We start from the raw sequence: 60,948 nt of genomic DNA, 5'->3' as shown, positions 1-60,948 counted from the left end.
CTAATTTAGTTCCTTTTGTTTGCTTTGTGTATTTAGACCCTGTGTTCTCCCTCAGTCTTCGTCTGTTCTCGTTAATGTTAAGTGTGGTGTTCTCCTGGTTCCTGGGTTTTGTCATTAAAAATGAGTATCCTTCTTCGTGCTATTTCCACTATCATGTTACATAACAACCTCATTCATCCACTGATTAAAGTTGGGTTCAGATTTAAACCATCTGCACTTATGAATGAAAAACTTTCCGAGGTTAAGTAGACTTAAGTGGCATTTTATTTCATTAATTACATTGTTTTAAAAATAATTATTTTTAGATTTGATTGGCAACACAATTTAATCAGCCATTACTATTCTTCTCATCATATTTTAGTAAATGAACATGCTAAACAGACATGCTAACAACTGCAGCAGTTGGGAGTGACACATCATTAAGATAATTTTAACACAACAAAAGAGTTTATTTTACTTTATAACAGATGTTGAAACCAAAGTGCTGTACAAGATATATAAAACAGATTTAAAACGAGTTTTAAAAAAGATTAAAAAAAAAGATTTACACCCTCATTTAAAATATAAAGAATGCAAAGAGAACTTCAAAGAGGATTTAAACATCGAAATGGCGGATGAAGATCTAATGTGGAGGGGAAGACCATTCCAAAGCCTCGGAGCATCCACAGAGAAAGCCTGGCCTTTAGTCTTAAAATGTGAACGAGGAACTGAGAGTAATAACTGTCTGGATGATCGAAGGGATCTAGAAGCAGTGTACGGATGAGATCAAAAATATACTGAGGAGAAAGTCCATGCAAAGCCAAATAAAAAGCACAATTTTAAAATCAACACGGAACTTAACCAGTAACCAGTGAAGGGAACAAAGCACAGGTGTAATGTGTTCACGTTTTTTTAGTGCCAGTCAGTAATCTGGCTGCCGCATTTTGTACCAATTGCAAACGATCTACCAATTGCAAACCCGAATTACAATGATCCAACCTAGATGTTATAAAAATTTGAATAACAGTTTCAAGATCATTCTCAGAGAGCATCATCTTAATTCTAGCAATAGTTCTTAACTGAAAGAAATTGCTTTTCACAACAGCACTAATCTGCTTATCAAAACACAGTGTGGAATCAAAAACGTCACCAAGGTTTTTGACACTGTCACGCACATTAGAAGAGAGGGGACCAAGCTGACTGACAATGTCAGAGGACAGAGTTGATGGGCCAAATACTATTATTTCAGTTGTATCAGTTTAACTGTAAAAAGTTTTTCCATCCAGCATTTTGTCATGCAGACAGTCAAGGAAACTAGACACAGAGCAGCTATTATTTTTCACAGGAAGATGAAGCTGAGTGTCATCGGCATAGAAATTATATGATAAGTTGTGTCTCTTGATGATATGACCTAGAGGAAGCATGTATAAAGAAAAGAGAAGAGGACCCAAAATGGAACCCTGGGGAACACCATAGCAGATTTTAGCACAGGATGAGTTACACTTCCCTGCATTAAAAGAAAAAGTTTTCTCCTTGAGGTAAGAGGCGAACCACTCCAGCACAGGCCCCTGAAATCAGCTACATGGTTGAGTCATTGCAAATGGGGTGTCAAGATCTAAAATACAGCAAGATCCCGAATCAAAAGTGAGTAAGATATCATTTGTAACTAAGAGTTTAATAGTGCAACATAATTACATACAAAACTGCACATAAAATCAGTTATTTTACAATAAAATTAAATGTTCATCATACAGAAACTGTGTTTGAAATGTTAAGGCACTCTGTGATTCAGTACCAAGCATTTTATATAAGTAATGCGTCAATTATAACATTTTCATGATGTTGACTATAATTTACCCTAATCGAAGTGCACTCGTTATGATATAAGATTTCAAATAAAGTATGTTAAGTTTCTGATACACATTACATGATCACTTTGTGGTCACTGGGAATGGTAAAAAAGCCTTGATCTTGTCGAGGAGCAATGAAGGGTCTGCTATGAGTGAGTGCAGACTGGCCCTGCTGTAATACAGAGCAGACAGCAGCGCTGCAACAGACACTGAGAATAAGAGTGAATAAGAGGAGCGCTGTGACTGCGGCTCCGGTGCACAGCGTGTTTTCAGGGGCTCTGTGACTCGATCCCACTGAGACAGGATGGCCTGCCGTGCACCTTCCCATCGGCCCGGTCCATGCAAGCGAAACTGGTACGGGGTGCAGGGCCCAAAGATGATGTTCAGAGCCAGTCTAGGGTCTGTCAGGAGCAGCTTCAGGATAGATGGACGCACACCCACTTGTTTAGCCAACTCATCCATGTAGGGGATGTAGTCCACCTGGATGGTGTGTCTCTGGGCGGCCACATACCTGCATGACATTATGGTTAAGAGTCATGAAGATACACTTAAATTACATTTCTACATAACTGTAGAAATTGTGCAAATGCTGTGTTATATAGTCATGTGAGGTGAAGTGTGAAGAACCTTTTAGTCATTTCGTTCTCTTTTGCTTTAATGTCCTTCATCATTGCACTCATTGAAGGCAGTTTGCACTGTCCTAGTGAGCATATCACAGTTTGTTACATACAAAACACTGTGTACTTAATGTTCTGACTTCTGACATGTTCGTATATATCTTTAAAGTAAAACTGAAAGAATAATCATATCCTGAAAAATATTTTTTAAGTACTATGTCATCATACTGTAACTTTTAGAACTTAAAACCAACCCAAAAGGACGAAGACAAGACCATAAACAAGAAAAAGCCAATGTCTAATTGTCAAAAGTCTTTGATTAAGAGAAAATGCTCATGAAAAACTACATTACAACATTTTTTTGGTGATAGAAATTTTTTATAATAGTATAAGTAGACATTTTTGTTATTCTGAATTGTATGAATATGAACATATATTTTAAGAACAGCTCTTAGTTTTCTGTGTAGAAGATCAGCATCATGTTTCATACCTTTAAAAACACGTGTGGCCCAGCGCGCTTGCATCTCAGAGATGGGCATAATGGCTCCCAGAGGCTGGATCAGACCAATCATGGCTAAAGTTGGGCGCTCTAGTGCTGGGGGATACACATATTTGTACAGGGATACCTTGTTATTTGAGACAGGAATTACATGTGAAGACAGGAAGGGGAATGAGAAAGTGTATCCTGTGGCAAACACCACCAGATCAATGTCATCCTCAACTGTGCCATCCTCAAAAACCACACTTGATCCACGAAACTCTTGCACATTCAGCTTGACCGAGACAGTACCGGAGAGGATCCGGTTTGGTAAATCATCATTGACCATGGGATGTTGGCTGAAAACTCTGGGAAATAAACAAAAGCCAAAAATAGTACACCATGAAAAGGGTTAAAGGGTTAACACTTTCATGGACCAAAGTCAGCAGAGTCTTGTTTCCTTCAGTGTTCACAGTACCTGTGCGCAGGCTGCAGCCCATAGAGCTTGTGGTTGAACCGTTTATTGAGTCGTTTCTCACCCACATTGTTGATAAAACCAACAGGCAACATTTGAATAAGCCAACCACGCATTCTATTATTAAACATCATATCCGATGGAACACCATTGTCTCCAACACGATTTAGTATCCAAGATCCCTTTCGGGTGCTCAGATAAACCTAGAATTAAGGGAAAGTAAGTAAGGGAAACAATGTGGAATGCAGAGGCTGTAATAAGAGTATAATAATTCATATACTATAATTATTTAAACTGTAGTTGTGGCAAATCACCTGTTTGGCCATTCTGCTCAGCTCTACAGCAATATCTCCTCCAGAGTTCCCAATGCCAATCACAACTACCCTCTTCCCTCGCCAATCTTCAGGGTTTTTGTAGTCACGGCTGTGGAAGAATTTCCCCTTAAACGTGTCTATTCCTGTAATGCAATATATAGCTTATCTATATAATCCCTTAAATCTGCCATTGAATATTTTGGTAACGCTTTAGATTACAGCCCGGAAAGTACTGTGTAATTAAGAGGAATTTACAGTGTAACTTTCTGTAATTATAGTGTACCTATAAAGTACTTACATGTAAGTATAAGGGAACAATATGTAAAGTTTGGGGAATAACTTTACATATAAACAAATTTTTATACTAAAAATTTGTTTTTAGTATAAAAAATAAACAAATATTTATACTGTAAGTATTATAGAACTAAGGGGTACTTATTCTACTATAGTCTTTAGTCTTTATTGTCCTATAAGGATATTCTTTTTCACACATGTCATTGTTACATTCCATGCAGGATGTACACAGCCTCATACATGTAACGTATAACATATAACATATAACACCCCCCAATGGGTAGTGTCACGGGAGTTTGTTAAGTGCAGTGATTGCTGAGGGTATAAAACTTTTCTTAAAGTGCGCTTTTTTCTAGTCCAGGGCTCTGTATCTGCGGCCAGATGGGAGTAGGGTGAAGAACCGGTTCAGGGGATGGTCAGGGCTGCTTACTATGGTGCGTGCAAGGCGTGTGATGGCTGTGTCATTTGCATCAGTGAGGCTGGGGGTGGGAAGCTGTATTATCTTGGATGCTAAGTGTGAGATTTTAATGAGTTTGTTCTTGCTGATGACATTTAGTATGGTGAAGAAACAGGGGGAGCAGTAGAGTAGAAGGGGTTGGATGATGCTTTTGTAGAGTAGCAGAAGAAGATGGGGCGCAACATACAGTGATCTTAGTTTGCGTATTGCATACAGTCTCTGTTGTGCACGTTTCTGTGTAATGGTGACATGTTCATTGAAGTTAAGCTTATTGTCAATGGTGAGACCAAGATATTTGAAAGTGCTGACCTGTGCCACTGGTTGGCCATGTAGTGATGTGAGTGAGTCCAGGGGGTGATTTTGATGCATGAATAAGCAGTTCTTTTGTCTTGTCAATGTTGAGTTGGAGGTAGTTATCAGAGCACCACAGTGCAAAATCTGTGATGGACTGGTGGTAGGCTGTGATGGAACTGTTGTCTGTAAGTAGTCCTACTATGGCTGTGTCATCTGCATATTTGTAGTAAGTGGTGTTGGGTAGTGAACTCTGGCAGTCATTTGTGTAAAGTGTGTACAGGAAGGGACTGAGTACGCAACCTTGGGGGGTTCCAGTGTTGGTGATAATGGTTGATGATGTTGTAGTCCCTATTTTCACTGTCTGTGGCCTGTTGCTGAGAAAGTTGTTTATCCAGTGGATGAGGAGAGGGGTGATGAGTTGATGGCGCTGGATTGTATTGAATGCGGAGCTGAAGTCAACAAACAGAACTGAGGCAAAGTTATGGGAAATCTGGAGATGGTGAAGGAGGGAGTGGAGAAGGCATGCCACTGCGTCCTCTGTCCCCCTTTTCAGTCGGTATGCAAATTGGTATGGGTCCAATTGTGTGCTGACAGCAGGTAAGATGAGTTGTAGTATGATTTTCTCCATGCATTTCATGATTATTGGGGTGAGTGCGACCGGACGGAAGTGGTTGGGCTCTGAGGGGCGTGGTTTCGTGGGTACAGGTGTAATAGTTGATGTTTTCCAGAGGGTGGGTATTGTTGCTGTCCTGTAGGATTCCCAGAAGATGGAGTGGAAGATGGGAGAGAGCTCCATTGCGCAGCACTTCAGCACCTTTGCCGGGATGCCGTCTGGCCCAGGTGTCTTACCAACTTTGCACCTGGCCAGCTGCTGCTGCACATCCTCCTCTGTGAAGGGCGGGTGGTGAGGTTCATGGGAGGAAAGGGTTCTGAGAAGTTCCTCACAGGTGGAGGTGTGGTCATGGATGTCAAACCGGTTGAAGAAACTGTTCAGGGTGTTTGCAAGATGAAGAGGGTCCGAGCTTGGTTGGTGATGGTGGTTATGTTCTTGACCTGTAAGTTTCTTGATTCTCTGGAATCCTTGTTTTGTGTTCATGTTGCTAAACTCCTGCTCCAGTTTGTTTTTATATTGCATTTTGGCTCTGATGATGTCATTCTTTATTTGTCTGTTGAGTATTTTGAGAGTGGCCCAGTCTTTATTCCTGAATGCTGTCCGTTTTTCTTTAAGTGCATGTTTTATGTGGGGGGTAATCCAGGGTTTGGAGTTGGGGTATCTTTTGACAGTTCTGGTGGGGATGGTGGTGTGGATACAGAACTTGATGTAGTCAGTGATGGTGGATACCCTCTCGTCCAGTGTGCCCTGAAAAATACCCCAGTCCGTGCAGGCTAGAGAGCCCTGTAATTGCTCAATAGCGTCCTCCGACCAGAGGGTGACGCTGTGGGTTGTTGGTTTGATCCGTTTCAGTTCCGGTTTGTACTGCGGGAGGAGGAAGATGACGTTGTGGTCAGAGAAACCGAGTGGCGGGAAGGCACGTACGGTAAAGGCATCAGCAACATTGCCATAGCACAAGTCCAGAGTGTTCTCCTTCCTCGTTGGAACATCCACGAACTGGTGGAAGGATGGCAGAACATCGTTGAGTCTGCCGTTGTTAAAATCACCCAGGATAAACGCTGGAGCCTCCGGGTAGGCGGCTAGCATGTTGTTAGCGTTGTCGGCTACTAGTTCTGCTGCTACCCTAGCGTTGGCGCTCGGGCAGATGTAAACACAGGTGACAACCACCGTCTGGAATTCTCTCGGGAGGTGGAAGGGACGCAGGCTCAACGTCATCATCTCCACATCTGGTGTGCAGATCTTGTTGTGGATCTTGATGTTATCACACCATCTGTTGTTGACATAGATGCAGATCCCACCACCTCTCACTTTGCCTGACTGATGGGTCCTGTCAGCTCTTAGGATGGTGAAATGATCAAGGCTGACCTCGGACTCCGGGACCTCTTCATCCAGCCAGGTTTCGGTGAGCGCGATGATGCAGGCATCCCTGTAGCCTCTCTCCATGGAGCACTTGGCGTGCAGCAGGTCCATTTTGTTCCTGAGCGAACGAATGTTCGCTAGTATGATGGAAGGGAGGGGGGGCCTGAAGGGACGCTTTCGGAGTCTAGTTCTTACGCCTCCTCGTCTGCCTCTTCGCCTTGGTTTGATCTCCGGTGGGAGTGATGTTATGAGCGCGATCGCGATGAGTGTGTGTAAGTCCCTCATTCTTGACAATCAGTAAAACGATGGGTGGATAAAGACGCAGACACTAGTGAGAACTTCTCAAGACAAACGCTAGACACACTGGTACAAAACAAACCGACAGTAGACAGAGATGTGACGCCGCCATGGAACATTGACTGACTGTGTGTCGTCGCAGCAGAGCAAGCGCCGGAAATGCCGGATACTATTACTATTATGATACAACAATCTTACATTTGGGAGCAATTTAGCGAGAACATACACTGCGTACCTTTTTGTAATAATTGTGTACCAAGGCAATACATACTGTATAGGCTTTTTAAAAATGACAGGGTACATATCTATTTTTTTTTTTTTTGATAGCAAAAGTGCATATGTTTAAGTTTGGGCTAACATGTTTCAATGCAAGAAAAGCTAAGACTATTGCAATTTCTTTTTAATATACTGGGAAATATATCTGGTTTCATGTGGTTACAGGGTAAGTGGTGCTTGTATAATAAATAAAGGTTTCCGAGTCAGTGATATAAGATTGTGTATGTATTTTTACTGTACTTACCCTGTAACTACATGGAACAAGAGGGTAACAAGAACCACTTTAATTTACAGCCCGCAATGTCACACTTACCCTGTAACTACATGGAACAAGAGGGTAACAAGCACCACTTTAATTTACAGCCAATGAAATGCAATGTTTAATTTACCCCTTAGAAACGCAATGTCACACATACCCTGTAACAAGAGGGTAACGAGAACTACTTTAATTTACGGCCCGCAATGTCACACTTACCCTGTAACTACATGGAACAAGAGGGTAACAAGTACCACTACATGAAACAAGAGTATCTTTCCCCAATATTTAAGCAAAAGTTGCAATAGTTTTCGTTTTCAGTGCACTTTTGTTAAAAAGATTACTTTATAAATGCATAGATATGTACCCTGTCATTTTTAAAAAGCCTATACAGTATGCTGGTTCACCATTATTTCTAAAAGGTATGTTCTTGCTAAATTGCTCCCAAATGTAAGATTGTTATATCATAAAAGTAGAATAAGAACCCCTTAGTTCTCTAATACTTACAGTATAAATATTTTTATATGTTACCCCTTTATTCCCCAAACTTAAAATACTGTTCCCTTATACTTATATTGTAAGCACGTTATAGGTACACTATAATTACCGAAGGTAACGCTGTAAAATCGCTTTAATTACTCAGTACTTTCCGGGCTGTAATCTAAAGCGTTACCCATATTTTGTATATTATTGTAAACATCAAAATTAACAAATTAGTAAAATCATTAACTTATTGAATAATTTTAAAAGCTTGTTGAATCATTCTTTGCAAAACCTTGTAAACTTACTAATTATAAACAATATTTCTGCCTGAGATTCTGCTTAATGCTACAAAAGTTGTACAAGAGCTGTATAAGCCCTAATAACTCTTGTACAACTAAAGTTCACTATGAGTGTCCCAGTTTGGCTTTTATTGACTTTATGTTGTTGCACTTTGCACATAGACTGTGTTTGCTTAATCATCACATGTACTACACCTGGAAAGTCCTTTAGAGGGAGGTGAGGGTGACAGTGGTGACCGGTGCAGACCATCACAGCATCAAACACCTGTTTCTCTCTCCGACCATCCTTGGACTCCGTCTCTACATCCCACTGACCAGAGTGAGGGAAGTCTGGCCTTGGGTTAACATGAAGGACTTTTGTCTAAGAAACACAAAACATGAATTTCTGAACCTTTAGAAAAACCCCAAAACCTAAGATACAGTATATATGAGGTACAGTATATTTCTAACTTCACAGTTCACATAAGCTTTCAGGCCAGACCTGGAAACGGATGTGCCGTTTGAGCTGGAAGTGCTCAGCGTACATTCGGAAGTAGTCCATGATGAGGGAGTTGTGCATGTAGTTTGGGAAGTGGGCAGGGATGGGGAAATCACTGTAGCACATCATCTCCTTTGAAGTGTTGATAATCAATGAGTAGTAAATACTAGCACGATCTGGATCTGGATTTTCCTAAGATACAAAGACAAGAAGCAAACTGCATCAGTTTCTCGCAGCATCGTGTTTATTGATGGTCTGCATGCAATGAACTGTGCCTCAGGGTTCAGTGCTTGGACACCTTATTTTATTCATACAGTATGTAAAATTTCAGTGTACCCAATCATATAGACATATCTCACCTTAAACCTCCAAAGACCTCCAATGTCATCACTGGTCTCAAAACACACTGGCTCCAGGCCTTCATCCAGGCAGCATTTGATGCAGGTCAGCCCAGAGGTTCCTCCTCCAATCACAGCAACACGTTTAGCCATGATGATCCACAACTGTTAGACTTTTGGCAGATGCAGAGGATATAAAAAAATCGATTTTTGTAATTATTCCAAAGCATGAAACTATCCATCAGTGTTATTTCCATCAAATCTCAAATTCTGCATAGCACTCTATGGTAGAAATGAGTTCTTAAAAAAAATTGTCATGCGAAATTTTATTTCATAGCCAGCATTTTATGCAGACCTATTCATAATACATTATATATATATATATATATATATATATATATATATATATATATATATATGTTATGATTTGTGAAAGGTTTCACAAATCAGAATAGTGAAGTTAGGAACTCAGGGAAGGGTTAACTGACCAAAACTGCACTGTGACATTTTTCACCAATCTTAATAGTGAAGTTAGGCACCCAGACCAAAAACAGTGTGAAAATTTGTGACCGAATGCACTGGAAAAATTTTCACCAATCATAATAGTGAAGTTAGGCACTCGGGGAAAGGTTGACTGATCAAAACTGTACTGCGAAATATCACAAATCTAGCAGGTCAAGTCGCGAACGCCGATTTCGGACTGGACAAGCGCGTAACTTAGTTGCACGTTAATATTTTTTCCTTTTTTGAAAACGCTCAGAGAAAAAAAAATTAACTGCACGCACACCTGTTAATTTTTCCTTTGATTTGTCTGCTATTTATGCTGTTATGTCTGCTCATATAGTAGCCTACTCCCTGTACAGTCCTGTCATGCGAAGCTCCGGTTTGCTTTGTTCTCTGCCAAGTTTACCTGTGCCTGTTCATTAAACGTTGTTCTGATCTGTCTTTGCTTTTTATGTTTTATTTATTATACTTAAAATAAATTTGTGTATTCGTATATTTAGTTTTTTTTCTTTTTTTCCATAAATGTATGACTTTTGGAAGTGCAATTTGATTATATGCAGTTTTAATAAAGAATTAGCTAACCCTTAATGTCATTTTTACTCTCCAAAGTGTGTTAGGCCCATAACTAATAATACGGATAAACAATATTTAAAATGTATATACTTATCTAACTGACTAATTAAAAATGAACCACAAAACATAACATGCCAAATGGGGGATATCTAGCATAAACAATTGTCAGAACGTCGTCTCTCAGTTGCTGAATATCGCGCAACATGATAAACTGTCATCTCTTACAATTCTACGTTGCTACAATGTTGCGAGGCGACGTTGCCGTAGAAGAAATGCAACGTGCCACAGACGTAAATTGCTGGGTTGAACTTGTCACTTTTGACACTTTTTAAGAATGACATAATTCACAAGCCAGCGCACCTCGGTGTTATAAACATAGGAAATCTGTATTTCAAACCACACAAACTATCTTTTACTGCGGCGTGTAACCGTCTGTATTTGTGAAATCGACTAGCTAAAGCTCTAACAACAAGAACATACTGTACGGACAAATAAATCGAGTCAGATTCGGAAAAACAAACAGCTCGTTACGTAAACACGCCTGTCCCGTAAAAACGACAATGGAGTGATATTATATTAGTGTCAATAAAAAGTTTGTGGAGAACCATCTCACCGAGCGTGAAGCAGTTGAAGCAGTGACCGCAGAAGTTTATAGATGTTGTTCACTCCACACAAACACTTCTCACCACACCCCATACTGTAGAGATAAAAGAGGCGGGGATTCATGGCCGTTAATCTGGTCAATAACGTTGAATTAGTTAAATAAGGTTAACAAATATTAAGTGTTGGATCGTAGTCGTACATTGTAAACTTCTATATAGGCAACTGTTTTTTTGTGTAGACGTGCATAGATGCATGAAAATACTCCATGCTTAGGCTATTGTATGGAAATTATATTTGGGTTTTCTAGCACTTTCATGTCCCAAGGAATACATATTATTACATGCTCCTTCCTATCTCTCACTCTGACTTACTTTCTCCTTATATTCCCCCTCGAACTCTCCGATCTTCTGGCTGTGAACTCTTCTGTGAGCCGAGATTTCGTCTTTCATCTATGGGTGGCAGGTCTTTTTCCGTTATAGCCCTAAGCTATGGAACTCTCTTCCCCTGGCTCTTAGGACAACAACCAAGCTGCATTAATTTAAGTCTAAACTCAAAACTCATTTGTTTCAACAGTATTATCAGTCATGACATGTTTTTTTATTTTTTTATTCACAACTCTGTATTACAGTCATAATGTTAATTATACCATTATTCTTTTGCATCTTTACTTCAACATGCCCGCACCTTCCATGCTGTCTGGAAATAGTGTTCTTTTTTGTTCCTGGTTTTGTTTAGTCTGTATTCCAAATGTAATGCCATATGCACCTGCAATCGCTCATTTTCTTGGACTGGGCAAATGTCTATTGTCCATTTATGTGTTAACTGATTGTTTGTTCTTTACTGTTTACTGTTATTGTTATTGTGAAGCGTCCTTGAGCTTGGGAAAGGCGCTATATAAATTAAACTTATTATTATTAATTTATGTTAGCCTATACGAAGGTCACATTAAAACTGTTGTAAACGTGTTTACCTTTCTTTTATCAAAATTTTAAATTAAAATTGATAGACCTAGACATTGATAATGACTACAACATCTATAATTCTTTATAAATAGCCTACTGCATAAGAGTCTTCGTCTTTTTGAGCTGTTCATCATCACGAAATGACACTATTGCCAGACTCAGGCTTCTCCAGCGATTGTTTTATTTAAAAGTATATATTAAAAGAATAATAAAATGCTGCTACTTTACTTATGTGATGATTGTCAAAAGATAACACTATTTCTATCAAAAAGATGATTATTTGGGAATTTGGCAGAGCACTTGTTATGACAGATATAAGAAGACAAAAAAGACACATTTAGACCACAAAGGTAAAGTTTCATTTTAATTTTAAAAAGTTTTAAAGATTTAAAATATAACGGGTATTATAAATGATAATGAGTTCCAAGAATTAAATAATAAGGTTAAAGAAGTGCAAATTCAAAACAGAGCTACCCAAAAATCAAATATGGGTTTTCTATGGGATACAAGAAACAGATGGGTTTCTCAGGGAGAGTGGGATCTTCTTTTGCATTGTCATAATGGCAAAAATCACTGCAGCCCCTCCTGACAGGCCCAGCCAAAAGAACAAACTGAAGGATGGAGGTTCTGGAATGGGCCGTGTCTTCATGGGTTTGGCCACACGTTCCCATTGGGTAAGAATAGCTTGACGGGCACCTCTCCAATACCCTGGTCCGCTTAGCCGAAACTGGTAGGGAGTATAGGGGCTGAAGAAAGCCCTCAGTCCCACAGCAGGGTCCCTCAGGAGCAGCCAGGCAATGTTGGGACAGACGCCCACTTCCTTTGCTATTGTGTCTAGGTAAGGGATATAGTCCACTTGAAGGGCAGCCAGCTTAGGACAGGGGTAACTGTAGAGAGATAGCAGAGATTTCAAAACGAACATAGATTATTTGTCAAACCAAAACCTATTTGGAATTACCATCGAGGTAAATAAATTATTACCTTTTTAAATTTGCTTTTATGTCCTTCTCAATTATTTTATCCATTTTATCGGCTGGAGGAAGATGGTTTAGTCCTTGAAGAACAGGAGAATTAATACATGAAAAACGTTTTCAAAACATAATCATATATAAATGATTAAATCATATAAGAAGGTCACGTTAAACTGTCTTGGAAACTTGTGCTTTTATAATAATAAAAAAATGTATATACAGATTTATTGGTAACACTTTACAATAAGGTCCCATTAGTTAATTAACTAACATTGACTAACAATTAGAAATACATTTTTTACAGTATACTTATTAATCTATATAAAATATATTTAATAATTTAATAGAATATTTAAAAAACAATAACAATAAATAACTAAGCAAGCAGTGCATCATAGCATATTAATCCAGAGCAACAGACAAAGCAGCACAGCATAATGAGATATAAGGAGAGATCAGTCACTAAGGCAGGGAGTTCATCAGTCTTACAGCCTCTGGAAAGAAGCTGCATTTGAGCCTTGTTGTTCTGGGTTTAATGCTTCTTAGCCTCCTGCCTGAGGCGAGGAGGGGGTTGAACTGTTCGTTTGCTGGGTGGATGGAGGCTGCTATGAGTTTTTTTTTTGTTGAGTTATTAGATTTGACCACCCTCTGCAATGCCTTCTTGTCAGCAGCAGAACAGTTCCCGTACCAGGCAGTGATAGAAAAGGTGAGTGTACTCTCCACCACACACCCGTGAAATGCTACTAGAGCTGGAGTGAGGAGACCAGCCTGCTTCAACCGCCTAAGAAAATAGGCGTTGATGAGCCTTTTTTTATAATGCTGGCTGTGTCAACCCTAATATGCTTGAAACCAGAGACCATTTCCACAGCTGTTCCTCCAAAGAAGAGTAGAGAGGGGGTGAAACCTCTCCTCTTAAAGTCCACGACCATCTCCTTCGTCTTCCCCACAGAGGTTGTTTACTCTACACCAGTCCACAAGTTCTTTCACCTCCTGTCTGTATAAGGACTCATAGTTGTGGGATATCAATCCCATCACAACTGTGTCATCAGCAAACTTCACAATATGATTGCCCGGATATTTAGCCGAGCAGTCATATGATAATAGTGTGTACCGCTCAGGACACATCCCTGGGGGGAGCCGGTGTTAAGGATGATAGGTGAAGATGAAATGCCATGGACTTTAACAGTCTGTGGCCTATTAATTAACAAAGCAACAAAGTGATGGTTTCAATCCAAGCAGCAGTAGTTTATTGACTAGAGTCTGCGGGACAATTGCAGAGTGGCTGACCGATGAAACTGCAGCCGATGCAGACCAGTTCTTCCTGTAAGCATACAGATGGGGGTCAGTAGTTATTACCCTACAGCTTGTGTCAAAATGATTGATGGTGACCTTTGACCTTGCCCCTCCCCTTGCCCTTCCTGTTTCCGGGGTCATGGATTAACCTTTGACCTACCCCTCCCGTTTTCCGGGGTTGATGGATTAACCTTTGACCTAGCCCTTCCCGTTTCCGGGATTGATGGATTAACCTTTGCCCTAATGAGCGTTCGATCATTTGGTTGACAGAAAGTTTTGACAGGTTGTTTTGGTGTATTCGTATATTTAGTTTTTTTTCTTTTTTTCCATAAATGTATGACTTTTGGAAGTGCAATTTGATTATATGCAGTTTTAATAAAGAATTAGCTAACCCTTAATGTCATTTTTACTCTCCAAAGTGTGTTAGGCCCATAACTAATAATACGGATAAACAATATTTAAAATGTATATACTTATCTAACATCTGACTAATTAAAAATGAACCACAAAACATAACATGCCAAATGGGGGATATCTAGCATAAACAATTGTCAGAACGTCGTCTCTCAGTTGCTGAATATCGCGCAACATGATAAACTGTCATCTCTTACAATTCTACGTTGCTACAATGTTGCGAGGCGACGTTGCCGTAGAAGAAATGCAACGTGCCACAGACGTAAATTGCTGGGTTGAACTTGTCACTTTTGACACTTTTTAAGAATGACATAATTCACAAGCCAGCACACCTCGGTGTTATAAACATAGGAAATCTGTATTTCAAACCACACAAACTATCTTTTACTGCGGCGTGTAACCGTCTGTATTTGTGAAATCGACTAGCTAAAGCTCTAACAACAAGAACATACTGTACGGACAAATAAATCGAGTCAGATTCGGAAAAACAAACAGCTCGTTACGTAAACACGCCTGTCCCGTAAAAACGACAATGGAGTGATATTATATTAGTGTCAATAAAAAGTTTGTGGAGAACCATCTCACCGAGCGTGAAGCAGTTGAAGCAGTGACCGCAGAAGTTTATAGATGTTGTTCACTCCACACAAACACTTCTCACCACACCCCATACTGTAGAGATAAAAGAGGCGGGGATTCATGGCCGTTAATCTGGTCAATAACGTTGAATTAGTTAAATAAGGTTAACAAATATTAAGTGTTGGATCGTAGTCGTACATTGTAAACTTCTATATAGGCTACTGTTTTTTTGTGTAGACGTGCATAGATGCATGAAAATACTCCATGCTTAGGCTATTGTATGGAAATTATATTTGGGTTTTCTAGCACTTTCATGTCCCAAGGAATACATATTATTACATGCTCCTTCCTATCTCTCACTCTGACTTACTTTCTCCTTATATTCCCCCTCGAACTCTCCGATCTTCTGGCTGTGAACTCTTCTGTGAGCCGAGATTTCGTCTTTCATCTATGGGTGGCAGGTCTTTTTCCGTTATAGCCCTAAGCTATGGAACTCTCTTCCCCTGGCTCTTAGGACAACAACCAAGCTGCATTAATTTAAGTCTAAACTCAAAACTCATTTGTTTCAACAGTATTATCAGTCATGACATGTTTTTTTATTTTTTTATTCACAACTCTGTATTACAGTCATAATGTTAATTATACCATTATTCTTTTGCATCTTTACTTCAACATGCCCGCACCTTCCATGCTGTCTGGAAATAGTGTTCTTTTTGTTCCTGGTTTTGTTTAGTCTGTATTCCAAATGTAATGCCATATGCACCTGCAATCGCTCATTTTCTTGGACTGGGCAAATGTCTATTGTCCATTTATGTGTTAACTGATTGTTTGTTCTTTACTGTTTACTGTTATTGTTATTGTGAAGCGTCCTTGAGCTTGGGAAAGGCGCTATATAAATTAAACTTATTATTATTAATTTATGTTAGCCTATACGAAGGTCACATTAAAACTGTTGTAAACGTGTTTACCTTTCTTTTATCAAAATTTTAAATTAAAATTGATAGACCTAGACATTGATAATGACTACAACATCTATAATTCTTTATAAATAGCCTACTGCATAAGAGTCTTCGTCTTTTTGAGCTGTTCATCATCACGAAATGACACTATTGCCAGACTCAGGCTTCTCCAGCGATTGTTTTATTTAAAAGTATATATTAAAAGAATAATAAAATGCTGCTACTTTACTTATGTGATGATTGTCAAAAGATAACACTATTTCTATCAAAAAGATGATTATTTGGGAATTTGGCAGAGCACTTGTTATGACAGATATAAGAAGACAAAAAAGACACATTTAGACCACAAAGGTAAAGTTTCATTTTAATTTTAAAAAGTTTTAAAGATTTAAAATATAACGGGTATTATAAATGATAATGAGTTCCAAGAATTAAATAATAAGGTTAAAGAAGTGCAAATTCAAAACAGAGCTACCCAAAAATCAAATATGGGTTTTCTATGGGATACAAGAAACAGATGGGTTTCTCAGGGAGAGTGGGATCTTCTTTTGCATTGTCATAATGGCAAAAATCACTGCAGCCCCTCCTGACAGGCCCAGCCAAAAGAACAAACTGAAGGATGGAGGTTCTGGAATGGGCCGTGTCTTCATGGGTTTGGCCACACGTTCCCATTGGGTAAGAATAGCTTGACGGGCACCTCTCCAATACCCTGGTCCGCTTAGCCGAAACTGGTAGGGAGTACAGGGGCCGAAGAAAGCCCTCAGTCCCACAGCAGGGTCCCTCAGGAGCAGCCAGGCAATGTTGGGACAGACGCCCACTTCCTTTGCTATTGTGTCTAGGTAAGGGATATAGTCCACTTGAAGGGCAGCCAGCTTAGGACAGGGGTAACTGTAGAGAGATAGCAGAGATTTCAAAACGAACATAGATTATTTGTCAAACCAAAACCTATTTGGAATTACCATCGAGGTAAATAAATTATTACCTTTTTAAATTTGCTTTTATGTCCTTCTCAATTATTTTATCCATTTTATCGGCTGGAGGAAGATGGTTTAGTCCTTGAAGAACAGGAGAATTAATACATGAAAAACGTTTTCAAAACATAATCATATATAAATGATTAAATCATATAAGAAGGTCACGTTAAACTGTCTTGGAAACTTGTGCTTTTATAATAATAAAAAAATGTATATACAGATTTATTGGTAACACTTTACAATAAGGTCCCATTAGTTAATTAACTAACATTGACTAACAATTAGAAATACATTTTTTACAGTATACTTATTAATCTATATAAAATATATTTAATAATTTAATAGAATATTTAAAAAACAATAACAATAAATAACTAAGCAAGCAGTGCATCATAGCATATTAATCCAGAGCAACAGACAAAGCAGCACAGCATAATGAGATATAAGGAGAGATCAGTCACTAAGGCAGGGAGTTCATCAGTCTTACAGCCTCTGGAAAGAAGCTGCATTTGAGCCTTGTTGTTCTGGGTTTAATGCTTCTTAGCCTCCTGCCTGAGGCGAGGAGGGGGTTGAACTGTTCGTTTGCTGGGTGGATGGAGGCTGCTATGAGTTTTTTTTTTGTTGAGTTATTAGATTTGACCACCCTCTGCAATGCCTTCTTGTCAGCAGCAGAACAGTTCCCGTACCAGGCAGTGATAGAAAAGGTGAGTGTACTCTCCACCACACACCCGTGAAATGCTACTAGAGCTGGAGTGACGAGACCAGCCTGCTTCAACCGCCTAAGAAAATAGGCGTTGATGAGCCTTTTTTTATAATGCTGGCTGTGTCAACCCTAATATGCTTGAAACCAGAGACCATTTCCACAGCTGTTCCTCCAAAGAAGAGTAGAGAGGGGGTGAAACCTCTCCTCTTAAAGTCCACGACCATCTCCTTCGTCTTCCCCACAGAGGTTGTTTACTCTACACCAGTCCACAAGTTCTTTCACCTCCTGTCTGTATAAGGACTCATAGTTGTGGGATATCAATCCCATCACAACTGTGTCATCAGCAAACTTCACAATATGATTGCCCGGATATTTAGCCGAGCAGTCATATGATAATAGTGTGTACCGCTCAGGACACATCCCTGGGGGGAGCCGGTGTTAAGGATGATAGGTGAAGATGAAATGCCATGGACTTTAACAGTCTGTGGCCTATTAATTAACAAAGCAACAAAGTGATGGTTTCAATCCAAGCAGCAGTAGTTTATTGACTAGAGTCTGCGGGACAATTGCAGAGTGGCTGACCGATGAAACTGCAGCCGATGCAGACCAGTTCTTCCTGTAAGCATACAGATGGGGGTCAGTAGTTATTACCCTACAGCTTGTGTCAAAATGATTGATGGTGACCTTTGACCTTGCCCCTCCCCTTGCCCTTCCTGTTTCCGGGGTCATGGATTAACCTTTGACCTACCCCTCCCGTTTTCCGGGGTTGATGGATTAACCTTTGACCTAGCCCTTCCCGTTTCCGGGATTGGATTAACCTTTGCCCTAATGAGCGTTCGATCATTTGGTTGACAGAAAGTTTTGACAGGTTGTTTTGATGGATGATTTGACTCTTTGACCGAGGTGTATAAATATGTCATTGTTTTGGGTTTGATGGTGCCAGATGTTTTTTGAAATCCGGGGTTCCCTCCCACCCACTCTCACAATGCTAAAAAAGATCACAGATCGTGTGACACGATCCCTCCCACAAATATCTCTTAAAAGTGTATAAAATATCTTTTAACTAAAAAAGATTGCAGTGTGTGTGTGTGTGTGTGTGTGTGTGTGTGTGTCTGTGGTTGTGGCTGTTTGTGTCTGTGTGACAGTCGGGCAAAATAACATTGTTCATTCAAAATAAATACCTAACAGAACCAATCATTTCAAAACAGAAATCATTCAACATGTTTTAGAGCGATGAAATAAAATGATCTTACTTTTTCAGCCGGTTGAAAAAAGCTCTAAGATGTCCACACATTTAAGTTGTAAAAATCCCCCGAGTTGATTCTCTCTCACCAGCATCTGTCAGTGTCTCTGAATGTGACACATGATATCACCACATTCCTGAGCTCATTGCTGGGAGTGAGAAAAAGAGATTTTCTAATAATGTTGTATATTTCACACTGGCTAGAGTTGAAAAACATTGATCTTTAAAACTATATAAATGAAATGTTTATAAAATAAATATATTACTAAATAACTAAAGTTACATTGATCTTCAAAACTATATAAATGAAATGTTTATAAAATAAATATCTTACTAAATAACTAAAGTTACATTGATCTTTAAAACTATATAAATGAAATGTTTATAAAATAAATATCTTACTAAATAACTAAAGCTACATTGATCTTTAAAACGATATAAATGAAATGTTTATAAAATAAATATCTTACTAAATAACTAAAGTTACATTGATCTTTAAAACTATATAAATGAAATGTTTATAAAATATTTAACACTAACATCCTGTTCATTAAAAAATCTTATTAAATTACTGAAGTTGAAAAGCATTCACTTCTTTAAAAGTATATAAATTAAATATTAAAATAAAATAAATACACATCTTACTGATCCAGATATTTTAAAAACCACAAAAGACATAAAAATCATACATCAATCATTATGTTTTAGAGAGATGAAATAAAAAATGATCTTACTTTTTCAGCAGGTTGAAAAAAGCTCTAAGATGTCCACACATTTAAGTTGTAAAAATCCCATAATGTTTCCAGGAGTGTTTCACCCGATCACACAGGCATATGACAGGCTCTCTGAACGTGCACGATATCACCACATTCCTGAGCTCATTGCTGGGAGTGAGAAAAAGAGATATAATGTTGTATATTTCACACTGGCTAGAGTTGAAAAATATTGATCTTTAAAACTATATAAATGAAATGTTTATAAAATAAATATCTTACTAAATAACTAAAGTTACATTGATCTTTAAAACTATATAAATGAAATGCTTATAAAATATACAATATCATCCTAGTTGTAATACAAAAAGAGCACAGAGCTGCCATTGTGTCTGTTAGTGTCTGTGTGTGTGTGTGTGTGTGTGTGTGTGACAGTGGGGCAAAATAACATTGTTCATTTAAAATTATATAAAGCAGATAAAACCATCTATTTCACCATGTTGAAAAAACATGTGTTTTTCACCTTAACTATTTCACTTCCCTGCACGCTTGACCGGGGGTGTTGTGTGTATGTGTGTTTGTTTATGTACTGGGCAATGAGCCTGAGAAACAGATGCCATTATCATTTTATTACGCTTTGAAAAATACAGCTGGTGAACATATCAGTGACTGTCCTAACGTTAAAACATCTCTGAATCCTGAAAACCTCTAAGTCAGGGGGCCCGGGCGCGGGCTTATCTGTGTGTGTGTGTGTGTGTGTGTGTGTGTGTGTTACATGAGACCCCTCCAAGTGAGGACAATATGTATCATATATTTCACACTAAAGTTGAAAAACATTATGCTCTATATAAATGAAATGGTTATAAAATTTACATCTAGTAATTTACAAATATATTATTTCACACTAACTTAAGTTGAAAAACATTTTTCATTTAAAAGTATATTAATAAAATGCTTTTATCGTTAATTTTTTAAATAAATAACTAAAGTTATTATTTTAGATAAAAATCATCCGACATGTTTTATAGATTAGAAGAATACATACAGGTTATGAACGGGTGTCAAAAATAAAATCATCTTACTTTTTCCAGCCGGTTGACGAAGTAGTTCCTAAGATGTCCATACATTTAAAGTTGAAAAGATCCCACAAGTAATTCTCTCTCCCCCTCGCTTGACAGGCATGCATTGTCTGTGTGTGTGTGTGTGTGTGTCTTTTCAGCGGTCAGAACGAGACATTGCATGTGTTCGATTAGTGTTAATCTTATTTCATAGTATAATCATTAAAAGTTTAAATTATATCTTTTAAAAATACAAGATATTTTAAATTAAATTAATTCATAAAACAAATATGCTACATCGTGGAAAAACTTGACTATATTTTTTATTTATCAGGGTACATGTAAAGAACTTTGAAATTTGGGGGTCTCACAAGTCATCTCACACATTGTGTGAAATGTTCAATAATTCCTCAAGTAGTATCTGTGCGAAAATCACCACATAGGCCTATAGTGCGACAGCACCAATGAAGACATTTAGAATCTGTGATGCCTCAGGCCAGCCCCCATTAGCTTCAGGATAGAGGGTGACAGAGCAGATGAGTCTCTGTGCATCGTGTAACTACACTAACACTGCTAACACCTTTCCAGAGCCAAAATTTTGTTCGTACTAAGATTATTTCAAATCATAATTGTAAAAGTTTAAATATTTTAAAATGAAAAGATGGTTTAAATGAAATCTTTATAGTTTTAATACATTCGTATCGTCTATTTATCTTTTAGAAGATTACTGTAAGGATTTTGTTTAACAGTGACCTAAAGTATAATTTTTATTAATATAGCCGTAATGATTTTTGTACTGTAACAGCATATTCTACCGTGTACACCTGAAAGCTGCATTTTTACATTTTCAAAATAAATAAAAATAAGTAATTTAATATAATTTCTAAGGTGTTTTGCGGCTCCATAAAATCTCTATTTTAAAATTAAATTATTATAAATAAAGTATATAACTCAATGAATAATAACACATATGCTACTAAAATGTATTCATACAAATTAAACATAGTTTTATCTTAATTAATATATTTATAAATATAAATTTTATATATAAATTACATCTATAATTATAAAAAAAACTCCTTACATTTTCATAGAACTGAAGAAGTAGTAGAATCTAGATCTATGCAATGATAAAAAACAATTCAAAAAGCAAATAGTTTAAGTTGTGATAAACAAACAAAGCCCTCCCAGATCCTTCAGTGATAAGCTACAGGGTGAGATGAAGCTTCAGACCCGCACAGAGACGGAGGAGTTACATGCCAGATGAGCCTCTGGGGCACAATTATGTCACAGCGTATGCAATGCTAGTCTGCTTTTCAGAGGTTTATTCAAATTAAATTCATTTAAAAGTATAATCTTAAAAGTTTAAATTAGATCTTTTAAAATTAAAAGACTGTCTAAATCAAATCTTTAAAGTTTTATTAAAATCATATCTTCTATTTATCTTCTTAGAAGACTTCTGTATGATATAAATGATTTGCATAAAGATATTATTTTTACTAAACATCGTTTGTTCAAAAATCAAATAAAAATGTTATAAATCAAGAACCGTCCTTTGGCATCTTAGATCTTATTTCAAATAGCATGCGACATGAAACATGTTGTCAAAGTTTGTCACAATGTTTTTGTTTTAAAAGAAATCCCAGGACTCTACATTGCTCTTATTTAGATTAAGTTGTATCATTTAGAAAATCACCACACATTTTCAGAGACGCTGCATAAGTAAAGTTTGTCTTGAGCGAATATTTTAATTTTACTCGTCTTAATTCAAAGTATGATCTTACTTTTTCTGCTGTAGCTATGACCTATTGTACGTATAAGATATATCATATTTACTTTTCTTGCATCTCTCAAACTATCCTTATTCATTGTGGAAAGCACACAGGGTGAAACCCTTCACTGAGAATATACTATCGGTTATCTACTCAAAATATATGTAGAATTTTCAAATGCTAGCATTTGTTGATGCGACAGGCTGTCTGTTGGCCGCATGAACAGACTTTGGGGAGAGCTGATGAGACTATAGCAGAAAGCATGCCCCCTTTGACCTCCTCGATTCAAACGCATAGTGCTCTCTAGCGCCACGCTTTTTCAAATGCGTGTTGCAACTACGGTAACCGTTATGTGCCAAGAAGCTACGACATGTCATCCAATAGCACTTCATCGAGTTTAACTATACACGTTCTACCGCTATGCTGCCTATTTAATGAATTGCACAACCACGGAATGAAAAAGCTTGTAATTTAGACCGTAACATTGACTTACCTGTCGAGAAGAAAGCAGGCAACTTCTCCTTCATTAGCTCTATCCACCTGGGAAAAGATATCCCGATATTTACCCTAGTTTTGAATTTGCCGGACACGTTTCACTTTAAATAATGTTTTTTAAGCTTTATTATGGGATTGTATTATGAAGTGCTGTGCAATCTTTCAAATTTGCCGGGGGAGTGACAAGCGCCTCTCACTGACCTCCTTGTGCCCCTTTCAGATGGTTTCAGTCAGCCGGCTCTGAACGAAAACGTGTTGTAGAAACGCGTTGAGGTAGTCTAGTGCTTTTTGTACCTCTCCGCTATTATAGTTTTTCAAGATGGCGGAACGACATGGAGGCCACCATGGACTTACCCGTCAGAACATTGGCAGAGCTAATTTTACACCAATGAGATCATATTTATTAATAATGACATTGATTTTAGCTATTAAAATACTTTTTAAAAAACTACTATACCTTTAATTTCAGATGTGTAAATTACAAAACTTTCAATTTTACAATTACATTTTTCAACCGAGTGAATCTACACATGGGAGATCTTCAGAAGTCATAACTTCAGGGGTCGATGGGGGTCCTGAGAATATTTAATTCCCCTCAAAACCAAAGATTAAGTTTAATGACACTAGTTTGCAACGGTCCCCCCAAGACCAAATAGTTTATACGATTTGTATCACACTTTTCAAAGGGTAATCTTACTTTAAAGTTTGAACAAAAATGTAAAAGCACTTCTTCATGTTTGCTGTGTTCTGACACAATGTCATTAATTGGTACTTTTTTTCCTTTAAACTTCTTTTTAAAATATAATTTTCTTATTTATACAAAGGTTCAATTTCAATTCATTTCCTAGCAAGTATAAAGTAAAAAATATGATATATGATATGTCTGATGCAATGTTTTTGCAAAAGAAATATGTGCTGCAAAACTCCAAACAGTTCAGCTCACAATGACGGCATTAAGGATGGCCGAAAACGTGCGTAAGGTGGTTTCCAGATTTTCCACCAAAAAACAAAAACAAATACTGTATTAAACTTTTCAAAGATTAATCTAGCTTTTAAAGTTAGAATAAAAAACCAAACATAGTGTTGTGTTCTGACACAAGTCCATTAACCGGTTCTTTTATAAATTTACTTTCTACAAATATCAGCCTGATAAATATGTACTTAATACACGATTAAACGAGGCAATCATGCTACCAAATACGTCGGACACAATGTTTTTAAGAAAAGCAGTGTTTAAAACCAGATGATTTTTCTTTTTGACAGACCTACAGAAATGCATGTTGATTACTAAGTTTCAGGCATAGTGCAAACAATTAGATATTCTCCTGCTTAGTATGTGTGTAAATAGTTACGCTTAAATGTTTGGGTGTATTTTGTCACACAGTACCACGCTATAGCCTATGGACTAACTTTAAAACATATTCTTTATCCAGGAATCACACGCGTCCAAAACATCCATGTAAGATTCAACAGACCAAATCACTAAGAAAAGCACCGTTTATAATAATAAATACACAAAAGTTTGCAAATGATGGTTTTATTACTATTCAGATAGCGGACAACACTGGTTCACATTTTGAATGTGTGTCTGTTTTAGGTGAAGACTTTTCTTTGAGAGCCGTCAACATTCAGTGTTTATAGGAATAAATGACCATTAATAATTTAAGTGTTTGTACTCTGAAGTATTTCTGTTTGAGAATGTTTGACTAAATTGCAACTTTCCCTCTATCTACGATGTGGAATCACACAAAGTATTAACATGCTGTTAATATAAGCAAGTATTAATTAAGTTACTTACTTATAAGTAAGTATTAACACGAAAAGTAAGCACATGCTGTTTTACACGTAAACTATTACAACGGAATCACATCTGACTATTGCACTGAGAGAGGCGTATTCATTAAGACTGTTAAACAAAGTTTGGTGTTTAAAATTAAAATTGCACAAAAGTAAATGCTAGAGCTCAACTTGCTAAAAAGTAAATTCAGCGTGAGCCATTTAAAACAAATACGAAAAGCCATTCGTGAGCAGTTTTGAATGTTTGTAATTGACATCATGTTTCTTTTTGTTTTTGTACAGTTTGCAAAAACTATAGTCTACGAACGTCGTCAAACAGGAATTTATGAAAAACATGAACCAGATATTTCTACATGAGATATTTCTTTTAGAACATCTACCTGCTACGTCTACGAAACATCGACATGAAAGATGAGTATTGCTGTTACCCATTAAACTTTTACGTTTCAAACTCGTCTAACTATTGCCCATTTCACAGCACAGTCATAGATACACAGTTATTTTGTGTATGTGGCTAAACAACAGTTAAGCTGGTTAAACAACGTGAAAGGCGGGATGATTCATTTTTATTCCGTCTACACCGATACTTTGACACACGAGTTTTAGGCATAGGTCTTTTAGGCCTGATCCAGAAAACAGACGTTGTGTTTTATGTCTTAATAATTGTTCTTCTTTTTATGAAAACATATCGTAAATATCAATTGTTAGATAAATTATATCTAACTGTCAACAGTTATATGTGAAACACGCTCAGTCGCATTAGAGTCGGATTCTTGTTTATATTGAACATTGTTATTGAACCGCTAGTGTTCTTAAATTGTTTACCACAGTTTCATTTTAACAACACTATGGTAACACTTATCGTATTTTGTACGGTGTTTTCTTTACAGTTTCACCCATGGATATCCGTTTCCTACAGTTAGCTGTAATGTTAGTGAACTCTAGGCCTTCTCTTTTTTTCAAATACGACAGTATTTGCATGAATTGGCTTGATTTAATAAAATTATGGTTTAAATCGCATTATATTATTATACCATACTAGTTTTTAAATTGCGCTTAATTCTATATTTTAACTCTTTATGCGAATATAGAATACTGCACAAGGATCTCTGAAATATTTTTTCGTGTAAAACATCTATGTAGATCTATTTATGTTTCTACCAGGGACCCTCAAAATCTGGGCATACAACAAAACACAGTACATTATCAGAAAATTACTTTTGTCGCTTTTTTCTGAATAATCTCACCAAGTGCGGGTGCTTGATAACTATTATCAAGCGGTAATGACGTGTTTTACGTGATATTGATATCACGTTTTAATTTCAACTCAATACATTTGACTGCGCTAAAGGTCTATAATTGAACGTCTAAATATTTGGTAAAAGTTAACTGAAAACCTGCGCAAAATATGTCCTAGCTACTTTCTAATATATTATATAATAGGATTATATAATATATATATATAATCCTATAGAATAAGTTATGAGCTCGGACATGATGAGAAAATATTTTTTTATTTCAACATAGTAAAGTAAAACAATAACGACATTTACAGGTGATCGAGCAATAATAAAAAGTCGCGGCACGCAATCAAGTTTTTCTCTAGGGCATAGTTGACCAGACTTTCAACTATTTCATCAGCATCTGTTCTTACATTTTTTGACAACAGTGACACACAGAGATCTGTTACAAACGTACACATACAGAGTAGTTCGTCGACTTCAAATTCCTCACAAGATTCATGCATCACATCCAGAACTTTTCTGAGGATTACGCCGACCGGTTCTTTGCCGCTTATAAACATGGGCGTAACATCTGTCCAAGATCCAACCAACCCTCTTATGACATCCATTTCTTTTTTGAGATTTTTCACACGTTTGGTATCCCTCTCGCAAGCGTTGTTGTCATCATACGCAGCCTCGATGATCCTGTGCATCAAGCTAACCATCGGGCCTCTAAAATGATCTTTAAACATAGAGTCTTGCGTAGCTCTTAAACGACACTCTTTCCCGGTGCCGCACTCACACGCCGGATGACGCAGTGTCCCCGCTACGACAGAACTCAACGGGGAGTCGCTCTCCATCAGCTTTTGCGTCGCCATTTCTGAAGTTTTTAGATTTTTTGGTCCCCTATTCGATGATGAAAGATTCTGTAATCTCCTGGAGGTCCTTACAGTACAATCGTCCAGGCGTTGTACGTTAACACAGTTTTTGGGTTAGAAGTGTGAGTCAAAGAAGTTTGCGTCTGACAAACAGGAAGGTTGAAGCGGCCTTTGACAGTCCGTGTAACAACCAGACAATGTTCCTTCGGTTTTTGATCGATGTTGCAGTAGCACAGCAGTCCGCGACTATTAGAGCTAGACCCAGGGGTTGTGTGCGATAACTGACGCTGGGCTCTGTGTAGAGTTTATCAGGACAACTGATAGTGGTCCGCCCTCGCCCCGCTGGAGGAGTTGTATAGGGGCGTCGTCATCATGACGTTGTAAACAGCTATATAGGATTAAAGCCACCTAGTATTTTGCGCAGGCTTTCAGTTAACTTTTACCAAATATTTAGACGTTCAATTATAGACCTTTAGCGCAGTCAAATGTATTGAGTTGAAACTTTTACCAAATATTTAGACGTTCAATTATAGACCTTTAGCGCAGTCAAATGTATTGAGTTGAAATTAAAACGTGATATCAATATCACGTAAAACATGGGTGAAACTGTAAAGAAAACACCGTACAAAATACGATAAGTGTTACCATAGTGTTGTTAAAATGAAACTGTGGTAAACAATTTAAGAACACTAGCGGTTCAATAACAATGTTCAATATAAACAAGAATCCGACTCTAATGCGACTGAGCGTGTTTCACATATAACTGTTGACAGTTAGATATAATTTATCTAACAATTGATATTTACGATATGTTTTCATAAAAAGAAGAACAATTATTAAGACATAAAACACAACGTCTGTTTTCTGGATCAGGCCTAAAAGACCTATGCCTAAAACTCGTGTGTCAAAGTATCGGTGTAGACGGAATAAAAATGAATCATCCCGCCTTTCACGTTGTTTAACCAGCTTAACTGTTGTTTAGCCACATACACAAAATAACTGTGTATCTATGACTGTGCTGTGAAATGGGCAATAGTTAGACGAGTTTGAAACGTAAAAGTTTAATGGGTAACAGCAATACTCATCTTTCATGTCGATGTTTCGTAGACGTAGCAGGTAGATGTTCTAAAAGAAATATCTCATGTAGAAATATCTGGTTCATGTTTTTCATAAATTCCTGTTTGACGACGTTCGTAGACTATAGTTTTTGCAAACTGTACAAAAACAAAAAGAAACATGATGTCAATTACAAACATTCAAAACTGCTCACGAATGGCTTTTCGTATTTGTTTTAAATGGCTCACGCTGAATTTACTTTTTAGCAAGTTGAGCTCTAGCATTTACTTTTGTGCAATTTTAATTTTAAACACCAAACTTTGTTTAACAGTCTTAATGAATACGCCTCTCTCAGTGCAATAGTCAGATGTGATTCCGTTGTAATAGTTTACGTGTAAAACAGCATGTGCTTACTTTTCGTGTTAATACTTACTTATAAGTAAGTAACTTAATTAATACTTGCTTATATTAACAGCATGTTAATACTTTGTGTGATTCCACATCGTAGATAGAGGGAAAGTTGCAATTTAGTCAAACATTCTCAAACAGAAATACTTCAGAGTACAAACACTTAAATTATTAATGGTCATTTATTCCTATAAACACTGAATGTTGACGGCTCTCAAAGAAAAGTCTTCACCTAAAACAGACACACATTCAAAATGTGAACCAGTGTTGTCCGCTATCTGAATAGTAATAAAACCATCATTTGCAAACTTTTGTGTATTTATTATTATAAACGGTGCTTTTCTTAGTGATTTGGTCTGTTGAATCTTACATGGATGTTTTGGACGCGTGTGATTCCTGGATAAAGAATATGTTTTAAAGTTAGTCCATAGGCTATAGCGTGGTACTGTGTGACAAAATACACCCAAACATTTAAGCGTAACTATTTACACACATACTAAGCAGGAGAATATCTAATTGTTTGCACTATGCCTGAAACTTAGTAATCAACATGCATTTCTGTAGGTCTGTCAAAAAGAAAAATCATCTGGTTTTAAACACTGCTTTTCTTAAAAACATTGTGTCCGACGTATTTGGTAGCATGATTGCCTCGTTTAATCGTGTATTAAGTACATATTTATCAGGCTGATATTTGTAGAAAGTAAATTTATAAAAGAACCGGTTAATGGACTTGTGTCAGAACACAACACTATGTTTGGTTTTTTATTCTAACTTTAAAAGCTAGATTAATCTTTGAAAAGTTTAATACAGTATTTGTTTTTGTTTTTTGGTGGAAAATCTGGAAACCACCTTACGCACGTTTTCGGCCATCCTTAATGCCGTCATTGTGAGCTGAACTGTTTGGAGTTTTGCAGCACATATTTCTTTTGCAAAAACATTGCATCAGACATATCATATATCATATTTTTTACTTTATACTTGCTAGGAAATGAATTGAAATTGAACCTTTGTATAAATAAGAAAATTATATTTTAAAAAGAAGTTTAAAGGAAAAAAAGTACCAATTAATGACATTGTGTCAGAACACAGCAAACATGAAGAAGTGCTTTTACATTTTTGTTCAAACTTTAAAGTAAGATTACCCTTTGAAAAGTGTGATACAAATCGTATAAACTATTTGGTCTTGGGGGGACCGTTGCAAACTAGTGTCATTAAACTTAATCTTTGGTTTTGAGGGGAATTAAATATTCTCAGGACCCCCATCGACCCCTGAAGTTATGACTTCTGAAGATCTCCCATGTGTAGATTCACTCGGTTGAAAAATGTAATTGTAAAATTGAAAGTTTTGTAATTTACACATCTGAAATTAAAGGTATAGTAGTTTTTTAAAAAGTATTTTAATAGCTAAAATCAATGTCATTATTAATAAATATGATCTCATTGGTGTAAAATTAGCTCTGCCAATGTTCTGACGGGTAAGTCCATGGTGGCCTCCATGTCGTTCCGCCATCTTGAAAAACTATAATAGCGGAGAGGTACAAAAAGCACTAGGCTACCTCAACGCGTTTCTACAACACGTTTTCGTTCAGAGCCGGCTGACTGAAACCATCTGAAAGGGGCACAAGGAGGTCAGTGAGAGGCGCTTGTCACTCCCCCGGCAAATTTGAAAGATTGCACAGCACTTCATAATACAATCCCATAATAAAGCTTAAAAAACATTATTTAAAGTGAAACGTGTCCGGCAAATTCAAAACTAGGGTAAATATCGGGATATCTTTTCCCAGGTGGATAGAGCTAATGAAGGAGAAGTTGCCTGCTTTCTTCTCGACAGGTAAGTCAATGTTACGGTCTAAATTACAAGCTTTTTCATTCCGTGGTTGTGCAATTCATTAAATAGGCAGCATAGCGGTAGAACGTGTATAGTTAAACTCGATGAAGTGCTATTGGATGACATGTCGTAGCTTCTTGGCACATAACGGTTACCGTAGTTGCAACACGCATTTGAAAAAGCGTGGCGCTAGAGAGCACTATGCGTTTGAATCGAGGAGGTCAAAGGGGGCATGCTTTCTGCTATAGTCTCATCAGCTCTCCCCAAAGTCTGTTCATGCGGCCAACAGACAGCCTGTCGCATCAACAAATGCTAGCATTTGAAAATTCTACATATATTTTGAGTAGATAACCGATAGTATATTCTCAGTGAAGGGTTTCACCCTGTGTGCTTTCCACAATGAATAAGGATAGTTTGAGAGATGCAAGAAAAGTAAATATGATATATCTTATACGTACAATAGGTCATAGCTACAGCAGAAAAAGTAAGATCATACTTTGAATTAAGACGAGTAAAATTAAAATATTCGCTCAAGACAAACTTTACTTATGCAGCGTCTCTGAAAATGTGTGGTGATTTTCTAAATGATACAACTTAATCTAAATAAGAGCAATGTAGAGTCCTGGGATTTCTTTTAAAACAAAAACATTGTGACAAACTTTGACAACATGTTTCATGTCGCATGCTATTTGAAATAAGATCTAAGATGCCAAAGGACGGTTCTTGATTTATAACATTTTTATTTGATTTTTGAACAAACGATGTTTAGTAAAAATAATATCTTTATGCAAATCATTTATATCATACAGAAGTCTTCTAAGAAGATAAATAGAAGATATGATTTTAATAAAACTTTAAAGATTTGATTTAGACAGTCTTTTAATTTTAAAAGATCTAATTTAAACTTTTAAGATTATACTTTTAAATGAATTTAATTTGAATAAACCTCTGAAAAGCAGACTAGCATTGCATACGCTGTGACATAATTGTGCCCCAGAGGCTCATCTGGCATGTAACTCCTCCGTCTCTGTGCGGGTCTGAAGCTTCATCTCACCCTGTAGCTTATCACTGAAGGATCTGGGAGGGCTTTGTTTGTTTATCACAACTTAAACTATTTGCTTTTTGAATTGTTTTTTATCATTGCATAGATCTAGATTCTACTACTTCTTCAGTTCTATGAAAATGTAAGGAGTTTTTTTTATAATTATAGATGTAATTTATATATAAAATTTATATTTATAAATATATTAATTAAGATAAAACTATGTTTAATTTGTATGAATACATTTTAGTAGCATATGTGTTATTATTCATTGAGTTATATACTTTATTTATAATAATTTAATTTTAAAATAGAGATTTTATGGAGCCGCAAAACACCTTAGAAATTATATTAAATTACTTATTTTTATTTATTTTGAAAATGTAAAAATGCAGCTTTCAGGTGTACACGGTAGAATATGCTGTTACAGTACAAAAATCATTACGGCTATATTAATAAAAATTATACTTTAGGTCACTGTTAAACAAAATCCTTACAGTAATCTTCTAAAAGATAAATAGAAGATACGAATGTATTAAAACTATAAAGATTTCATTTAAACCATCTTTTCATTTTAAAATATTTAAACTTTTACGATTATGATTTGAAATAATCTTAGTACGAACAAAATTTTGGCTCTGGAAAGGTGTTAGCAGACTAACATTACACGATGCACAGAGACTCATCTGCTCTGTCACCCTCTATCCTAAAGCTAATGGGGGCTGGCCTGAGGCATCACAGATTCTAAATGTCTTCATTGGTGCTGTCGCACTATAGGCCTATGTGGTGATTTTCGCACAGATACTACTTGAGGAATTATTGAACATTTCACACAATGTGTGAGATGACTTGTGAGAGCCCCAAATTTCAAAGTTCTTTACATGTACCCTGATAAATAAAAAATATAGTCAAGTTTTTCCACGATGTAGCATATTTGTTTTATGAATTAATTTAATTTAAAATATCTTGTATTTTTAAAAGATATAATTTAAACTTTTAATGATTATACTATGAAATAAGATTAACACTAATCGAACACATGCAATGTCTCGTTCTGACCGCTGAAAAGACACACACACACACACACACAGACAATGCATGCCTGTCAAGCGAGGGGGAGAGAGAATTACTTGTGGGATCTTTTCAACTTTAAATGTATGGACATCTTAGGAACTACTTCGTCAACCGGCTGAAAAAAGTAAGATGATTTTATTTTTGACACCCGTTCATAACCTGTATGTATTCTTCTAATCTATAAAACATGTCGGATGATTTTTATCTAAAATAATAACTTTAGTTATTTATTTAAAAAATGAACGATAAAAGCATTTTATTAATATGCTTTTAAATGAAAAATGTTTTTCAACTTAAGTTAGTGTGAAATAATATATTTGTAAATTACTAGATGTAAATTTTATAACCATTTCATTTATATAGAGCATAATGTTTTTCAACTTTAGTGTGAAATATATGATACATATTGTCCTCACTTGGAGGGGTCTCATGTAACACACACACACACACACACACACACACACACACACACACACACACACACACACACACACACACACACACACACACACACACACAGATAAGCCCGCGCCCGGGCCCCCTGACTTAGAGGTTTTCAAGATTCAGAGATGTTTTAACGTTAGGACAGTCACTGATATGTTCACCAGCTGTATTTTTCAAAGCGTAATAAAACGATAATGGCATCTGTTTCTCAGGCTCATTGCCCAGTACATAAACAAACACACATACACACAACACCCCCGGTCAAGCGTGCAGGGAAGTGAAATAGTTAAGGTGAAAAACACATGTTTTTTCAACATGGTGAAATAGATGGTTTTATCTGCTTTATATAATTTTAAATGAACAATGTTATTTTGCCCCACTGTCACACACACACACACACACACACACACACACACACACACACACACACACACACACACACACACACACACACACACACACACACACACACACACACACACAGACACTAACAGACACAATGGCAGCTCTGTGCTCTTTTTGTATTACAACTAGGATGATATTGTATATTTTATAAGCATTTCATTTATATAGTTTTAAAGATCAATGTAACTTTAGTTATTTAGTAAGATATTTATTTTATAAACATTTCATTTATATAGTTTTAAAGATCAATATTTTTCAACTCTAGCCAGTGTGAAATATACAACATTATATCTCTTTTTCTCACTCCCAGCAATGAGCTCAGGAATGTGGTGATATCATGTGGCACGTTCAGAGAGACTGTCATATGCCTGTGTGATCGGGGGAAACACTCCTGGAAACATTATGGGATTTTTACAACTTAAATGTGTGGACATCTTAGAGCTTTTTTCAACCTGCTGAAAAAGTAAGATCATTTTTTATTTCATCTCTCTAAAACATAATGATTGATGTATGATTTTTATGTCTTTTGTGGTTTTTACATTATCTGGATCAGTAAGATGTGTATTTATTTTATTTTAATATTTAATTTATATACTTTTAAAGAAGTGAATGCTTTTCAACTTCAGTAATTTAATAAGATTTTTTAATGAACAGGATGTTAGTGTTAAATATTTTATAAACATTTCATTTATATAGTTTTAAAGATCAATGTAACTTTAGTTATTTAGTAAGATATTTATTTTATAAACATTTCATTTATATCGTTTTAAAGATCAATGTAGCTTTAGTTATTTAGTAAGATATTTATTTTATAAACATTTCATTTATATAGTTTTAAAGATCAATGTAACTTTAGTTATTTAGTAAGATATTTATTTTATAAACATTTCATTTATATAGTTTTGAAGATCAATGTAACTTTAGTTATTTAGTAAGATATTTATTTTATAAACATTTCATTTATATAGTTTTAAAGATCAATGTTTTTCAACTCTAGCCAGTGTGAAATATACAACATTATTAGAAAATCTCTTTTTCTCACTCCCAGCAATGAGCTCAGGAATGTGGTGATATCATGTGTCACATTCAGAGACACTGACAGATGCTGGTGAGAGAGAATCAACTCGGGGGATTTTTACAACTTAAATGTGTGGACATCTTAGAGCTTTTTTCAACCGGCTGAAAAAGTAAGATCATTTTATTTCATCGCTCTAAAACATGTTGAATGATTTCTGTTTTGAAATGATTGGTTCTGTTAGGTATTTATTTTGAATGAACAATGTTATTTTGCCCGACTGTCACACAGACACAAACAGCCACAACCACAGACACACACACACACACACACACACACACACACACACACTGCAATCTTTTTTAGTCAAAAGATATTTTATACACTTTTAAGAGATATTTGTGGGAGGGATCGTGTCACACGATCTGTGATCTTTTTTAGCATTGTGAGAGTGGGTGGGAGGGAACCCCGGATTTCAAAAAACATCTGGCACCATCAAACCCAAAACAATGACATATTTATACACCTCGGTCAAAGGGGCAAATCATCCATCAAAACAACCTGTCAAAACTTTCTGTCAACCAAATGATCGAACGCTCATTAGGGCAAAGGTTAATCCATCAATCCCGGAAACGGGAAGGGCTAGGTCAAAGGTTAATCCATCAACCCCGGAAAACGGGAGGGGTAGGTCAAAGGTTAATCCATGACCCCGGAAACAGGAAGGGCAAGGGGAGGGGCAAGGTCAAAGGTCACCATCAATCATTTTGACACAAGCTGTAGGGTAATAACTACTGGGGTCCACATTAATGTCAAAGGTACCCTTTATGTGGGCCATAACCAGCCGTTCAAAGCATTTCATGATTCTCGGAGTGAGCCAGTGGGCGGTAGTCATTCATAAATGTCATGGCTGAGCTTTTGGGCACGGGGATGATAGTAGATATCTTGAGACACACTGGCACCACAGCCTGGGAAAGTGAGGTGAAACATCTTTCCTGCTGTAGTCGGTGATGCTCTCGATGGCCTTCCACATGCTCCGGTGGTCATTGGTGGAAAATGACCCTGTATTTTCCAAGTATAATTAGCCTTTGCCCTCTTGATCCCAACTTCTAGTTCCCTCCTTGCCACTCTCAGAGCAAGTGCGTCGACTTTCCTAAAGGCTAACTCCCGTGCCTTCAGAAGACACAGCACCTCTCCATTCAGCCTGGGTTTCTTATTTGGACAGATGGTTAACTTCCTGGTGGTAGTGACATCATCAATACATTTACTGATATAGGCACAAACAGATGACGCATATTTATTTAATGAATAACACCTCTCCTGTCACCATGTTGAGAGAAATCAGGAGTAAGAATGGCAGCACAGCTGAAAGGTTTGTTTGAGCTGCGCCCTCTACAGGACAGGAACCTGAATTTCCTTCAGCTTGAGGTTTATTCATTTCACTTTTGGTGTGAAAGGGCTTTTACATTTGCCAAAAATATGACTTTTTGTTTTTTGTTATTACAGTTTTTTTTCAATTGCTAACAAGCATCATATATATAATTTTTTTTAAATTAAAAAACAAACAAACAAGCAAGCCAAGCCCAGGTGAGATAAAGTAACGCAAATGTTATGTATCGCATTACTTAGTAACTAAGTAACGCAATTAGTTACTTTTTAAAGGGAGAAAAGCAATACTGTATGCATTACTTTTAAAAAGTAACTTTCCCCAACACTGTATATAAATATGATTAATGATTATGAATTTAATATATGCTTCTCCTATAACTGTTAAAAAAATGTTTCATGACTTGTCATGTTTGCTCAGTACCTGCGATGACCCTGGTGGCCCAGCGAGCCTGCAGTTCTACAGCTGGCATGATCGGCCCTTTGGTCTGCAGCAGGCCCAGGATGGCCAGTGTTGGACGCTCTAGAGATGGAGGAAAGATTCTTCTGTAGAGTTTCAGATCTCCATCAGCACCAGAGTTTAAGGAGGCGGGGAGGAAGGGAAATTTAAAATCATAGCCTGTGCATAAGATCACTGCATCAATCTTCTCTTCAACAGTCCCATCATCAAAGACAAGCGTCGAGCCTTGGAACTTCTGCACATTTGGTTTCATCACCAGTTCTCCTACCAGAATGCGACCTGGGAGGTCATCGTTGATAACAGTACGCTTGTCAAGGATTCTAGAATCAGAATATAGGCAAAGGTCACAGTGAATGATGATGCAATTTTTAAACAAACTGTCAGGGCTTTACTTTATTCATCAACGATAACAACATTTTGTGCCTTCACCTGTGCTCAGGCTGTAGTCCATACAGCTTGTGGTCGAATCTCTGATTGAGGCTTCTCTCGCCAATCCAGTTGAGGAGAGATCTAGGCAGGGCGCAGTAAATCAGATCTCGGACTCGTCTAACCATCGTCATGTCTAGAGGAAGCCCTTTACTGACCATGCGACCTATGACCCACGCCCCTTTACGGGTACTCAGGAACGTCTAAGTGAGGAATAGGGAGACCGAAGTAGGGTGAGAAAGGAAAGTTGAATTAGTGGATAGATCAGAGTGCATTTGAACTTATCAAAATAACAGAATATTAAGAGAACCAAGAGAGTAATACATTTTTAGAATTGGGAGGGTTAAATGTAATGGCCGTATAGGCCTTTTCACAGAGTTTGAAGATTGATTTAGCAGGGGTAGAGATCTTGAAACTTTAAAGGACATTATTTACAAATACACTACCATTCAAAAGATTTTTAAAAGAAGCTCACCAAGGTGATACATTTGTTTCAGGATTCTCTGATGAATAGAAAGTATAACAGCATTTATTTAAAATAGATTTTTTTTTGTAACAACATAAAAGTCTTTATTATCACTTTTGATAAAATTTTAATTTCTTCCTTAAAAAAAAATCCTACTGACCCCATACTTTTGCATAGTAGTTTTACATATTACATCTCCAGAATTAGTACATTTAATGAACAATATAAACTTTTAAAGCCAAAAAGCGTTTTCCTTTATGAGGTATATCTCTTCTACTACGAGGCTGAATGTGATTCTTTTTGTTGGTTTTTATTAGCTGATAGCTGTCATATAGTCTGTTTGTCCCGGAACATTTGTTATACTTCATGTTCCTGTTCTGTCTGCCATATTTGCAGTCCTTATGTAGTTTTTCATGTTGTTTTCCACAGGATTGTCTCCTCCAGGTGTGCTTATCTCATTATCTTGATATAGCTACAATATGTAAGATTTTTGTAATAAAATATCCATAAATCCATATATCACAGTGTGATATATTTCCTGAAGGGGTGTACTTACAATATCCCAAAAGTTCCCAAAGATTTTTCACTTGTCGCCTGTCAATGACGTAATATCCGCGTTATCCCTGGTTTTCGTTCGTACTGCCATAGTAACCATGGCGACAGACGTGGACAACTGCGTTACGTCTAGCGGCACGCTCACGCTGTTGTTGTTTCGTTCAAACATTATGGACTATGGCAAGCAAACTTTGGGACAAAAGGAGAACTAAAACGAGGATCAATATTAAAATAAACGCGTGGCGTTTTCGAGATGCCGAGAGCTCCACGTCCGTCACAAACTTCGACTTGACAGAGACGCCACTCTTGCATGTACTTTATTAGAGAGCAAATGCACATTAAACTAATCAATGTTATATAGTTCAACATGATGAAATGTTAGAATATGATATGTATGTTATTCTAATGTTGATCTAGCTTACTGCTAGTCTCATACAGACAAACTAACACATAGAATAACATTGTAACTTTCAACACACTCAAATGCAGTTTAGTGTGATAGTGTAGACCAAGTGAAACAGCGCTGCGTTACCTCACAATTTTCATTCGTCTATTAAACTGACCTGTGTGAGTATTAATCCAGCACTTGCGGGTAGTTCGGTAGAATGAAATGTCCTTATTCCTTTATATCCGCGGGACTCGCATGTGGCGCTGATATCTGTCTCTCATTAGCAGTGGCGTAGGTTTGATTTTGAAATTGGTGGGGACGGGGACATCAATGTATAAATATATTTTAAATTTTGATCGAAATTATTTCTAGGGATATATCAGTGTCACTGGATATTGGTAGGGACAAGTCCCTAGCGTCCTGTAAGAAATTATAGTCTGCTCCGATCCAACTTCCACTCCAATATATATATGTAAATGTTCCTTCACTAAAAGAGCTTATTTATCATAGAGACAATTCATTCCAATCTCAGTAATATGCACAGTCACGGTTATCACTTATAGCATGGGAGCGACAGCAGGCAATCAAGAACCATCTTGATTACAGGGACTTAAAATAAAAGTTATCACCTTAACATTTGACCGTTCTACATTGAAGTGATGTACATTGTGTTTTGCACTTTGGAGTTGTGATGATGATGTCACCTGTTAAGCATGAGAGTTCTGCCAGTCCTGTTCTCCCTATTGTAAGTTAAAAGAATCAGTTGGGCTGATTGGATTATCATCAAGATGGGAATGAGACTGTTATGTTGATGAGATCAGGACTGGGGAAATGGGCTGACTCTTGTACTTCATTTACATGCTGAGGGGGAAGACGAATGGAATACAGTAAAAAATGTTTGAGCTGAGATTATTTCGGGGTTCATTTGGACGCCGGTGAACCCAAGGTGCTCCGTGTATCTTGCCACTGCTATGCTGTAATAAACTTCATTTTTGAGATCTTCGACGTCCGCATTATTTTTTCTTACATTGGCGAGCCACCCTTCCAGGAGTTTCCAACAAAAAGTGAGGAAAGGTAAGAAAAAGCTGTTCTCTTACGAGAGGTTCTCTCGTATTGCGTAAGCTAGCTTACGCTGCGGGAAAGATTCATCTTTGCTGAGAATTTGAAGCCAAAAAATTATTTCATAATTTGTATCCATTGACAACGCAGTTCCTCTGCGGCAGACCTTGAGCAGGCTAGCTAGCGGCTCATTGGTTCGCTCAGAGAGAACTGCTTAAGCCTATGGGAGAGCGGGGCTGAACCCGCTGCCAATGAGAAGCGCCCGCGCGCTCATTGCGTCATGGCCCGCCAGAATGGGCGTGGCTATGGTGTATATAACAGTCTCTCCCAGGCTTATATGTTGATTCATTTCATCTTCAGCGAGCTACACGCTTCTGCTGACTTGAGAAAAGCCGTCGCCGTCGAGAAGGCATCACTCTAGCGAGCTCCCGGACCCTGAAGAAGCCGGCCGTCTTCGCCACCTTCAGCCGCCCTGCAAGCTAGCGCCATCCGACGACTGTATCCTTCTCTCATTATCTAAAAGAGCGCGAGCGTCTTTTTACAGATGCCTCGCTTCGCCTGCGGCTCTTGCCGCGCTCCTCTCGAGGACGGAGACCGCCATGTCATTTGCGCTCTCTGCCTGGGACTCGAGCACGCGGAACTCGCCCTCGCTGATGGAGGATGCGACTTCTGTGAGAGCCTGCCGTTGTCGTCCCTGCGGGCACGACTTCTGGCGGCTAAATCCGCTCCCGCGCCGCCTCTCTCTTCGCCGCGGAAGAAGAAACGCCGCGCCCAGAGGCCGCCGGAGCCCCCTGCGGAACCATGCGGGCCGCCGCCGCCGCCTCCCGCTTCCCGCTCTCCCTCCCCGCCCCAGCCGGACATACAGTTGCCGCCGAGTGGCCGCTCTGTCGCTTCCGATGACGCCGCGGAGGAGAAGGATTCCTGTTCACTGCTCGCGTCAGACAGTGAGGAATGGTCATCTCTCGGATCCACGAGAGAGTCGGCGGGGATCCGCGCCGGAATAGAGGAGGAACTAATGCGCCTCCTCTCACAGGCCGTCGAACGCCTCGGTCTCGAGTGGTCTCCTCCACCCGAGCAGGCCCCGAACCGGATGGAAGGCAGCTTTTTTCATCGGCGCTCGACCCCCGCGTGCAACCGGGCCGCCCCATTCCTGCCTGAACTTCACACAGAGCTGACGAAGTCCTGGAATGCCCCACTCTCGGCCACCGGAGCCGCCGAAAAAGGTTATTCAGCCATGCCGCCCGTTGAGGACTTGGTCGCCGCCCACCTCTGCCCGCCCTCTGCTAGATGGCGCTCTTCCCCCACGCTTCCTTCGAAAGCTTGCAGAGGGACATCGAGCTTTCATGCTCGCGCCTATGCCGCCGCCGGTACAGGCCGCCGCGGCGCTGCATTCTATGTCTGTCCTCCAGGTGCTACAGAGCGATATTCTCCGTGAGTGGGCCGAGAGCGGTAGAACCCCCCCCTCCGCTGTCACGGATCTGAGAAGTGCTACGGACCTCGCCCTTCGCGCCACTAAAGCCGCCGCACAAGCTCTGGGGAGATGCATGGCCAGCCTTTGTGTATCCGAGAGACACTTATGGCTCACGCTCGCCGACATGGGAGAATCTGAGTGCGCCGCGTTTCTTAACGCGCCCCTCTCCCCGACGGGCCTTTTTGGATCTGCTGTCACGGGGATCGTCGATCGCTTTTCCGAGGTCCAGAAAGCCACTCAGGCCATGAATTTGTTTCTGCCCCGCCGCGCTAGCTCTTCCGCAGGCCGCTCTCGCGAGCCTCCTGCCAGAGCCCCACCACAGCGCCCTCCTCCGCAGACTCAAACAGCCCAGCGCAGACAGGGCGGCCGCCCTCGCTCTCGCTTTGACAGCCGCCGCAGACCGCCGCCCCCACGGGGTCCGCGACCCAAGATCACGCTGAAGCCTGATCATCAGAAGTCTGCCTAGCACAGTTAAGAAAACGACGGCGCTCTCCCGCTGCGGCCGGACCGCCGTCAAAGCTTCACCCTCTGCCAGTCCCCGTTGTTTCGCCGACTGCTGTAGTGTTTACCGCCACAAACAAGCCGGTGTCCCAGCCCGCTTGCGAGCGACAAAAAGCCGTTTTTACGGCTACCCAGAGAAATCTCAAAAAGAGAAAATATGCCAGTTGTGTAGAAAATGTGCCCACAATCATGTGTTCACCCATACACACAAGCATAACATATCCCGTGTCTCTCTCAGAGCCCCCCACATGAAGCGGGCACAGCCCGCTCTAGTATCAGAGAACATAAACACGCCCACGAGCTCATGCGCGTGTCCCCTCTCTGCTCGCTCTGTTTCACGGCCCATAGACTCCTCTCTGAGTGTAAGTCCCGTTGCCACACACAGTCAAAGCGCGCCCACACACTGTGTCCAGCCCGCTTTGTGCAGCAATCAGGGCGATATAGCCATTCGGCCACTAGCCGCATGCTCCAAAGCGTGGGAAGCCATTCCAGGCATTTCCCCGTGGGTGCTAAGCATTATAAAGAACGGCTATCTGCTACAGTTTCGCCGCCGCCCGCCTCGTTCGCGCGCTCGCCTCGAATCTACTGTCAGCCCGCTGGCCGCCAACACGCTCCGCTCAGAAATTGCGACGCTGTTGCAAAAGGGCGCTACAGAGAGAGTCCCGCCATCTATGACCGAGTCGGGGTTTTACGGCCGTTATTTTCTGGTTCCCAAGAAAGACGGCGGCCTCAGACCGATTTTAGATCTCAGGTTTTTGAACAAAGTGCTCATGAAGAGACCGTTCAAGATGCTGACTATCAGGAAACTCCTCGCGCAGGTGCGCCAGGGGGACTGGTTCATCTCTCTAGACCTGAAAGACGCCTATTTTCAGATCCAGATAAATCCCCGTCACAGGCCATTCTTACGTTTCGCCTTCGAGGGTCATGTTTATCAATACGCCGTTCTCCCGTTCGGCTTATCCCTGGCGCCCCGTACCTTCACGAAGTGTATGGATACGGCGCTCGCCCCCCTGCGGAGCCAGGGGCTGCGCATATTGAATTATCTGGACGACTGGCTGATTTTGGCTCAATCACGGACGGAGCTTCTGTCGCACCGCGCAGTTTCCTCGACCATCTGAAAACGCTGGGCCTCTCTGTCAACTGGACAAAGAGCTCCCTTCAACCCAGTCAATCGATTTCCTTCCTAGGAATAGATTTGAACTCGGTCACAATGACGGCTCGCCTGTCTACACAGCGCGCGCGCAGTGTTCAGTGACTAGCCGCCTCTTTTCAGATGGGCACCCGCACACCTCTGAAAACTTTTCAGAGGATGCTGGGTTACATGGCCTCAGCCTCCGCTGTGCTTCAGCTGGGCCTTCTGCACATGCGCCCGCTTCAGCTCTGGTTAAAAAGCCGTGTACCCCACCGCGCGTGGAACACGGGCCGCCAGCTGATCAGGGTTACGCAGACATGTCTCACGGCACTGCAGCCATGGACAGTAGCAGAATGGTTTCGGCGAGGCGTCACGATGGGGACCTTTTCCCGCCGAAAGGTCATCTCGACAGACGCATCCAACACGGGTTGGGGGGCGGTCTGCGAGGGCTCACCGGCCTTCGGCCATTGGTCGACTCAGGAAAGCCCCTTGCACATAAACTGTCTGGAAATGCTTGCGGTCGAGAACGCGCTCTCGCGCTTCCTCCCGCTCATTCGGGGACACCACGTCCTGATCCGTTCAGACAACATGGCTGTGGTCTCCTATCTCAACCGTCAGGGCGGTGTCAGATCCAGGAATCTCTTCCTGCTGACACACCGCATTCTAGTTTGGTCTCAGAGCCGCCTGCTCTCGCTCAGAGCGACGCATGTGCCGGGCCATCTGAACGACGGTCCGGACATACTGTCCAGGAACCTCATCTCCACAGGAGAATGGTCCCTGAACACACAAACGGTCCAAATACTGTGGCGGCTATTCGGCAGAGCAGAAGTGGACCTCTTCGCGTCAGAGGAGAACGCTCACTGCCCAATATTTTTTTCAAGGAGCGAGGACGCGCTAGCCCAGGAATGGCCTCGCCGCCCGCTCTATGCATTCCCTCCAATCGCTCTGCTACCGCAGGTAATTCAGAGGATCAGGGACACACGCCACTCGGTGCTCCTCATAGCCCCGCGCTGGGAGAGTCAGACTTGGGTTCCGGAGCTCACTCAGCTGTCACAGACAGCCCCGTGGCCCATCCCAGTCAGAGCAGATCTCCTCTCTCAAGCTCGCGGCACGATCTGGCACCCCCATCCACAGCGTTGGGCGCTCCATGCATGGGTGATCAACGACTATTCGTCGATTTGCCAGAGGGAGTAAGAAACACTATCATACAGGCTAGAGCACCTTCCACGAGAAGGCTCTATGCATCTAAATGGTCTGTGTTCTCAAAATGGTGCACCGACAAAAATCTGGACCCACGGTCGTGCGAGGTGCCGTCTTTGCTTGTTTTCCTTCAAGAGATGCTGGACAAGGGCAGGTCCCCCTCCACTCTCAAGGTTTACGTGGCAGCCGTCGCGGCGTTCACTGAACCCCGACGCGCTCAGTCCCTGGGCAAAGACGAGTTAGTCATCCGCTTCCTCAGGGGAGCTAAGAGGATGAACCCTCCGCGCCCCCCTTCGGTTCCTATCTGGGATCTTTCTATAGTTCTCGAAGCTTTGAAAGCACCCCCGTTCGAACCGCTCGAGTCTGTGGACCTAAAATACCTCTCGCTCAAAACCGTTTTCCAGCGCCGCGTGTCTTGAGTTTGGACCGAATGATTCTGTCGTCATTCTCAAACCTAGGCATGGCTATGTCCCGAAGGCGATTGGTACCCCGTTCAGGGCTCAGATTATTTCCCTATCGGCTCTACCTTCATCCGATAGTGAGCGCGACGCCAATCTCCTCTGCCCGGTGCGGGCCCTGAGATTGTACACTACGCGCGCTGCCGCGTTCAGACGCGCTGAGCAGCTTTTCGTGTCGTTTGGGGGGCGCACCAAGGGTCTGGCCGCCTCAAAACAGACGCTGTCTAGATGGATAGTGGACGCGATTGCCTCTGCTTACGCATCTAAATGCCTGCCCTGCCCTCTGGGCATCAGGGCTCACTCCACTAGAGGCATGGCCTCATCGTGGGCATGGTCCTGTGGAATTTCCATTCATGACATTTGTGTGGCCGCGGGATGGGCCTCCCCGTCCACCTTTGTCAGATTTTACAACTTGGAAGTTCCCGCCTTGCAGCCAAAAGTACTAGCCGTCTAACGATCAGCTCCCTAAGAAGCTGCATTACTGGGAGTCCCTCACACAACCGGTTCGCCCCTTGTGCTCCCCTTAGATGCTTATGTATACACTTCATGTGCCCGCTCTGCCGGCCTCATATTACATTCACTCCACGTTAAGAATCCCCCGGTATCTCCCCGGGATTCATGAGTGGATTCATAGCGCGCACGGCGTTGACCAGGTGTTCCCGCAGCGTAAGCTAGCTTACGCAATACGAGAGAACCTCTCGTAAGAGAACGAATCGGTTACCTAACGTAACCTCGGTTCTCTCTAGTTGAGGGAACGAGTATTGCGTTCCCGGCCGTGCTTGCGCTACTAGCGTTTCGCTTCACGCTGAAATAAATCAACATATAAGCCTGGGAGAGACTGTTATATACACCATAGCCACGCCCATTCTGGCGGGCCATGACGCAATGAGCGCGCGGGCGCTTCTCATTGGCAGCAGGTTCAGCCCCGCTCTCCCATAGGCTTAAGCAGTTCTCTCTGAGCGAACCAATGAGCCGCTAGCTAGCCTGCTCAAGGTCTGCCGCAGAGGAACTGCGTTGTCAATGGATACAAATTATGAAATAATTTTTTGGCTTCAAATTCTCAGCAAAGATGAATCTTTCCCGCAGCGTAAGCTAGCTTACGCAATACTCGTTCCCTCATCTAGAGAGAACCGAGGTTACGTTAGGTAACCGATTCGTTTTCTTTCATTTATGCTGTTTTTTGTCAGGAAACCCCTCGTTTAAAAAAATCTAGAAAAGGAAAATTTAAGGACAGAAGAGAATTTGGTTTATTCAGTCTTAGCAGGAGGAGTTGTTAAGCCTATTCTGTACGATTTTGTTTAAGATTCTAACGGAATTGAATCAGCCCGAAGTAGTGTGGTGACAGAGTTGTATTGGAATTGTTGTTTCTAAAGTAGTTGAAACAAAGTGCTTAAGTGTAAAGTTTCTAAAGTAACTGAAACTTGGTGTCGGTCTCTTATAATTCTGTTGAGATTCTAAAGTAAGTGAATCAACCCGAAGTAGTGTGGTGGCAGAATTATATTAGATCAGTTGTTTCTAAAGTAACTGAAACAAATGTGTATGTTTCTAATGTACTTGAAACCGATTGTGAAGTTGTTATAATTCTGAGGAAATTCTAAAGTAAGTGAATAAGACCCGACGCAGTGTGGTCACAGAATTATTTCACAACCATTGTGTTTTATAGTGTAGATTAGTGAGTCTGACACTTTACGGCTCTGTGGAGTTTAAAACAAGAACCCGAAGCAGTGTGGTTTTGCCCGACGTACTGTGGCAGTGTTTTAAATTTGATATTGTTTATGCCCGAAGTACTGTGGATAAGTAAACTGTTTTAAGAAAATAACATAAAACACGACGTAGTGTGGTTTTGTACAGTGTTTTTTAAAACTGTTTTGTGTAGTGAAATTTAAGGTCAAATGGATTGTGGCCATGGTTAAGTTTAGAAGCCTCAGGTAGTGGGGCTATTTTGTTAATTTGCGTCCGAAGTAGGCCTACTGAAGCTGTGAATAATTAGACGGATATCTCAAAGGAACTAGATAACGTGTAGTTATTTAAAATCAGACTTTGTGAATAACTATTAGATCACGAGATACTCTAAAGCAGGGGTCTCAAACTCAACTTAACTGGGGGCCGCTGGAGGTAGAGTCTGGGTCAGGCTGGGCCGCATCAAGTATTCCACAAAAAATAGTATTCAAGTATTCCAAAAAAGGAGCACAACTGATCCAATCTTCTCAATCTTTATTATTAACGTTTCTTCTGAACTGTTCCTCTGAATTTGAACATTCCTTTCTGTACATGATTGGTTCTTCATGAGCTGTCCTTCTGACAGTTGAAGTTCATTTTACAAACTTTCTTTGTCTATAACACATATTTGTAATATTTATATTTGCTTATGTCCTTTTTATTTTCTTTATACAACACATTAATGATATTGAATGTTTTTTTTGGAAGGCACATTTCCTTTTATTATATACTTAGAAAAACAATTATTGCTTTTGAAATACAAATATTTGCAGTCATGTCTGCCCTTCTTATTGAATTCTTTCTACACATGTATAGTGTCTCAGGCAAATTACTGACTGCACAAATCGAAGCAAACCTTCTTATCAACCTGTTAGACACATTTTACAAGCTCAAAATGATTATTCTCACATTGTTTTAAAGCAGGGTCTCTCTCCAACACGTCGCTCGCGAGCTACCAGTAGCTCGCGGCCTGATTGGTGGTAGCTCGACAAGGGGCAGTTCACATATCGCGCTCACATATTTTGCGAGCTCAAGTTCGTTATTTCAAATGTAGGTGCGCGTGCGCGGCAAGCGCGCTCATAATTGAAGCGACGCGCTCATTTTTTCCAGGCGCGCAGTATGTTTGTACTTAGCGGTTGTCTATGGCAACTATTGACAACAAACCCACCGTATGGTAGCCCATTTAAAACGCGGCACACGCAACGACGGGCCGCACTAACATTACACTTTAATGTCAAGTATGGGGCCACAAAATATCACCCCGCGGGCCGCAAATGGCCCGCGGGCCGCGAGTTTGAGACCCCTGCTCTAAAGCCTGATAAGACTTTTGAAAATGGAAGAAATTATTGTTAAATACATCGCTAAACACGGTTCTCAGGGAATGTTTGACGGAATAGAGAATATTGTTGACAAACCGTACAAGTGGGCTATCTCTAAGTTTGAAAATGATCCCAAAATGCCTAAGAACAAAAATGGGAAAATTGCTAATGCGCTTCAAGCACTTTTTGCTTCATACAAAGTAACTAGGAGGAGAGTAGATGAGTTAGAGGCTGAAAATGAGCGACTCAGTGTTGGGGTAATTTCTACAAAAAATTACCTGGCTAGTGAAACGATATGGAAAGAAGAAAAGGTCAAGATGCAGAATGAGATCGCACTTCTTAGAACTAACAATAGTATGCTTAAATCATCTGTGGAAACATTGTCCAACAATTTGGAGGAAGCAAAGGCGGCTTGTCAGTTTATGATAAAGAATGGCACAACTGAGAAAAACAGTAGAAAGACATTGTTAGGTGTCACATTATGTAACCCAGTTCCAGAAATGCCAGATTTGCAGGAAGACAGCACTGAGGGTTGGGAAAAATTTCCCATGGCACCAGTCCATACTACTACGACTATGCGTGCTAGTGAAGGAAGGGAAGAACCAATGACCTCTACCATAGTCCGAGGATTTAATCCAACTGGACTAGAAACTGTGATCAAGAATATTGGTAAATTTGATCCTGCCAAACAAGATCAATTAGATTTTCTGAACAACTTGGAGGAATATGCTGAAGTTTACAATTTAACAGATGGTGATGCATGCGTTTTGTTGAGAATGTGCTTGTCTGACACTTTGTCTGGAGCCTTAATTCAGAAAGTAAAGGACAGAAAGGCTAATAAGTCAGAGAGGAAAAAGGCACTGCTTGAAGTCTTAGGTGTGATGTCAGTTAATTGGGATAAAATATCTGAGATGCACATGAGGAAAGGGGAGCATCCAGCTGCATTTTCAGAACGATTATTGGAGAGGTTTAAAACTTTCAGTGGCAATCCCGATATTACTAAGAATGATGTCAGTTTCAAGTCTGCCTTGATTAACAAATGTGAACCACTCACCCGGTCTGCTGTGACAATGCTTGTGACACCACTCTCTGAATATAATGACATTATTAGTAAAATGACACAGTTTTACTTAAATAATGCTAATGCAAATATTCAAATGAAAACTGCCAAATCTAGACATCCAGTTGCAGCCTTAGGTGGGAGAGAATGTTCTACATTATCTAATGGTTCCCATCATAGACCAAGGAGATTTGCAAGAATAAATTCAGAAGGTGTTATTCTTTGCTATGCATGTGGAAAAGCTGGTCACATTGCTAGACATTGTCAAGACAATGAGAGACCTCTTCAAAGCTTTGTCTGTCATGCATGTGGAAAGAATGGTCACATTGAAAGGCACTGTTTGGAGAAAAGAAAGGAAGATCAGGAAGTTGTTTGTTTTGCTTGTGGAATGATGGGGCACAAGACAAGACAGTGTCACTTTTCACACAAAAGAAAGATGGGCTATCGTGGTTTGTTTAAGAAAATAGTCAATTTAGAAACCCAGTTGGCACTGTTGAAAGGAAATAAAGAAGAAGCGATTCACACCTTGTCAAACATATCACTGCACGAGCAACATGACTGTAGCTCAGTCACAAGCAGATGCTGATGCAAATTAGAATTAGTTTTATGATAGTAACACATTTTAGAAAAAGGTTTACTATCAAAAGGGGGGTGATTCTTTATGATTTATGAAACATGTTTTATTAGCATTGATATGTAGTTGTAATTTTAATAAATGTTTTAATGGCATTATGCTTAGAAATTATTTTTTAAGAACATTACCAATGTTTGATGTTTTGAGATGAAAATTCTGTGACTTTCATGTTTGAATGTGAAAAGATGAATGTGGGGGAAAGGGGGGCAACCTCTTCTTTTGATCATTGTTTCAGATATAAGCATCGAGATGTTTGTCTGAAATGTGTAACCTCCTGGAGAAAGATGATATGGTCGTTTGAAGGACGAGAAGGAAGTAGAACCAGTGGAGCCAGGGGATTTTCTCAAGAAAAAGAACAGAATACAGAGATTTACAGATATGCAAGACCCTGAGACCCACCATGGGATGGATGGAACTGATGAAGAGGCACAGACTCGAACAACACCAGTGACTGCTTCTTCTAGAAAGACTTATGTTCCAAGTTGAAAAGAATGGACAATGAGAAGAGAAATAAGAGGAGATTTCAGAAACAAACCATTGCAGAGACTACGGACAGCAGTCTTTCCACATAGAGGAAAAACAAGTGGATAAAGGATGTCCACACTGAGAAAATGGACACAAAACACATGACAAAATGAAAAACCACACACACACACACACACACACACACACACACACACACACACACACACACACACACACACACACACACACACACACACACACACACACACACACACACACACACACACGCGCACACACACACACACACACACACAATTATACTGTCTATTGATTGTTTGAGTTATGCAAATAACAAATGCATGACCTTTAAAACTGCTGTTTGTGTATCATTTTTATAATCGGTCAGTGCATTATGTTATGCTGTACGTGTTCCATGTTGAAACGTCAGATTGAAGATAATTCTATGATCAATATTGGACATTCCCGTTGGATGTGATGGTTCTTGATTACCTCTTTCAAACCCTAAAAAAATAAAAATAAAAAAAATAATAATTTTTTAACAACGCAAACTATGATAATTCTGCTCAAGTGAAGTAGAGCTGAAACCAGTGTGCATGAGGTGTCGACCCAACGACGGGTTAGATTCTCCGATGGCCATTGGGGGACAACCTAAGCCAGGGCTTCACCGCCACTGGGCACCTGCCCACCAGGGAAGGGAGGTGTTATCTATGAAAAGGGAGTGGATGTGATGCTTCTTATGGGCCAAGAGCATCAAAGGGGGGACTGTAAGAAATTATAGTCTGCTCCGATCCAACTTCCACTCTAATATATATATGTAAATGTTCCTTCACTAAAAGAGCTTATTTATCATAGAGACAATTCATTCCAATCTCAGTAATATGCACAGTCACGGTTATCACCTATAGCATGGGAGCGACAGCAGGCAATCAAGAACCATATTGATTACAGGGACTTAAAATAAAAGTTATCACCTTAACATTTGACCGTTCTACATTGAAGTGATGTACATTGTGTTTTGCACTTTGGAGTTGTGATGATGATGTCACCTGTTAAGCATGAGAGTTCTGCCAGTCCTGTTCTCCCTATTGTAAGTTAAAAGAATCAGTTGGGCTGATTGGATTATCATCAAGATGGGAATGAGACTGTTATGTTGATGAGATCAGGACTGGGGAAATGGGCTGACTCTTGTACTTCATTTACATGCTGAGGGGGAAGACGAATGGAATACAGTATAAAATGTTTGAGCTGAGATTATTTCGGGGTTCATTTGGACGCCGGTGAACCCAAGGTGCTCCGGGTATCTTGCCACTGCTATGCTGTAATGAACTTAATTTTTGAGATCTTCGACGTCCACATCATTTTTTCTTACAGTCCCTACTAAATTCTACGCCCCTGCTCATTAGCAATCGAGACCTGCTTTATACCACAGTCATATAGGTGTGTTCACGCCATGTCGTAGTTCCCTTAATAAAAAATTTCAACTTGTGAATTTAGGCATTAATAGTGTTACCATAGAAATGCATAATTCCCTGTCAGAGTAGTATGTCACGTTTTGTCATATCGAAATTACGGCATGGCGTGAACACACCAAATAGGCCTTGTGTTTCTCTTGTTGCTTTGTCAGTTTTTGATTGTAATGGTTTCATGTTTGCTAGTGTTCATTCCTTTGTTTCACTGTGTTCTAGGTTATTTTTTTTTTTTTTTTTTTATAAACCCCCCTGCAGTTAGATCCTGGCCTCTCCCTGCCTTCTCTTGCTCCCACACATTAAAATAGATAATTGGCTGAATGAATTAGTCAGTAGGCCGTGTATTATTTTAATATTAATATACTGTATGTTACAGTTTTCTTTGTATATATATTTTTTTACAATCGCTAGAAGGTATTTCTCAATACTTAGGTAACTTTTTCAAAACTCTACACACACAGCTGTCATAACCAACTTTAAACTATATAGCAGTTAATTTCACATTCAAAACACACTACAACCAAAACACTTCATACATGTTACGAAATATCAGTTGTGTTGGTTCATTTTCACGGACTTTTAGTTTGTATTCATCAGTCACGTGTTCCTTTGTTTCCCGCCACTGATCAGTTTCCATGGACACTAATCTTCATCACAGCTGTTTGTCATTTAGTTAATCACCATGTGTATTTAAGGCTACGTTCACACTGCAGGTTGAAACAACCCAATTCTTTTCTTTTCATGACAGTCTGAACGACACATATCCGATCTTTTCAAAGGCGACCCAGGCCACTTGGGTATGTGGTCCAAATCCGATATGTATCCGATCTTTTGAAATGCGACTTCAATCTGAACGGCCAGGTCACATGTATCCGACCCGCACGTCATTGATATGCGACAAACGTCATAATTCTGCGTTGAAGTAGGCGGGAATGAGAAGATTGTAATTGTGCTGGCTCTGTTGGGAAAATAACTTTAATATTGCTAAACGAGCTCCACTGTTGACATCCATGTTTAGCTACTTCCGCAAACAACAAGTGACGCCGTTGACCATTGAGTACTCTTCTGCGCATACGGGTCACTTCTGGGTCATTTCACGTTCACGTTCACACAGGAGATCACAAAAGGTCGCATTTAATTGGAAATGTGAACGGCCTTGCAAAAAAATCCAAATTTTTCAAAAAATCGGAATTGAGCATTAAGCCCCTACAGTGTGAACTAAGTTACTCACCTTCACTCAGTGTTTGTCCGGTCTCTTTTGCGTTAGTAAATGTGTTCCTACAGACCTTGATATTTTGCCTGTTGGATTATTATTAAACCCTGCATTTGAACTTTATCCTGATCTTCATCTGTGTGTCTGAAACCTTGCTAACAATTAATCAACTCATTCTTACATAACACTATCAAGGGTTGTCACCCAACAATCTCACTTTTTCACTCATAAAACAATGACATGAAAACACCAACATTATACAATGTTTGCTTTTGTAAAGCTTCTTTACAAAATAAGAATGACAGTTCACTATTTTTTCTAATTCACGGCAGTATATGTTGCATGTACTTGTGTAGGTGTTCAGCTACAGTACATCTAGTTGTTTTGATTTGATATTATTTTTTTTTAGATTTGGAATATATTTTATAATGGTATTACTGTAGAAATGTGGCAAATTGCTGTCTTATTCAATTTTGCAATATGTTAGGTTTTGAACTTACAGTTTTGACGAGAGTATGTAAACGTGCAAACTGGCCTGTAGGTACAACCTACTGGCCTGTTTGTGTCTAAGTGAGGAATGTATTCATGCAATTTGAAAGATGTCATCATTGAATGCATTTTGTGCCAAAGCAATGATAAATGATCCATAGTTTAGCCCACAGACTGATGTTGTGTTCACTGTGACTGATCTCATGAAATGGCGTATGTATGACACGCCAATTCGTATTTCCATTTTTGGCGTGCTATCAACACGCATAATCGCTTTTCAGCGTGTTTATCAACGCCTTTGACTTAACGTTATATTACTGTATTATGCATATATAAATATATGACCTACCCCAACCCCGTCCCTAAACCTACCCGTCACTGGGGTTAATACCATTTATGAGTGTTCTCCTACCATCCTAGGAAAAGAAATATCGCTCCACAGATGTAGATATAGATTTTGCTTCGTTTCGCTCGGACATTTAACGGCGTACACATACACGCGGAATCACTCGGACATTTAATGGCGTAGACATACACGCAAAAGATTTCGGCGTGGACATACACGCGGATAGCTCAAAATGCGTATAAATAACACGCCACTTGAATTGAAAGTGGCGTGTATGTTTACGCAAAGTCATGATGTCATGTTGTCACTGTGTGAAGAGTTTTGAAAAAGAAACCTAAGTACTGAGAAATGTATTCTAGCGATTGTTAAAAAAAACTGTAAAATATCCTAATTTTGACATTAATTTGTTTAGGACTATTTGGTTATATACCTTTTGATATACTGTAATCAATCATTCTCTGTTAATTTTTCCCTTTCTTGAAAAATATATATTTTTTCCTTTTGCTGTCAGAACATTGCAATAATATTATTTAATGTGAAAAAGGTCAGTTGGGTCATAAAAAGAACACATATTACTCAGTTACTAATTTGTCTATTGGTAGGATACACCCCCTCCATATATATGCTGATTTTGACCCTGCTGAGAATCTAAAACTAGAGAAATTATCTGTAAAAAAATATATTAGACACCTTCTCGCACACTCGGCTAAGCTCCACGGCAATGTCTCCACTAGAATTCCCAATCCCAACAATCACAACTCTCTTCCCAAAGTAAGGATCAGGGTCCTTATATTCCCAACTGTGATTTACTGTCCCAGGGAATGTATCAATACCTGTAGTAGACAAAATTACAGTAAATGTTATACTGTTACAATTTATTTCAATTGTTCGGTATTTTACACTTAAAGCCCTGTAAACTTTAGTTTACAAAGACGTGAAACTCACCGAGTGGTCTGGGGTGTTCACTGATATGCTCACACATATGGGGTGCTACCACAGAAACCGAAAATTCGCGGGCCAGCAGCATGTGTCCAAATTTCAATCTTAACCGTTCTATTTCATCAGAAACGATCTTAAAACAGGGCTTTAAGTGTAAAACACCGAACTTGTCCTTTAAGTAGACAGTGTACTAATAGTCTAATGACTGGTAGTTGACATGTAGATGCAAAGTTACTTATAGTTAGCTAGTAGAATGTCTAAAGTGGACCATTGAAATAAAGTGTTGCCCAATATACTGATGCTTCTATATACATATTAGAGCCATACCGGGAATTAGTATTACACATAGTTCTGAATGCTGCATAGTAAAGCCATTTTAACATTCTGTTGTCTTATGGCCAGATCACCTGGGAAGTGTGTGAGGGGTTTGATGGGTTGTGTGTAGTGTCCTGCGCACACAAGCACCCCGTCAAACACATGTTTCTCCTCTTGTCCATCTTTGTCTGCGGTCACTACCTCCCACTGACCCGAGTCAGAAAAATCAGGCCTCTGCCTCACTCTGCGAACTGTGGTCTGAAACACACCAAACCACGTAGAGCTTAAACGCTACATTTCATCTTTATAAGAGGAATAATTCTTATAAACAAACTCATACACACACTTACAATAATGTGAGAAGTAGGATGTTCTCATCCCAAGGCGTCATATACTGACGCTTTTGCCAAAGCGTCTAACGCACATGGCACCCTTTAGCGTCAATATGAGACGCAGATATATGGCGCCTCCTAGTGGTCTAACCCTAACACTACCCCAGACCTAAACCTACCCATAACCGAAGCGTGTTATATTGACGCTAAAGGGTACCATGTGCGTCGGATGTAGACGCTTTGGCAAAAGCGCCAGTATATGACGCCTTGGGATGAGAATGCGTTGGTCCTATATGACCAATATGGATGGAAAAATATATTTCTTGGAGAAATCTCAGTGGATGCGGTGTCATTGTGTTAACTACCTGGAAGTGAATGTGCTTAAGCAGATTGAAGTGCTCAGCATAGAGTTTGAAGTACTGCAGGATCAGAGAGTTGTGCATGAAGTTTGGGTAATGATCCGGCACAGGGAAATCACTGTAGCACATCATCTCTTTAGAGGTGTTCACTGTGAGAGAACGATAAATGCTGCAACGTTCTGCCTCAGGTTTTTCCTGTGAATGAACAGAGGGACAAAGATTTTAACAGATTGATTAGAACAGATATTTTTTATACAAAAAATAAATAAATCACTAGCAGCTTTGAAATTTTTTGTATTAAAGGTGAAGTGTGTAATATAGATTTTAATGTAAAAATACTGCCTCCTATCCCATCTTAAAATGCATAACTTTATTTTTGCTTTCAAAAGTGTAAACAAAACTGTCTCATCCAATATTGTAAGTTTGGGGCGGGGCTATCTGTTTGTTGACCAATGGCAGTGTTTGGGAAACCTGTTAAAAACATATCATCATTAATAATAATAATAATAATGACAATATTAAGTTAATAAAATGCATGTCAAACAGGTCAGAGCATAAAAATATTTAGAAAAACATCTAAATCTAAAACATCAACAAAAATGACAATGAAAATCAATTAAAATGGTGCAACAATAACAATGAATATAATCATTATTGAATGGGCACTTCCGTTCCAAAGTTTGGGTTCAGTCAGACTTTTTTAAAAATAAATCATTACTTCTCTTCATCAGGGATGCATTAAAGGTGCAGTGTGTGATTTTTAGCGACATCTAGCGGTTCGGTTGCGAGTTTGCACTAAGGGCTCAGCCCACTGCTCACCCCTCCCTTTCGAAGAAGCTACGGTGGCTAAAACGGGACAAACATCGTCGTCTGAGACAGCAGAGAATAGCCAGCGTAAACCAAGTTTCTGTACTACAGTCCATTATAAACCACATCATGGATAGAGTTTACAAAGCCATAGTCAGGTGAGGATGAAGGGTCTTAATACATAATATAATAATAGTAATCAGCTGATTGTCTCACAAACGTAACCAGCACATTTCTCCCCACATAGCAAACCCATAATACAGCGAGGGAGAAGAACCACATGAAACTATGCAACTATATATTTTTTCTAACAGGGTAGTAAAAGTTTAGCTGGCTAATATGAGCTGTTACTGTGGCTGAGCTGGTTAAAGCGTTAAGCCTTGTTTATACTGGACGCTTCCGCATGAGCCCAAAGGTGCGCGCGGCAAAAATGACGTGATTGTAACAGTGTGCGCGCCTCCGCATCCCCTAGACACCACTTACCACACACAATAGGCTTTTTTTCTCTGATTTTGGAAACTCGATCGACTTAAAATGCTTCCAAGATCGACTTGTCGACCGCGATCGACGGGTTGGTGATTCATGTTACTGTTTTACGGTTAATGACAAGAGTAGCCTACTAATCAGCTGTCTCACGAACGTAACCAGCACATTTACCCCCACATAGCAAAGCCATAACACAGCGAGGGAGAAGAACTAAGTTAAATAAAACAACACAACTACATATTTTAGTTGGATTACACACTGACAAGGGAAAAGTCACTACTCACGGTGTCTATGGCTAGCTTCTAGCTTTCTGCGGCTTCTCTTTCAATGTAGTGACGAAACGCGGTCTGTAGCGCTGTTTGTTTGCTGTCGGCAACGGTAGAAACATGACGTCACAATATGTCGACCTTCATAGAAGGGGGTGCCCGCGGTTATGTAGATATAAATCCCTTTTTCTAAGGTAATAAAACATTACGGTTTATGAAGTAAGTTCTTTATACACCACTGAACACATAGTTATGGATGTCATATTGCATTTCTGTTAATAGATACTCAAAATTTTTACACATTGCGCCTTAAAATTTATTAAAGTAACAGTAACGTCATTTATAATGTCAGAAAAATTATACTTCAAATAAATGCTGTTCTTTTGAACTTTCTATTCATAAGAATCCTGAAACAATGTATCACAGTTTCGACAAAAATATTAAGCAGTACAACAACTAAGGAATACAATGTTAAAATATATTCAAATAGAAAACAATTGTAAAAAATATTTCATTATATTACTATTTTTACCGTATTTTGATCAAATAAATGCAGCCTTGGTGAGCATGAGAGACTTCTTTCAAAAACTTTACCGAATGACCCCAAACTTTTGAATGGTAGTGTACTAAACAATACTGCTTTAATTATTAAGGCATGAGCTAATGGCAGTGGCACCTGATCTTGTATTATTTAGATTATAGTGTGCTAAAAATCATTATAGTCAATTACCATTACATCAGTCATTGTTTTTCGTGTGGTACCACAGGTGGCACAGATAGGACACTCTTCACCTTCATTGTTAAGCTATTTAAATTTTAGACATTAAATGTTTAAAATTGAGTTTAATTTCAACCTTAAACCTCCAGAGTCCTCCAATGCCATCACTGCTCTCAAAACACACAGGCTCCAGCCCTTCATCCAGACAGCATTTGATGGAGGTCAGCCCAGAGCTTCCTGCTCCAATCACAGCAACACGCTTAGCCATGCTGTCAGTCTGCATGAAAAGCACATGGTCATGTGAAAATGCAGTTATTAAAAAGGACACGCTATTACACTATAGTGTCTATACGTCATTTGTGATATGCATATTTAATAAGGTATTCCAAGAATCATTAAAAATGTTTGGCATGGATGTGCTGCATTCATTGGTTAATCATTAAGAAAAATATCACATGCCAGCAGATGATGACACAAAGACAGACACCAGTCATGCTGTAAGCTGGACAATTATGACACAAAATAAATCTTACCTTTTAACTGAAGATGGTCTCAAGCCCTTAGAGTTCAAAAATGCCACAACAATGTTTTTCTGTTCCTAATAGTTAGAGCAGCTTTGCATGCAACCGTCTCATTGAAATCAGCCTGTTATGTGACCAATTGAGCGCATCTCAAGTCTCAAAGAGGAGGGTGGTCTCAGCTGGCACTAGTTTAAGGTGGATCAAACTGGAATGAATAATTAAGGGGGGAAAAAAAACTCAACAACAAAGTAGGTTATATGTTGAGGACTATCAAGAATGTTCAGTCATTTCTCATTATCACAGACGTGCAAGTCCTTATCTTTTGGGTGTTGTCATAAATCTTATCATAAAACAAAGATGAGTTCAATGGTTTTCGCAATAGTCTAAAGCTTAATAAAACTAATGTAAGGCTGGAAGCTTACACTGCTATTTTGATCCAATAATCGGAACAAAAGTAGAATGAAACAACATACTGTATAGAAAACTTAGTTGTAACAAATAATGCACTGTTGTGCAAACGAGGCCGGAAAAGCCTTTCTCATAGGTTACACACGGGTGTGCGGGAGTGGCGGGGTTAAAGCCTTTCTCCCAGATCAACAGTTACCTTTCCTTCTTATACCCTGAGCAAAGCATTGTTAAACATTAGTGAAATACCAACACCGAAACCGACCGACTGGAAACCAAAAGATGAGGCAAATGGTTGGTGATCAAGGGGGGGAGAAGAACATTAACATATTCTCCTCAATGCAAGTTTAACCAATTAGGATTGTACATTAGGATACTTTAATATCTCTATTAAGTTCACCACCATTAAGTTCAGTTTATAAGCTGTCAGATGAGACCAAACATGGCATAGTTACATATTAGAACACAATAGTAAATGAACAGTATAGTTGAAAGCATATGTCATGTGAAGTAAATACAGGTGTGTCATTGAGGTGCAAATGACTCTGTCTCTCCCAACAGAACCATCCTGTGCCTGGAGTGTCCCAACAGCAACAGTCCTCAATCAGGATATTGATTAAATCCCTTGCACTAGATATAGGCATTAGCATACTGTGATGATGAAGGCCACTGTGCCACGTTTAATTCACATGTATACATTTAAAAGGATTTCTGGTCTCCTATATTAAAATATCAATAAAATACATATCTTTTTTACACTTTTCCAAAATTTTGGGAAATAATGAAATGCATCACATGTTTCACTCACATGAGAACCTGAACTAAAGCTGAAATTCCATGACAAATAAGTTTAAAGGCTTTTAGAGGATGGGGTGAAATATGTAAAGGTTAACCCTTTATATGACTTAAGCCTTAAGGCCCATTCACACCAACAACAAAGATAACTGTATATCGATATGAGTGTCCAAACCAGAGGACGATATCGCTCTATTTATAGGCGTGTGCTTGTGCTTGTCACTTAAAATGCTCACGCTTGTTATTGATTCTGATTGGCTGTCAATGTTTTTTTCATTCATCAGCTAAAAAAAAAGGCGTTCTGTGATTCCAATGAAATCGTTTCACTGTGCAGTTATCGTTATAGCCGTAGTGTGAACTTTGCTATTCTTTAATACTGAGAACGATTTTTAGAACTATATCTTTTTCGTTATGTTTATAGTTATCCTTGGAGTGAACAGGCCTTTATTCTCATGACTTTTTGGCAGAAATCAGTGTTTAAGATTGAAAATCAGCTGTATGCCAACTGACTTTTTTTTCAATAAAAGTCTGGAACATAATATGAATTCAAGATACAATTGACAACACATTCTCATCCTTTGGCGTCATATAGGTGACACCATATGACATTTCGTCGAAATCTTACGCACATGGCATCCTTTAGCCAGGGGCGGACTTAACCATTAGGCAAAGGTCGGCAATTGCCTTGGGCCCCGAGCTACCTAGGGGCCCCAAAATGCCCCATTAAATTATGCTTAAGTTTTGTTTTATTTTTTTACTTTTCGCAAATTATATATTTCTAAAAAACATTTGTGAAAAAAGGCATCAAATCATTAGTGTCGCAGAAAGAAGGGGGGCCCCCCACCTCACCTCACTACATTGGACTATTCCATTATCTCACTTTCTGCGTGCGAAAGTGACAAGGCTGTAATGCGCCAAAAAACTGACGGAGAAAAAGAAGTGATTAACAGACGGTGTACAGAGTGACAGACAGAGTAAAAATGAAGCGAAGCTACCCAAGCGGTGCTGAAAAAGCAGGAAGCGGGAGGAAAGCAAAACGTTTTTAGCAAAATTGCAGAAGGTAACGAACTTTTTTGTGATGCCCGCTGACAATGACAACAATGCTAACGATATGTTACAAGTCCATGGCCGTAGCCAGCTATGAGGTCACCGAGGTCCGGACCTCTGTCATTTTTTTACATTAAAAAAATAAAATGTCAAGCTCTCTGAATGATTAATCAGCCGTTTAAACCACCTCATATGAGTGTTTGCAATTCATGTTGCTGCGAGAAGCTAGCGCAGTGAACGGGGCTTGAGAGCGCGTTGTGAGTGAGGGCGCGGGTGCAGCCTCCGTGTTGCCAGATCCACCTAATGGAAAGGTGGCAGTAGTCTTCTGGACCGGTTTTTCTGATTTAATGTGACACTTTAGGAAGTTATTAAAGTGGAAAGTTGCATGTTAGGGTTAGTGATATATTAATCTTATTTCCAAAACACAAGCTTTGAACTTATTTCGGATTATTATTATTAATTTGTTTTGTTTTTCTTGTTTTTCGTAGCAATATCTGGCAACATTTTACTGTCGGCATTAATAAAAAAAAGCTTATAGACAAACTGTAATTGCATAAAGCTACCACATTCGGTAAGAAAGACAAACGCAATGATCATCGTGATTATCTGTAAGAAATGTATAACACTATCAAAAACTATAGCATAATACAGATCTGTATGAATGAAATTTGCCAAATAACTTACTGGCCAGCAGGAAGACGGCTCATGCTGTTTAGTTAACCTTTCACAAAGTCATCATAAAAACATTAATTAAAGCAGTGTTTCTCAACTAGCAATCTATTCAGTCAGCATATTTGTGTTTTGATCTGTGTGAATTACAGAAATATAAGACTTGCTAGACCTACTTTTTTTCTATATTTCTTTGCACAAAACTCTCCAGAAAGTGCCATTTAATGGTTTATTTTTCAATTTTTTGTTTTACTTTTTTCGTTCTCTTTTAAAGATCGGATGGGGGGCCCCATACTACCTTCGCCTTGGGCCCCCAATTTGCTAAATCCGCCACTGCCTTTAGCGTCAATATAACACGCACTGTTATGGGTAGGTTTAGGTCTGGGGTAGGGTACGGTTATGACGCCTTGGGATCTGCGTCTCATATTGACGCTAAAGGATGCCATGTGCGTCGGATTTAGACGAAATGTCAAAAGCGTCACATGTATGACGCCTTGGGATGAGAACGGGCTGCAATTGATTAGGGCCCTTGAATGAAATACAGACTTAGATCTACTTTTCTAAATGTCTCAAATGCTCTTTCATGCCATATGCATTTGTGTAAGCTAAAAGTTGTGGTAAATGTGTACATTACTGAAAAGTATTAAGAGCTAGAGAAGATATGTTAAGTACAGCTATAATGTAACATTCAAGGAAGTTGCCTCAGTTCCCTTTCGGAGTGTAACTTCAACGCTCTAAACTATGGGGAACGCCATCAGCGTGACCGGTATCTGAGGCACATGTAAACAAATGCCAATAATCATTGGCTGGCAGCAGTGCAAGATGTCACACGCGGAGTGCCCGTGTGTATAAAAGGGCGTCAGAATTACACGTCCTCAGCTTTTTCGTCTTCAGGAGCAGCTTGTTTATGGTAGGGAT

General features: G+C 39.4%; 2 protein-coding genes across 5 annotated transcripts; both read right to left on the bottom strand.

The window, feature by feature from the left end:
• Positions 1–1,737: 1,737 nt before the first annotated feature.
• Positions 1,738–12,957, bottom strand: LOC130096113 (flavin-containing monooxygenase 5-like). 3 transcript variants are annotated; one of them, XM_056262763.1, is made up of 10 exons: positions 12,781–12,954; positions 12,274–12,686; positions 9,179–9,322; positions 8,823–9,011; positions 8,537–8,702; positions 3,714–3,856; positions 3,403–3,602; positions 2,937–3,292; positions 2,457–2,529; positions 1,738–2,340 (listed from the first exon to the last, which is right to left on the bottom strand). In XM_056262763.1, the coding sequence occupies exons 3-10, from the start codon at positions 9,308–9,310 to the stop codon at positions 1,911–1,913; spliced, it is 1,689 nt and encodes a 562-aa protein (XP_056118738.1). In that variant the 5' UTR covers positions 9,311–9,322; positions 12,274–12,686; positions 12,781–12,954; the 3' UTR covers positions 1,738–1,910. The 3 variants fall into 3 exon arrangements, with proteins under 3 accessions (XP_056118738.1, XP_056118740.1, XP_056118741.1); XM_056262765.1 differs by lacking the exons at positions 12,274–12,686; positions 12,781–12,954 and adding an exon at positions 10,848–10,928 and having other exon boundaries at positions 9,179–9,330; XM_056262766.1 differs by lacking the exon at positions 2,457–2,529 and having other exon boundaries at positions 2,100–2,340; positions 12,781–12,957.
• A 3,495-nt stretch (positions 12,958–16,452) lies between these two features.
• On the bottom strand, positions 16,453–57,374 carry si:dkey-239i20.4. Of its 2 annotated transcripts, XM_056262762.1 has the most exons (9): positions 57,127–57,374; positions 56,730–56,870; positions 54,323–54,511; positions 53,718–53,883; positions 53,062–53,204; positions 36,413–36,612; positions 35,948–36,303; positions 16,995–17,067; positions 16,453–16,900 (listed from the first exon to the last, which is right to left on the bottom strand). In XM_056262762.1, exons 2-9 carry the CDS (start codon positions 56,859–56,861, stop codon positions 16,510–16,512), a joined length of 1,650 nt encoding a protein of 549 aa, XP_056118737.1. In that variant the 5' UTR covers positions 56,862–56,870; positions 57,127–57,374; the 3' UTR covers positions 16,453–16,509. The 2 variants fall into 2 exon arrangements, with proteins under 2 accessions (XP_056118737.1, XP_056118736.1); XM_056262761.1 differs by lacking the exon at positions 57,127–57,374 and having other exon boundaries at positions 56,730–56,920.
• Positions 57,375–60,948: the final 3,574 nt, after the last annotated feature.

This window comes from Rhinichthys klamathensis, unplaced genomic scaffold, assembly GCF_029890125.1.
Source record: "Rhinichthys klamathensis goyatoka isolate OS25496 unplaced genomic scaffold, OSU_Roscu_1.1 h1tg000196l_1, whole genome shotgun sequence".
In the NCBI taxonomy this organism is placed as follows: domain Eukaryota; kingdom Metazoa; phylum Chordata; class Actinopteri; order Cypriniformes; family Leuciscidae; genus Rhinichthys; species Rhinichthys klamathensis.
The sequence above is the reverse complement of the archived record's forward strand: the minus strand, read 5'-3'. Positions and strand labels throughout refer to the sequence as shown.

Bases quoted from the DNA above. Each gene is read 5' to 3' on its own strand.
- LOC130096113 (XM_056262763.1), bottom strand. From the start codon at position 9,310: ATGGCTAAACGTGTTGCTGTGATTGGAGGAGGAACCTCTGGGCTGACC. The intron at 3,603-3,713 runs GTGATTTGCCAC...CCTTAATTCTAG, and splicing joins TGAGCAGAATGGCCAAACAG to GTTTATCTGAGCACCCGAAA. The intron at 3,293-3,402 runs GTACTGTGAACA...TTTATTTCCCAG, and splicing joins GGGCTGCAGCCTGCGCACAG to AGTTTTCAGCCAACATCCCA.
- si:dkey-239i20.4 (XM_056262761.1), bottom strand. From the start codon at position 56,876: ATGCAGACTGACAGCATGGCTAAGCGTGTTGCTGTGATTGGAGCAGGA. The intron at 53,205-53,717 runs GTGATCTGGCCA...TGTCTACTACAG, and splicing joins ACCCCTCACACACTTCCCAG to GTATTGATACATTCCCTGGG. The intron at 17,068-35,947 runs GTACTGAGCAAA...CTGTTCTTCAAG, and splicing joins GGCCACCAGGGTCATCGCAG to GACTAAACCATCTTCCTCCA.